This window comes from Sapajus apella, unplaced genomic scaffold, assembly GCF_009761245.1.
Source record: "Sapajus apella isolate SASKATOON/1434 unplaced genomic scaffold, GSC_monkey_1.0 scaffold138, whole genome shotgun sequence".
Taxonomy (NCBI): Eukaryota; Metazoa; Chordata; class Mammalia; order Primates; family Cebidae; genus Sapajus; species Sapajus apella.
The window spans coordinates 3,296,624-3,367,423 of record NW_022437078.1 but is presented as its reverse complement, the minus strand read 5'-3'; the positions used below and the strand labels follow the sequence as shown (position 1 = coordinate 3,367,423).

The 70,800-nt window shown below is 49.5% G+C and overlaps 1 protein-coding gene across 2 annotated transcripts; it reads left to right on the top strand.

Moving 5' to 3' along the window:
- The first annotated feature begins 34,964 nt into the window (after nucleotides 1–34,964).
- On the top strand, nucleotides 34,965–63,392 carry CHST12 (carbohydrate sulfotransferase 12). Of its 2 annotated transcripts, none has more exons than XM_032263804.1 (2): nucleotides 34,965–35,047; nucleotides 61,850–63,392. In XM_032263804.1, exon 2 carries the CDS (start codon nucleotides 61,927–61,929, stop codon nucleotides 63,169–63,171), a length of 1,245 nt encoding a protein of 414 aa, XP_032119695.1. In that variant the 5' UTR covers nucleotides 34,965–35,047; nucleotides 61,850–61,926; the 3' UTR covers nucleotides 63,172–63,392. The 2 variants fall into 2 exon arrangements, with proteins under 2 accessions (XP_032119695.1, XP_032119696.1); XM_032263805.1 differs by lacking the exon at nucleotides 34,965–35,047 and adding an exon at nucleotides 46,065–46,602.
- Nucleotides 63,393–70,800: the final 7,408 nt, after the last annotated feature.

The window sequence follows — 70,800 nt, the reverse complement described above, 5'->3', positions numbered from 1 at the left end:
TACTGTAATTTCCATGGGAAGAAACAGCTGAGGCAGGATAAACAGGCTTAGGATTGGTTGGTTGGGTAATTTCCAGTAGGCTCCGGGGCCTGGGGGCTGTCCCTGGTTATCTGGTACCTGGCGCTTGGTGACAAGGACAGGCAGATGGTGGCAGAGGGCAAGAGCGCCGCAGGAGGTGGTCTGGGAGTGGATTCTGGATTGGCTGGTTTGTAGATGAAAGGTGTGCATGCAGGTGAGTCATTTACCACCTCTAGGAATTGGCTGTCCCTGGGTGGGGCAGTCCCTCCAAGGTCAAGGTCTCAGATGTCAAAGAAGTATCAGAAGGCAGACAGGGTATTAGCAGCACATGCCCAGAGTCGATCACCCATGTGCTTTCCTGAGTGCTATATATGGGGCCATAAGAAAAAGCAGACCTGGCTACATTTTTCCCGAGCTCTGGGTTTCCCCGCAGGCTGGGCTGGAGCAGCGCCTGGCCCGCGCCAAGATGAAGGCCTCACAGATGGAGAGGCTGCTGCCCAGGCGGGTCACCAGCGAGGACAAGCGGGAGGTGCTACGGCTGCTGTGCAGGGTGCACGAGCTGGAGGTGAGGAACACGGAGCTGCAGGCTGACAGCCTGTGCCGCAAGAACCTGCTGTGTCAGAAAGACTTTGTGATCCAGCGCTACCACCAGCACCAGCTGCTGTGTGAGCGGCTGATCCAGGAGCAGCGGCGGCTGATCCAGGGTGAGGCCTGCCCAGCCAGGGATGCTGGGCTTTGGCATTGTTTTTTTTTCTGGGAAGAGCAGGCTGTGCGTGCAGTTAAAGAAAAAATTGGGGCCGAGCACAATGACGCATGCCTGTAATCCCAGCACTTTGGGAGGCCAAGGTGGGTAGATCACTTGAGGTTGGGAGTTCGAGACCAGCCTGGCCAACCTGGTGAAACCCAGTCTCTACTAAAAATACAAAATTAGTTGGGTGTGGTGGGGGCGCCTGTAATCCCAGCTACTCTGGAGGCTGAGGCAGGAGAATCTCTTGCACCCAGGAGGCAGAGGTTTTGGTGAGCCCAGATCACACCACTGCACTCCAGCCTGGGTGACAGAGCGAGAGTCTGTCTCAAAACAAAAGAAAACAAAACAAACAAAAAAGTCAGTCCCAAATGGCACAGCATGACCCCTTCTGTCCCAACCTCAGCCCCTGCCTGCTGTTGCCTTTTCCCTGCCTGTCTTTCCCTAGACACACCTGCAATGCGAGAACCTGCAAATGGCATTTTTTACACTAACAGGGACAGGCCACACACTGGCCTGGGCTTTGCTTTGTTTTGTTTCATTTCTCCTAAAAGAGCCTCACCCTGTCACCCAGGCTGGACTGCAGTGGTGTCATCTAGGCTCACTGAAACCTCCGCCTCCCAGGTTCAATCGATTCTCCTGCATCAGCCTTCTGAGTACAGTAGCCAGGACTATAGGCATGTACCACACGTCTGGCTAATTTTTGTGGGGTTTTGTGTGTGTGTGTTTGTTATTTTAGTAGAGATGGGGTTTCAACATGTTGAAATAACTCCTCGAATAACTCCTGACCTCCAGTGATCCACCCACCTTGGCCTCCCAAAGTGCTCGAATTATAGGCATGAGCCACTGTGCCTGGCCTGCTTCATTTTTAGAGACAGGGTCTCACTCTGTTGCCCAGGCAGGAGTGCAGTGGCACAATCCATTATAGCTCACTGCAGCCTGCAATTCTTGAACTGAAGCAATCCTCTGACCTCAGCCTCCTGAGTAGCTGTGGGGTTACAGGTGTATACCATCATGCCTGGTTAATTTTTATTTATTTATTTATTTTTTGTAGAGATGGAGGGTCGCTATTTTCCCAGGCTGGTGTCAAACTCCTGGACATAAGTGGTCCTTCCACCTCAGCCTCTCAAAGTTCTGGGATTACAGGTGTGAGACACCATGCCCAGATTTTTATTTATTTCTTTATTAATTCTTGAGATGTAGTCTTACTCTGCTGCCCAGGCTGGAGTGCAGTGGTGCAATCTCAGCTCACTGCAGCTTCTGCCTCCTGGGTTCAAGTGATTCTCTTGCCTCAGTTTCCTGAGTAGCTGGGACTACAGGTGCCCGCCGCCATGCCCAGCTAATTTTTGTATTTTTAGCAGAGAAAGCGTTTCACTATGTTGGCCAGGCTGGTCTTGGACTCTTGACCTCAAGTGATCCACCTGCCTTGGCCTCCCAAAGTGTTGGGATTACAGGTGTAAGCCAACGCACCCGGCCCAGCCTTTTAACTTAAATTTTCTTAATACTTTAGAATTGTTATTAATATTAAGGCAATGCATGAACACAGTAGAAAAATTTTTTAATAGAAACATAAAGACAATGTACAGAAACCCTACTCTCTGGAAAAGCCTCTTCTATCTGGTTGTAGTATTTGCCTCTAAACTTCCTAATAAATGAAACTGGCCTGGCATGGTGGCTCACGCCTGTAATCCCAGCACTTTGGGAGGCTGAGGTGGGTGGATCACCTGAGGTCTGGAGTTGGTGAAGCCCTGTCTCGACTAAAAATACAAAAGTTAGCTGGGCATGGTGGTGCATGCCTGTAATCCCAGCTACTTGGGAGGCTGAGACAGGAGAATTGCGTAAACCCAGGAGGCAGAGGTGACAGCCGAGATCATGCCACTGCACTCCAGCCTGGGTGACAGAGTGAAAAAAAAAAAAAAAAAAAAAAGAATGATGGCTAGGTGTGGTGGCTCACACCTGTAATCCAAGCACTTTGGAGGCCAAGGCGGATGGATTACCTGAGGTCGGGAGTTCAAGACCAGCCTGACCAACATGGTGAAACCCCGTCTTAAAAAAAAAAAAAAGGAAAAAAAAAAGAATGAAACTGTCTTTCTACCGAGTGATGAGTGACGTTGTCTTGCCTGAGCATATGGTGGAGGGGGAGTGCCCCAGCCCTGTCCTCATCTTTACTGTTGTGGTTCCTGCAGACAGTGGCCTCCTGGTGCCGGAGCCCCTGGAGAAGCAGCTCCGCCTGTACTCCCGGGAGCTGGGCGAGGGTGCGCTCACCCGCCTGCTGCCGCTGCACTCCCTCATGTGCAGCTCCCTCCGGGTAAGTCCCACTTGCCGACCCTGCTCATACCCGCCTTGGACTGAGGCCAGGTGTCAGCGCCATCCCACCATCTCGGCCCTGGGCAGGATCATGCCAGGCTTCACTCTGCACTAGGCCCTTGACATGGAACACATATAAACACCCACAGGCTAGCTGCCTGGAGCCAGAGCACTGGTGCAGGGGACTCTGCGGCCTTGGGCTGGGCATTCAGGCTTGGGAGAGGGAGGCAGGACTGGGTGAGGTGGGGTGGGCCTGGGCACTGCTCACACTCACGAGTCTGAGTCGATGTCTGTCCCCCTTGACACCTGCAATCCTAGGCTGCGGGAAGCCTGAGCCTGCTTCAATAGAGGACCTTGTTAGGGGCATCCTCTGGGGAACCTCAGTGAGATGTCTATGGTCTTAGGTGTTTCCTCTTTGGGTGGCCAGATTCTCCTGGAGCGTCTTCCTCACTCTGGCTTGGTGGAGGGGTCTATGCTGCTGCATCAAGGACTCGCTCAAGTGATCCTCCAGCCTCGGCCTCCCAAAGTGCTAGGATTACAGGTGCGAGCCACCACGCCCAGCTTTTTTTTTTTTTTTTTTTTTGAGATGGAGTCTCACTGTCGCCCAGGCTGGAGTGCAGTAGTGCAATCTCAGCTCACTGCAACCTCTGCCTTCCGGTTTCAAGTGATTCTCCTGCCTCAGCCTCCTGAGTAGCTGGGACTACAGGTGTGCACCACCACACCCAGCTAATTTTTGTATTTTTAGTAGAGATAGATAGGATTTGACCATGTTGGCCAGGCTGTCCTGGAACTCCTGGCCTCAGGCAATCCACCTGCCTCTGCCTCCCAAAGTGCTGGGATTACAGGGGTGAGCCACCACACCTGGCCCCCTCTGTCTTTCTTTACTGTTCATGACTTTAACATTTGAAGAGCACTTGTCAGTTACTTTGCAGAATTTCCGTGTTTGGGGTTTGCTGATGTTTTCATGATTAGATTCAGGTTATGCATTTTTAGCAAGAAAACCACAGAAACAATGTTGTGTATCAGTGGTTCACAGGGTTGATTTGTCTCATTGCTGTGAGTTTCACCAGGGCCTTGGTTAAGATGGTGGCAACCAGTTTCTCCATTTCACTGTTTTCCTTTTGTCATGAATGAGGATCTTCTGGGGAATACGCTGAGACTTTGCAAATATCCTGCCTCTCCTCATTCGCTTGTGCATGCAATGTAGCATAATTTTATATTTATTTATATTATTTTAATTTTATTTATTTTATTTTATCGGACAAGGTCTCACTGTGGTGCCCAGGCTGGAGTGCAGTGATGTGATCATGGCTTACTGCAGCCTCAACCTCCTGGGCTCAAGTGATCTCCTCCCATCTCAGCCTCCCAAGTAGCTGGACCCACAGGTGTACACCACCACACCCAGCTAATTACAAGCAAGTTTTGTTGTAGAGACAGTGTCTCACTCATTGCCCAGGCTGGCCTCAAATACCTGGCCTCAAGTGACCCTCTCACCTTGGCCTCCCAAAGTGCTTACATTATAGGTGCGAGCCACCATGCCTGGCATCATGCAGGCATTTTTTTGCCTATCAGTGGGTCTTGCTGGCAACATGCAGCGTCAGCCTTAGCTGATGCTGTCTCCCCATACCCTGTGCAACCTTGGCACAAACTCCATGAGTGCATCTGCAATCCCTTCAGAATTCTTGCCAGTGGCCGGGCATGGTCCTCACGCCTGTAATCCCAGCACTTTGGGAGGCCAATGCAGGCAAATCACCTGAGGTCAGGAGTTTGAGACCAGCCTAGCTAACATGGCGAGACCCTGTCTCTACTAAAATTACAAAAATGAGCTGAGTGTGGTGGTGCATGCCTGTAGTCCCAGCTTCTCTGGAGGCTGAGGCAGGAGAATCACTTGAATCTGGGAGGCAGAGGTTACAGTGAGCCAAAATCATGCCATTGCAGTCCAGCCTGGGTAACAACAGTGAAAATCCATCTCAAAAAAAAAAAAAAAAAGCTTGCCAGCATTACCCTCCGCAGGGCCTGGACCATCTTACACGCCTATTACATGTCTCCACCTACTTCTCACTCCAGGATTAAATTTGTCTCTGTCCATGTAGTCTATGTGCTGAGAACCTCTTGGTTATGCTAGATGCCCTAGCATAAGCATCTCTCACTCCACGATTGCTTTTTTTTTTTTTTCTTGGAGACAGAGCCTTGCTCTGTCACCCAGGCTGGAGTGCAGTGGTACAATCTCAGCTCACCGCAACCTCCATCTCCTGGGTTCAAGCAATTCTTATGCCTCAGCCTCCTTAGTAGCTGGAATTACGGGCATGTGCCACCATACCCAACGAATTTTTGTAATTTTAGCAGAGCCCGGGTTTCACCATGTTGGCAGGGCTGGTCTTGAACTCCCAGCCTCAAGTAACCGCCACCTTGGCCTCCCAAAGTTCTGGGATTACAGATGTGAGCCCCTGCACCTGGCCATGATTGACTTCTAATTAGATTGAATTCAAACATATCTTTCACTGTAAATGGTAAAACTTTTTTGGCCTTGGTGGGAACTACGTGTCTCAGGTTTCCAAACCCATTCCTACCCTTGTCCCCTCCCCAAACGTGACTGGTCCAATGTACCTACATGTACTCACTTTCTTCCTTCATATTTAAAAAGTTAATCTATTGCTATGTTGCCCAGGCTGGACTCGACCTCCTGGGCTCATGCGATCCTCCCACTACGGCCTCCCAAAGTGCTGGGATTACAGGTGTGAGCACTGCTCCTGGCTCGCTCCTTCCTTCCTTCCTTCCTTCCTTCCTTCCTTCCTTCCTTCCTTCCTTCCTTCCTTCCTTCCTTCCTTCTCCTTCCTTCCTTCCTTCCCTCCTTCCTTCCCTCCTTCTTTCCCCTTTCTTCCTTCCTTCTTTTCTTTTCTTTTCTTTCTCTCTCTCTCTCCTTCCTTCCCTCCCTCCCTCCTTCCCTCCTTCCCTCTTTCCCTCCTTCCCACCTTCCCTCCTTCCCTCCTTCCCTCCTTCCCTCCTTCCTTCCTTCCTTCCTTCCTCCCTCCCTTCCTTCCTTCCCTCCTTTTCCTTTCTTTTTTTCTTGACACAGAGTCTTTCTCTGCTGCCCAGGCTGGAGTGTGCTGATGCAACCTCAGCTCACTGCAACCTCCGCCTCCTGGGCTCAAATGATTCTCCTGCCTCAGCCTTCCAAGTAGCTGGTATTACAGGTGCATGCTACCATGCCCAGCTAATTTTTGTATTTTTAGTAGAGACAGGGTTTCACCATGTTGGCCAGGCCGATCTCAAACTCCTAACCTCAAGTGATTCACCCACCTTGGCCTCCCACAGTGCTGGGATTACAGGCATGAGCCACTGTACCCAGCCTTCTTTCCTTTTTAAGGCTGAATAATATTCCATGAATGGACAGACCACATTTTATGGTTTATTCATTCCCAGTTGATGGACATGTGGGTTACTTCCACCTTTTGCTATTGTGAATAGTGCTGCTGTAAAAGTGGGTGTGCAAATATCTTTTCAAGACCCTGCTTCTAATTCCTTGGCATGTATCGAGAAGTGGGACTGCTGGATTACGTGGTAATTCTGTTTAATTTTCAAGGCCCTGCAGGCTATTTTTCTTTTTTAATGAAATAGGGCCTTGCTATGTTGCGCAAGCTGGACTTGAACTCCTGAGCTCACGGATCCTCCTGCCTTGGCCTCCCAAGCAGCCGGGACTGCAGGTGTGTGCCACCATGCCTGGCTCCTGCAGGCGTTCGAGGGTGCTCTGAAAACAGGTGTCCCCTCGTGCGTCATTCTCTCCAGGCCAAGTCTGTGCGGATAGTCGTTAAGGATCCTCTGGAGCAGCAGAGCCTCCTTCTGTCTCCATTGTGGGGCCCGAGGGGTGGAGCTGGCCTGCTGGCTTTTCCCCACCTCCCTGCTCTGGTAGTTTCCTCTGAGTGGTGGTGGCAGGAATACAGTGGACCTCCAGTGACCCCTCAGAGGCCCTACTTGGCGACATAGCTCGCTTGTGTCCTTGCTGGCCTCACACAGCCCTCCATCTGGTCCCAGGATAGTTCTGTTCTGAATCTATCTCCCCCGCCCGAGGAGTGCAGCAGAGACCAGCTGGACGACAGGAAGGAGCTGCCATGGGGTGCTCAGTTTCAGCTGCCTCCAGTGCTGCTGGACAGGGACAGGTAGGTGGGTTTCCTCCTCTCCCACACAAGGGTGTCACCAAGTTTCCCTCCTGCCACCCTGCTTCCCAGGCCAGGTGGCAGGGACGGGCGCTGGAGGCAGGTGTGAATCCCAAGTCCTGTGCCAGCCCAGAGGCCATGTCCTCTTTCACAAAGTGCATTGAATCGCCCCTTCCTTGGAGGGGTATCTGAGAATAAGAAACACATTGTGGGAGCTGCTCGCTGTATGAAGCAGCTCCGAGCCTGGGAACTTTGCGGCTAGAAATGCCCTTTCTATATGCCCTTTCTACATTTGATATGTATCTTTAAAAAAATATTTATTTATTTATGAGATGGAGTCATGCTTTGTCACCCAGGCTGGAGTGCAGTGGCGTGATCATGGCTCACAGCAACCTCTACCTCCCGGGTTCAAGCAATTCTCCTGCGTCAGCCTCCTGAGTAGCTGGGATTACAGGTGCCTGCTATCATGTCAGGCTAATTTTTTTGGATTTTTAGTAGAGACCGGGTTTCAACATGTTGGCCAGGTTGGTCTCAAACTCCTCAGCTCTAATGAGCTGCCTGCCTCGGCCTCCCAAAGTGCTGGGATTACAGGTGTGAGCCACTGTGCCCAGCCTTGCTTGCGTATTTAAAGTAAAATACAAACATGATGATATTTCACCCCTAAATACTTAGTAGGCCATTCCAAAACTGGAACATTTCCCTCCAAAACCACAGTGTGATTATCATACCCAACAAAATTAGCAATACTTCCTCAGTAATCTGGCGTCTTGCCTATCATCACATTTCCCCAGTCTTCCCCCAGATGCCTTTTGCGGCTGGTGTGTTCACCCCAGGATGCAGTGAAGCCTGCACACGGGCTGCAATGCCCAGGTCTAACCCATCCCCTCTGTGGCGTGGTGAAAACCCCAGGCTCCAGGCTGAGGACGGGGTGGCTTTCTTAGTGTGTGTGTACATGCATGGTGCTGGTGCCCACGCCTGTGTTTGTGTGTGCTTGTGCATTTGTGTGTGCTCATACTTATGTGTTAGATGTGCATGTGCGTTTGTGCGCATATGTATTTCTGTGTGTGCATGTTTTTGTGAGTTTATGTGTGCATGTGTGTGCACATGTATGTGTGTACACATGCCTTTCTGTCTGCGTGCATGTACATGTGTGCATATGAGTGTAAAAACAGTGTCCCATCCCCCTGATCAGAACCAGATGCCACTCCCACCTTCTCTTGTGCCCCGGGCTGCCTTCCTACTGTGGGCCTGCATCTGTCTGTGAACTTGCAGCTTGGCCATGGATTAGAGAAGACAGATGTCAACCTCACTCTGAGAAAAAGAAGCACAGGCTGGGTGCGGTGGCTCATGCCTGTAATCCCAGCACTTTGGGAGGCTGACATGGGTGGATCACAAGGTCAGGAGTTCAAGACCAGCCTGGTCAAGATGAAATCCCATCTCTACTAAAAACCTATAAAAATTAGCTGGGTGTGGTGGTGGGCACCTGTAATCTCAGCTACTTGGGAGGCTGAGGCAGAGAATTGCTCGAACCTGGGAGGCAGAAGTTGCAGTGAGCCGGGATCAGGCCACCGCACTCCAGCCTGGACAACAGAGCGAGACTCTGTCTCAAAAAAAAAAAAAAAAAAAAAAAGAAGCACTGACATGGGACTACTTGTAAGTCCATGCAAGTGAACCCAGAGCCCTCCAGCCTCTGAGCTAGAGAGAGGCGCACTTCCACCTCGCCTCTCCTGGAGCCATACATGCAGCAGTAGCAGAGACTGGTGAAACAGTGGGCTGAGCTACCTCCAAGCTGCAAGCTGGAACGGTGGCTCCAAGTCCAGGGAGCAGGACAGGTGAGGTCCAGCCATGCTATCCCTCTCTGGGGCAGGGCCTGCCAGCTCCCAGAACATCACTGAGTTCACCAACCAGGAGGCCACCCCTGAGCCTCGGTGCCTAGACTTTTTACTGGGTTCCATTACACAGGTATGAGTGGTTATGCTGGGGACTGAATCTCCAGCCATCTTTGCCTGCCTGGAAGAGGTCAGGCCATCCAAGGTTCCCACTCTGTAGTCACTTGCTTGGTCTTTCGGGTAACTAGCCCCTTCTGATGCTATCTAGGAGCTCACCCAGTAGCAGAGGAAAGATATTCCCATCACTCAAGACAGCCAGTGGTTTTTGAATGTCTGAACCAGGAACTAGGGACAGAGACGCCAGGAGGGCTATGCTGATGACCTGTCTGTGAAGGTCTCTTCCTGTCCTTCCCCCTCCTGTCTTCTTCATGGAGACTTCACATCTTTCCCCGTACACATGGTGTGTTAGGGCAGGGGCCATGTCTGCTAAGATTGATGCATGCCTGGATCTCCGTATGGGGTCTGGCTGTCAGGGACCGGCATGTATGCATTGGATGAATGAGCCCAGTTTGGTCTCAAATCACCAAAGCGTGGCAGAGGCCACTTGCTCTGACATGATGTGTGGGCCCCAGAGGCCCAGGCTCTGTCTTTTCCCTGGCTGCAATGAAGGATGCAGGCCCCAGGCAGCTGGCCCTGCTGGCACTGATGCTTCTGTGTTTGATCCACAGTGAGGGTTATAAGTCATTGAAAGCCACACCATCAAGAAAATCGGGAAAGCCAGACTCTCTTCTCCCTCCGCCCTCCGTCCGCATCCTGCCAACTCCGCCCGTTCATGAGGTTGGTGTGCAGCTCTGACCAGGGGCCTGGGCTCTGGGGAGGCCACCCCCTTTCCCATCAGGGTCATGGATTTCATCATCAGTGCCACCTGGGCCAGGGGAGAGCAGGAGAGAAGCTTCCAGAAGGAAGACTCTTCTTAAGCAATCGTCACAGTGGTAGTGGCTGCTCACTAAGCCTGGCCCTAAATTAAGTGTCTTTTTTTTTTTTTTTTTTGAGGCAGGAGTTTCATTCTTGTGTCCTAGGCTGGAGTGAGATCTCGGCTCACTGCAACCTCCGCCTCCTGGGTTCAAGCGATTCTCCTGCCTGAGCCTCCCAAGTAGCTGGGACTATGGGCACGTGGCACCACGGCTGGCTAATTTTTGTAGTTTTAGTCAATTCAGGGTTTCACAATGTTGACCAGGCTGGCCTCAAACTCCTGACCTCAGGTGATCCTCCTGCCTCGGCCTCCCAAAGTGCCGGGATTATAGGCATGAGTCACTGTACCCGGCCTCAAGTCAGTGTCTTAATCACTGTGTTGGCCTCCCGTGGCTGCTGAAAGGAAACATAACAATCCAGCCCCTGAACAACAGAAATGTGTTCTCCTGCAGTCCTGGAGGAGAAATGTCCGAGACCGAGACATGGGCAGGGCCTCGCTCCCTTGGGAGGTGCCAGGAGAGGATCCTTCCCTGTGTCTTCGAGCTCCTGGTGGCTCCAGGCATTTCTGGCTCGTGGCTGCACCACTCCAATCTCTGCGAGTGTTATCACATGACCTTCTCTCTGTCTCTCTGTGTCTCTCCTTTTCTTGCAAGGACACCCGTCATTAGGTTTAGGGCCCACTGCAAACCCAGGATGATCTCATCCTGAGATCCTTAACTAGCTGCATCTCCAAAGATCCTATTTCCAAACAAGGACCTGTTCTGAGGTCTGAGTGGACGTGGATTTTTGGGGGACACGATTCACCACAGTATAGACTCCTCCCAGCTGTGCCATGTGGTGGGGTAGGTGAACCGTTCTCTCCAACTATGTAGACTAAGGAAACAGGGACCAGGCATGGTGGCTCATGCCTGTGATCCCAGCACTTTGGGAGGCCGAGGTGGGTGGATCACCTGAGGTCAGGAGTTCGAGACCAGTTTGGGCAACATGGTGAAACTCCGTCTCTACTAAAACTACAAAAATTAGCCAGGTGTGGTGGTGCACACCTGTAACCTCAGCTACTCTGGAGGCTGAGGCATTGCTTGAACTGGGGAGGCGGAGGTTGCAGCAAGCTGAGATCGAACCACTACGCTCCAGCCTGGGCAACAGAATGAGACTCTGTCTAAAAAAACAAATTAAAAAAAAAAAAATGAGGACCAGGCATGGTGGTTGATGCCTGTAATTCCAGCACATTGGGAAGCCGAGGCAGGGGGAGTCACTTGAGACCAGGTGTTTGGGACCAGCCTGGGCAACATAGCAAGACCCCATCTCTACAAAAACTTAGAAAAAAAAAATAGCAGGGTGTGCTGCTGCGGGCATCTGTGGTCCCAGCTACTCAGGAGGCTGAGGTTGGAGGATGGCTTGAGACTGGAAGGTAGAGGCTGTGGTGAGCTGTGATCGTATCCCTGCACTCCAGCTTGGGTGACAGAGCAAGACCTGTCTGTAAAAAGAAAAAGAAAGGAACTGTGACTTGGAGGAGAGGAGTGACTCCCCACTGTGTCCTGACACCTTGGTCATGGTGGCTTTGCTGAGATTCACTTTGCTCATCTGTAGATTGGGGACAGTCACATCTACCTCTCAGGTCCTTGAAGGGATTCAATGAGTGAAAAAATTTAAAAATGCTTTCTGAACCAGGCGTGGTGGCTCACACCTGTAACCCCAGCACTTTGGGAGGCTGAGGCAGGTGGCTTGCTTGAGCTCAGGAGTTTAAGACCAGCCTAGGTAACATGGCAAAACCCTGTCTTAACAAAAAAATATATAAAAATTAGCCAGGCACGGTGGCAGGCACCTGTAATCCCAGCTACTTGGGAGGCTGGCGTGGGAGAATCGCTTGAATTTGGGAGGCGGAGGTTGCAGTGAGCTGAGATCATGCCAGTGCACTCCAACCTGGGCAACAGAGTGAGACCCTGTCTCAAAAAAAGAAAAAAAAAGTGCTTTCTAGGCTTCTGTGGTCTCCTACTGGTTCTCCAGCCTTTCTGGGGTGTGGGGCTACAGGGGCTCTGTATTATCTAATTGTTGAGAGATTAGGCTCAAGAATAAGTCAGACTTGGGTTCCATCATCCTTGCATCCCTTGCTAGCTGTGTGACCTTGAAGAAGTTACTTCAAGTCTCTGGGCCTCCATTTCTTCATCTGTAAAGTGAATGAATCCAGGGACCTTCGCATGGTGCCAGATTCAAGGAAAAATGGTCTCGCAACCCAAAGGAAATGCCCCATTCGTTTCTCTGCATTTCTCTTGAAGAACAAGGAGGCTCACCCCTCATTCCTGAGACACTTACTGACTCCCCCTTCTCAGGTCCCTCTTTTCTCACGTTCTTTGTTTGGTTTTGGAGAGGGGATCTTGCTTTGTTGCCCAGGCTGGAGTGCAGTGGTACAGTCACCCCTCACTGCAGCCTCAAACTCCTTGCCTCAAGTGATCCTCCTGCCTCAGCCTCCCAAGTAGCTGGGAATAGAGGTACATGACACCACATCCCCCTAATTTTTTTTTTTTTTTTTTTTTGAGACGGAGTTTCACTCATGTTACCCAGGCTGGAGTGCAATGGCACGATCTCGGCTCACCGCAACCTCCGCCTCCTGGGTTCAGGCAATTCTCCTGCCTCAGCCTCCTGAGTAGCTGGGATTACAGGCACGCACCACCATGCCCAGCTAATTTTTTGTATTTTTAGTAGAGACGGGGTTTCACCATGTTGACCAGGATGGTCTCGATCTCTTGACCTCGTGATCCACCCGCCTCGGCCTCCCAAAGTGCTGGGATTACAGGCTTGAGCCACCGCGCCCGGCCCCTAATTTTTTTTATTTTCATAAAGATGAAGGCTGGGTGCGGTGGGCCATGCCTGTAATCCCAGCACTTTGGGAGGCTGAGGCAGGCGGATCACTTGAGGTCAGGAGTTCAAGCCCAGTCTGGCCCACATGGTGGAACCCTGTCTCTACTAATAATGCAAAACTTAGTCGGGTATGGTGGCTCATGCTGTAATCCCACCTACTCAGGAAGCTGAGGCAGGAGAATTGCTTGAACCTAGGAGGCAGAGGTTGCAGTGAGCCAAGATCATGCCACTGCACTCCAGCCTGGGTCACAAGAGTGAGACTCTCTCTCAAAAAATAAATAAATAAATAAAGATGAGGTCTCACGATGTTGCCTAGGCTGGGGTCTCAAACTCCTGGGCTCAAGTAATCCACCAGCCTCCGCATCCCAAAGTGCTGGTGTTACAGGCATGAGCCACCGTGCTCAGCCCCTCTTACTCACATTCTCTCCACATTCCCTCCCCTTTTCTTTCTTTCCACCATCACCACCCCGCTACACTTTTTTTTTTTTGAGACAGTGTCTCACTCTGTTGGCCAGGCTGGAGTGCAGTGGCTCAATCACTACTCACTGCAACCTCTGCCTCCTAAGGTTCAAGCAATTCTCCTGCCTCGGCCTCCCGAGTAGCTGGGATTACAAATATGTGCCACCATGCCTGGCTAATTTTTGAATTTTTGGTAAAGATGGGGTTTCACCATATTGGCCAGGCTGGTCTTGAACTTCTGACTTCAGGTGATCCACCTGGCTTGGTACCTCACAGTGCTGGGATTACAGGCATGAGCCGCAGTGCCCAGCTGTCTTTCCACCCATTTTTTGAGTAGATCAGTGTAGCCTGTCTCCTGGCAAGCAAGAAGTCTTCCCTTTCTTGGAGTGGGGAGGAGCAGGAGGTGGGAGCCACATGTGAGAACCTCCCTGTCAGATCAGTGGGCCTGGGGTGACAGAGAAAGCTGTGGATATTCACACGGTGATTTTGGCCCTTTCACATGAACTGTTATCAGGGAACGGTCAATACTCATTCTTCCTGATACTAGACTAAGCAGGCTGGTGGGAGACACGACCAGCTACCAGCACATGGCCACCATGCTGATGATGCCCCACCCCCCTGGGGAGGCTGCCCCGCCTCTGTGGAAGTGCCAGGGATTCTGTGTCCACTGGGAGAAGACCCTGCAGTGACTTTGGGAGACCCCCCTCCATGCTTGGGTGAGGACGACCCTGAGGCCTGAGCTTAAACGCTATGACCAGAGCAGAAACAGGCTCAATCACATACCTGGGAGGGGCAGGAATGCAGCAGGAGCAGGGGGTGTGCAGGGCCAGGCAGGATCTACTCAGTGGCCACCGCGGTGCTGGGCCATGAAATAGGGTTACCCTTCAGGCCCGGGGACAGTGCCCTCTGCTGAGATGGAGAATGTCTGGGCTGGAGAAGGGACAATGCTGCCCCTGGGGTGGGTGTGTGGGTGGTCCCTGACAGCAGCCTCCCAGGAAGCATCTCAATCACCAGGCTGAGGTCCAGGGGACTTGGCCTGAGAACTTCTCAGGTAGCAAGAGTGCACCCCAAGTTCACCCCATCCTGTCCACAGGGACTGTGCCTGTCTCTTCAGCCACCCTGGCCCTTCTTTTGCCCTTGTCCTGATGGAACCCATCATCTGACCCTCTCAGATCAGCCCAAACTCCTGCCTTGTCCCCCGGCTGTGGTCCTTCTCCCCTAATAAACGACTTGCCTGGCGCCGCTGTCCTGCTGCTGCTTCAGGGGACTCCACCTGAGACCATAGTGACAGCCCAGTGGCATATGATTTCCTGCAGAAGCCGAGTGCCCTGAGCATGAAGAGCCTGGTCTCCAAGCTGTCCCCCTCTGGCCCGGAGCCAGGCACCCTGAGGCTGGCCAGGGAGGCCAGCGGCCCGGCCCTGAGTGCTCAGGCCCTCCAGGAGATGGCCAAGGGCACCAAGAGCATCACCCTCATCGCAGCTACTTGGCACTTCAAGGTGCATGACCAAGGGGGCAGCAGTGGCTGCTCTTCCCACCACCTCCTGGAGGAGACGGCCCCAGACTCCAGGGACCCGAGGTCCAGCACCAGCCCAGACCCCAGCCTGGCAGACAGAAGGTGGCCCCACACCAACCCATGCAGGGACCGCTCCATGGAGAGGAAGACCAGGAAGAAGCGGTCACCCTCCCTCCCTGGGAGCATGCAGCCGGCGGGTGGACATTGGCCTGGGCGCTCCTTGCCCGGTCCCAGGGCTGCAGCTGGAGGAGGAGGACAGAGGAGAGGTCATGGATTTGCACAAAGTTCTGGGGACACAGGAGGCCCTGGTCTTAGAGGCTAGAAAAAGAAACAGCACCCCATCCCACACCATTCTTACATCATATTTCTCAAACTTCCCTCTAATGTTAAGCAACATGTGTATGTATTTTATGTAGTTATAATCCCAGTGAAATTATCGTTTAGTGATTTCTTTTTTCTTTTTCTTTTCTTTTTTTTAGAGTCAGGGTCTCTACTAAAAATACAAAAATTTAGCCAGGCATGGTGGTGTACCCCTGTAGTCCTAGCTATTTAGGAAGCTGAGGCAGGAGAATCACTTGAACCCGGGAAGTGGAGGTTGCAGTGAGCCGAGATCGCACCACTGCACTCCAACCTGAGTGATTAAAAAAAAAAAAAAAAAAAAAAAGAGGGACATTGCTTGGCTCCAAAGCACAGTGAGTCAATAACGTGAGAGCTGGCTTGTTGGGCAGTACGTGCCAGGACTTGTGTAGCAGGCTTGAGACCTTGGAAGAGCCAACGTTTCCGTTCAAGTCCAAAGGCAGGAAAGGTGGATGTTCCAGCTCAGAGGCTGTCAGGCAGGATTTCTCTTTTGTTAGAGGGAAAGTCAGCTCTTCTGGCCTCTTCAGGTCTTCAACTGAAGACAAGGCCCACCCATATTAGTGAGGGCTTTACTCGGCCTGTTTTATTTATTTATTTATTTATTTATTTATCTATCTATTTATACAGAGTTTTGCTCTTGTTGCACAGGCGGCAGTGCAATGGTGTGATCTCAGCTCACTGCAGCCTCCACCTGTTGCACTCAAGCGTTTCTCTTCCGTCAGCCTCCTTGGTAGCGGGGACTACAGGTGCAGGCCATTATGCCCGGCTAATTTTTTGTATTTTTAGTAGAGATAGGGTTTTACCATGTTGCCCACGTTGGTCTTGAACTCCTGATCTGTTGATCTGCTCACCTCTGTCTCCCAAAGTGCTGGGGTGACAGGCGTGAGCCCAGCCTCACCCTGTTTTAAATGTGAGTCTCATCCATCCAGAAATAATACCCAGACAGTAATTTTTAGCTAAATATCTGGGCACCTCATCAGGTTGACATATGTAATTACCCATCACATTGGTTTAGATGAGAACTGCCTCCATTGTGGGGAAGGGGGTGACAAAGAAAAGGGGAGGAGGACAAACAGCCAGGAACAATCATTTATTCATTTATTGGGGGTTGAAGGAAAAGGAGAGCAGTGATTCTGTTAATTATGCTCATGGAGGTACCTTGTGCTTATAGCAGTGTGGTACTCAGTAGGTGTCTAATCAGTGCATGACTTTAGCTCAGAATGACCTTGATGCACAATCCCTATACCACCCATTCCTCACTCCAGCCCTGCTGTGTGATTTTCCCTGCAGGCGAGGGAGAAGCTGCCATCTCCCTGTGTGGAGCATTCGGCGGAGGGTCAGCTGCCCCCAGCACTCCTTCCACTGTCAAAGTCATCAGGAAAGAGCTTTTTCCCTGCGGCCTCCAAGATAAAACCCAGCCTCAGTTTCCACGCAGGTACAGGATCATGAAAGAAAATAGCACATTACTTTTCTTCCTGTATCTTAAGTCTCCCTCCCTCCTTTGGAATGTACATCTTGAGAGAGTGTGACAGTTTGGGCTGTTATCAGTTGTCTGCTCTTTGCTGTGAGTGAGTTTCAGGTTTTCTTAGGGCAGTGAGTGAGCCAAGGCCAGTGGCATTGGGAAAAGAATTATTAGCAAGGAGTTCAGTTTTGATTCTGGCCTGTCCAGCATCCCAACAGAAGTTAAAATAATGATGAACATTGGGCATACACAGTAGGCTGCCCTTCTGCCAGCTGTACCCCGGCCCCTGGGCCTTGTTCATAGGTTTGCGGCCCGGCTTCTGGAGCTGCTCTTATTTCAAAGAGAATATATGTTGGTTGTGAAAATCTTGCAACAAGGCCAGGCGCAGTGGCTCACACCTGTAATCCCAGCACTTTGGGAGGCCGAGGTGGGCAGATCACAGGGTCAGGAGTTTGAGACCAGCCTGCCCAACATGGTGAAATCCCCCGTCTCTCCTAAAAATATAAAAAAGTAGCTAGGTGTGGTGGAAGGCACCTGTAATCCCAGCTACTCAGGAGGCTGAGGCAAGAGAATCGCTTGAACCCGGGAGGCAGAGGTTGCAGTGAGTCAAGGTTGCAGTGAGCCAAGATTGTACCACTGCACTCCAGCCTGGGCAAAACAGCAAGACTCTGTCTCACATCATAAAAAAAATAAAAAAAAAAAGTCTTGCAACATAGATTAAAATTATAAACAAAAAGAAACTGGCCCAGCATGGTAGCTCACGCCTGTAATCCCAGCACTTTGGGAGGCCGAGGCAGGCAGATCATGAGGTCAAGAGATTGATATCATCCTAGCCAACGTGGTGAAACCCTATCTCTACTAAAAATACAAAAATTAGCTGGGCGTGGTGGTGCACGCCTGTAGTTTCAGCTACTTGGGAGGCTGAGGCAGAAGAATCACTTGAACCCGGGAGGTGGAGGTTGCAGTGAGCCAGAATCATGCTACTGCACTCCAGCCTGGCGACAGAGCAAGACTCTGTTTCGAAATAAAAAAGAAGAAAGAAAGAAAGAAAGAAAGAAAGAAAGAAAGAAAGAAAGAAATCAATCAATCAATCAATCATTCAATCACTTGTAAACCCCACCATCCAGAAATAGTTGTTGTGAGATGACTTCCTCACCGTAGAGGGACAGTGGCATGAACATCTGCACCCCACCCCACTGTGGGATATTAGCGCTCCAATCTGTCACTGGGGTGAAAGCAGATTTGTGGTGTCACTGCTCCTTGAAAGGTGTCCACCAATTGTTCCCAACTGCACCAAGGGAAGCACAGAAGTTGAGACCTCTATGGGTATTTGATGATGCTACAGTTGGTGATCAATGGCCTAGATTCTGTGTTTTTATTTTATTATTATTTTTGAGATGGAGTTTCACTCTCGTTGCCCAGGCTGGAGTGCAATGGTGCAATCTCAGCTCACTGCAACCTCCACCTCCCAGGTGCAAGTGATTCTCATTCCTCAGCCTCCTGAGTAGCTGGGATTATAGGTGCGTCCCACCATGCCTGGATAATTTTTGTATTTTTAGTAGAGACTGGGTTTCACCACATTGGCCAGGCTGGCCTCAAACTCCTGGTCTCAAGTGATCCGACCACCTTGGCCTCCCAAAGTGCTGAGATTACAGGCGTGAGCCACTGCACCTGGCCCCTCTTCTGTTTGAGGGTGATGTCTGATAAAACTTTGTTCAGTAAACCCAGACAATCATCTTTATTGCCATGTAACAGCCAGCTGAAAGAAGAAAGAAGAAAAGGAAGAGCATAGCTGCTGCTGGAGAAGGAAAAAAGACCCAAGAGTTGAGGGCGGGGTAGTGTTAGAGGTGTCCTAACCAGACTGATGCCATCTTTAATAAAGGCCAGACAAAGCCAAACCTGCTGGTGACATTCCCAGGGGGCTGGGCCCTTTTGGTTATAAGATGTTTATGGTTGAGGGAATAAGTTAATGATGTTAATAAAGACCCAGAACTCATGGAAATGACCCAGTGCTTTAAGAACAAAAGTCGTTTTTAGTTTACAAATAGGCTTTGCTTTAAAAATAATAGGACACTCTTAAATTCTTGCTGAAGTCAATAGTAATGTAGGAAAGCAACAATACTAGTAGCCAGTCAAAAGCTGATCACAGCGTTTAAAATAAAGAACACTCTCCCTTATTTTTACTTTTAATTATTTTTTGAGACAGGGTCTTGCTCTGTTACCCAGTCTAGAGTGCAGAGGTGCAGTCATGGCTCACTGCTGTCTTGCCTTCCCTAGCTTAAGGGATCTTGCCATCTCTGTCTCCCCAGTAGCTGGGACTACAGGTGTGCAACACCATGCCCGGCTAATTTTGATATTTTTTATAGAGATGGAATTTTGCTGTGTTGCCCAGGCTGGTCTTGAACTCCTGGGCTCCAGCAATCCTTGTGCCTAGCCTCCCAAAGTGCTGAGATTATACATGTTAAGCCATTGTGCCTGGCCCCACCTCTTGCTTACTGAAGATGCTGTTCTCTGTAATAATGTTGTCTTGTTTTTGGAGACTGAGCCTCACTTTGTCGACTAAGCTGGAGTGCAGTGGCACCATCTCAGCTCACTGCAAACTCCGCCTACCAAGTTCAAGTGATTCTCCTGTCCCAGCCTCCTGAGTAGCTGGGATTACAGGAGTGTGCCACCATACCCAGCTAATTTTTGCATTTTTTAGTAGAGATAGGGTTTCACCATGTAGGCCAGGCTTGTCTTGAACTCCTGACCTCAGGCGATCTACCTGCGTCGGCCTTCCAGAGTGTGGGATTACAGGATCGAGCCACCACACCCAGTCATAAAATATCTTAACTTCACCATACTCTGATTTATCCTGAATTCTTTACTGCACAAGATCCAAGAACCAGCTCTTGGGGTCTGGGACAAGACCCTTTTTCTGGCACAGTAGAGGTTCCAGAAAGGACGAAGGACAGGAGCTCACATAAAAAATAATCCCCTCCCAAGGCTGTGGGGTGCACACATGAAGTGTCTTAAGTAAAGAGCCTGGCTTTTTGTAGGTACTCAATCTGTTGTAGGTATTATGCCTTATTTAGTTTTATTCACGCAATTCACTGGGTGGTCCCTAAAAATCATCTCCTTCTTTTGCCTCTGTCTCACTGTTTAGATGAGAACACTCTCCATGTGCCGGAAGTCAGCTTCACCTTCCCCAGCGCTGTGTGGCAGAGCAGTGCAAGCCCAAGCAGGGCGCCCCTCCTGCCCCGGGACATCCAAGGTCAGTGCCTGTCTCCTCCCACCCCTTGTGATCCTGTAGCTTCCATGCTTCTGGCTTCTGGGATTCTCAAGCTGACCTCCATGGGGAGGAGTCGGGGAAGGATAGCAGTACCGGTGCACATCAGCTTCCTCACCACCAAGGCCCTCATCCAGGGGAGGAATAGCAGTACACGTGTACCTCTGCTCCCCACCAACAGCACAGTACATCCCAGTTCTGCATCTCAAGGCTCAGTAGGCACATGTGGCCAGTGGCTACCACAGTGGACAGCAAAGCTCTGGAACATGGCCAGTCCTGGGCATGAACTTTAGTTAATTAATTAATTTATTTATTTATTTTTGAGACAGTTTCACTCCATCACCCAGGCTGGAATGCAGTGTTGACATCTCAGCTCACTGCAAACTCTGCCTCCTGGGTTGAAGTGATTCTCATGCCACAGCCTCCTGAGTAGCTGAGATTGCAGGTGTGTGCCACCACGCCTGGTTAATTTTTGTATTTTTAGAAGAGACAGGGTTTTACCATGTTACCCAGGCTAGTTTTGAACTCTCGACCTCAAGTGATCTACCTGCCTTGCCCTCCCAAAGGGCTGGGATTACAGGCATGAGCCACCACATCGGGCCTGGTCCTGGGCATTAACCCTAAAAACGAAAACATGACCAGGCACGGTGGCTCATGCCTATAATCCCAGCACTTTGGGAGCCCAAGGTGGGCAGATCACCTGAGGTCAGGAATTCAAGACCAGCCTGGCCAACATGGTAAAACCCTGTCTCTACTAAAATACAAAATTAGCTGGGCATGGTGGTGTGTGCCTGTAATCCCAGCTACTTGGGAGGCTGAGGCAGGAGAATTGCTTGCTCGAGCCTGGGAGGCGGAGGTTGCAGTGAGCTGAGATCATGCCACTGCACTCTAGCCTGGGTGACAAGCTAGACTCTGTCTCAAAAAAAAAAAAAAAAAAAAAAAAGAAAAGAAAAGACAATGTTGTTGTTGTAATAGAGCTGTTCTCCCTCCTCTCTTTTGTCTTCTCTCCTTTTAGATTTTTTTAATGATTTTTATTTTTGTTTTAGAGACAGGTTCTCCCTCTGCTGCCCAGGCTGGAGTTCAGTAGGATAATCATAACTCACTGCAGCCTGGAACTCCTGGACCCAGGCAATTCTCCCCACTCAATCTCCTGAGTAGCTGGTACTACAGGCATGGGACTCCATGCCCAGATAATTTTTTCTTTTTTTAGTTTTTGTAAAGGTAGGATCTCGCTATGTCGCCCAGGCTGGTCTCAAACTCCTGGGCGCAAGCAATCCTGCTAACTTGGTCTCCCAAAGTGCTGGGATTACAGGCTTAAGTTACTGTGCCCCATACCCTCTTCTTTTCTTCTTCTTTCTATGTCTTGAACCAAGAAGGCCACTGATTTTGCAGGGTATTTGCTAAATCTCAGCTACCGTTTAAGTCATTTTAGGGTCTGTGTCCCTGTCATCCTCACCACAACCCATGAGGCAGCTGTTCCCTGGATTCCTTTCTGGAGATAGGAAACTCTCTCTGGAATCACTGGCACTATTTTTCACTCCCTGAACCAGCTGACAACCAAATCATCCAGGAAGGATGGTTATAAATCAATAGGCTTCAAGACCACTGGGAGGACTGGGTGTGGTGGCTCACGCCTGTAATCCCAGCACTTTGGGAGGCCAAGGCAGGGGGATCACCTGAGGTCAGGAGTTTGAGACCAGCCTGGCCAACATGATGAAACCCCGTCTCTACTAAAAATATAAAATTAGCTTGGTGTGGTGGTGGGTGCTTGTAATTCCAGCTACTCAGGAGGCTGAGGCAGGAGAGTTGCTTGAACCCAGGAGGCAAGATCGCACCACTGCACTCCGGCCTGGGTGACAGGGCAAGACTCCATCTCAAAAGAAAAAGACCACTGGGAGGGCTGGGCCCTTGTGGGAGGTCCTTCTTGTGTCTAACCTCAGTTTCTCCTGCTGTACCTTTAACCCATTCCCTTGTGTTACTGTTTCAGAAAAGGCTAAGAATGTATTATTATGACATTCCTTTAAGGAATCTTGGGCAAAGGGTCTCAGAAGTGTTTCCAAGCCACAACCTTGGGCTGGAGGCTCCCACCCCAGAGCATACTACACAATAGTCAATGGTGCATGGCCAGGTCCGACAGTGTGTCTTTAAACATGAGGGATGGGAAATGGTCCACAAGGATCCCCTTGTAGTTGTCACCTCTGGCTGGAGCTGCTGGGTACGCCCACCACCTGGGGAAAGTGGCTTTAGGAGGGTCCTAGGGACAGGCCCAGCATTATAAGAACAGCAGAGGCCAAGTCAGACTGGGAAGGGTGGCCTGGGCTCACGAGGTGAAGTCCCAGAGGGCTCAGACAGTGCCCCAGGGCCCAGGCAGGTTGGAGGAGGAAGGGTCCTGTGTGCGCTGAACTGTGTGTGTTGGAAGCTCAGGCCAGAGCCAGGGAGCCCACACTAGACAGGGCGCCTGGCCAGGGTACCCCTGCTGGGGCACCAGCTCCACTTGAGCCTGCCTCGGCCTCAGACTGAAGTCTCTTCATCCCTCCCGGGGTCCACGGACAGAGGAGGCCAGCGCCATAGCCCACTGCCCCCCAGCCGCCCCTACGAGTGCCAGGGCGGCAGCGCCAAGAAGCCAAGAAGACCAAAATAGGATAGTGGTGGTGTCAAGCAGTGCCGGCCACGGGAAGACCAGAACACCAGTCCACGGCACAGGAGCTCTTAGCCCTGAAGCTCGATGTGAGAGACAGTGGACTTTCTCGGCAGGGACACTTTGGGGGCAGAACCCCCAAGCCCAGCTTTCCACAGCCCTTGTGCCAGAGCCAGTGGCTGCCTCCTTGCAGGAAAAGAGCCGTTCGTGGAGTGTGGGGGCCCTTCCCAAAGGCCTTTTTGGGGTCATTCTCAATTGCAGATGCTTTTTCTGAGATCACTCCACATCCTGGTTTCTGCTCTGGGAGAACACTTTCTGTGATATGGGGACACTAGGCCACTGCCCACCCTTCAGGGTCACACTGCAGAAGCCACAAGGGATACCCAAGCTGCCACAGCTTGCAGGGTCAGGAAGAGCTTGTCCTCTACCCCCACAACCCCAGGCCAGCCTGCAGAGTGGCCTGGGTCCCTTCCCTGTGCCACATAGGCTCTTGTGTAAGTGGGCATCAGGGAAAGACTAGAACATTCTCCCATCCCCATCCCCCACCACATTCTAATGTCTCTCCCAGCACTCCAGTGATGTAGAGAGAAAAAGCTGCAAAGGCCTGGACACAGGATAGACTTGCAAGGCACCTGGAAATGGACACGAAAGCCGTGTGAGCTGGGAAGCTGTAGGTCATGGTTCTAAGTGCATTAGGGCTATACACATTTTTTCAATGTAGAAAAAAAAACTATAGAAAAACTCTGAGCGCCATCCTGTGGAGAGATGGCGCTGAATCACACCTTGTCTGGTGTGATTCACCCAGCTTTCAACTAAGAGCCCTCATCCCTTGCTCTCAGGGACCCCTTGTCTGGAGGCCATGGGGGTCACAGCCATCTCCCTTGCGACAAGAGACCCCTTTCTGTGTCGGGCTGCGAAGCTGGCAGGAGTAACTTGGGGAACAGGGACAAGATCTATGGACTTTGGGTAGAGGCGGCAGCCTCCTCCTTCACCCCTGCTGAGTAGGGGGTGGCTTTTGGCCCCGTGCATGCCTGCCCCGAAGTGGGCACCCAGTGCATGTTGTACAAACTGCAAAGCTAAACATCACAGCAGCATCCCTGCTGTGTAGGAAGATGGCCTGGGGGCTTCCTTAAAGCTGTATTGTCCTTCCAGGGTCTCCTGAGGAGTCTAGCTGGGCATACTGGAGTGTAATGGCGAGATCTTGGCTCACTGCAACCTCCACTTCCTGGGTTCAAGCCATTCTCCTGCCTCAGCCTCCCGAGTAGCTGAAATGACAGGCATGCACCACCATACCTGGATAATTTTGTATTTTTCGTAGAGACAGGATTTCTCTATGTTGGTCACGCTGGTCTTAAACTCCTGACCTCAGGTGATTTGCCCACCTCAGCCTCCCAAAGTGCTGGGATTACAGGCATAAGCCACTGCACCCGGCCCTTTTTTTTCTTTATTTTTTTTGAGATATAATTTCACCCTTGTTGCTCAGGCTGGAGTGCAGTGGTGCAATCTCGGCTCACTGCAACCTCCACCTCCCAGGTTCAAGCAATTCTCCTGCTTCAGCCTCCTCCTTTTTTCTTTCTTTCTTTCTTTTTTTTTTTTTTTTTGAGATGGAGTGTCGCTCTGTTGCCCAGGCTAGAGTGCAGTGGCACGATCTCAGCTCACTGCAACATCTACTTCCCAGGTTCAAGCAATTCTCCTGCCTCAGCCTCCCGAGTAGCTGGGAGCAAAGGCACATGCCACCACGCTGGGCTAAGTTTTTGTATTTTTGGTAGAGATGGGGTTTTGCCATGTTGCCTAGGCTGGTCTTGAACTCCTGAGCTCAAGTGATCCTCCTGCTTTGGTTTCCCAAAGTGCTGGGATTACAGGCATGAGCCACCGGGCCCAGCAGAATTCCATTTTCCTACATGGCCCCAGATCTCTGTGCTGAAGCCAGCCTGGGACTCAGGTCCCTTATGTCTGGTGGGCCCAGACCCTGATGCTAAGAACCCCCCTTAGAGGGGTGGGAGATGACTTCAAGAGGTTCATGTTGGCTGGTGTGCTGAGTCACACCTGTAAACCCAGCATTTTGGGAGGCCAAAGCAGGAGAATTGGTTTGAAGCCAGGAGGTTGAGACCAGCCTGGGAAACATAGGAAAACCCCCATCTCTACCAAAAATTTAAAAATTAGCCAGGCATAGTCCCAGCTACTTGGAAGGCTGAGGTGGGAGGATCACTTGAGCCTGGGAGGTGGAAGTTGCAGTAAGCTGAGATGTATCACTGCACTCCCGCCAGGGTGATAGAGCAAGACCCTATCTCAAGAAAAGAAAAGAAAAGAAAAGAGGTTCATGGACAAATCTTTTTAATGTTAAAGACTATACATTCATTGTAATGCATATTAAAAATATATAATGAAGCCATCAGACACTTGAGTTTATCAATAATATATTTTAAATGAGGTTAAACTGAAAAAATGAGTTTCTTTTCCTTTTTTTTTTTTCACAGAATCTCACTCTGTTGCCCAGGCTGGAGTGCAGTCTTCACTCACTGTAGCCTCTGCCTCTCTGGTTCAAGCGATTCTCCTGCCTCAGCCTCTCTTTTTTTCTCTGTTGCCCAGGCTAGAGTGCAGTGGTGTGATCTCACTGCAACCTCTGCCTCACAGGTTCCAGTGATTCTCCTGCCTCAGCCTCCTGAGTAGCTGGGATCACAGGTGCTCACCACCATGTCTGGCTCATTTTTTGTGTTTTTGATAGAGACAGAGTTTCACCATTTTGGCCAGGCTGGTCTTGAACTCCTGATCTCAAGCAATCCACCCACCTTGGCCTCCCAAAATGCTGAGATTACAGGCATGAGCCACCTTACCTGAAACCCGAAAAATGAGTTCCTTCCTTCCTTCCTCTCTCTCTTTTTCTCTCTCTCTCTTTCTTTCCTTTTTGACTTGATATCTTGAAGAATGAGTTTCTTTAAAGAAAAAAATTAACTCCATAATAGTCCAGGCAGTACCGGGATGAAGCAACAATTGTGGGTGTGATTTGGGGTACCTGAACTGCAGGGCACATGGCCTCCCCTGCACCTCTTAGGGGCTGAGATTGTTTGCCAATAACAGAAAAACCCCACAACAATGGCTTAAGCAAGACAGGGCTTATTTTTCTCTCACGCAGAAACAAGTCTGGGGGTGGTGCTGGGTAACGTCCTCCCCAAAGTCGTCAGGGGCCCAGGCTCCTCTGCATTTCTGTCTTGCCCTCTGCATTGGTCAGCATTCTCCAGAGAAACAGAATCAATAGGATGGATGGATAAACGGATGGATAGATAGATAGCTAGATAGATAGATAAGATTTGACCAGGCATAGTGGCTCATGCCTGTAATTTCAGCACTTTGGGAGGCCAAGCTGGGAGGATCACTTGAGCCCAGGAGTTTGAGACCAGCCTGGGCAACACAATGAGACACAAAAAATTAATTTTTTTCTTGTCTACAATAAATTAAAAAAAATAGGCTGGGCATGGCGGCTTGCACCTATAATCCCAGCACATTGGGAGGTTGAGGCAGGTGGATCATCTGAGGTCAGGAGTTCGAGACCAGCTTGGCCAACATGGAGAAACCCCATCTCTACTAAAAATACACACACACACACACACACGCACACACATACACACATTAGCTGGGTATGGTGGCAGGTGCCTGTAATCCCAGCTACTTGGGAGGGTGAGGCATGAGAACTGCTTGAACCTGGGGAGGCGGAGGTTGCAGTGAGCCGAGATTGCGCTATTGCACTCCAGCCTGGGCAACAAGAGATAAACTCCATCTCAAAAAAAAAAAAAAAAAAAGATGCAGTCGGAGATGACTTCAAGAGGTTCGTGTTCGCTGGTGCGATGGCTCACACCTGTAATCCCAGCACTTTGGGAGGCTGGGGCAGGCAGATCACTTGAGATCAGGAGCTCGAGATCAGCCTGGCCAGCATGGTGAAACCCCATCTCTACTAAAAATGCAAAAATTATCTGGGGGTGGTGGTGGGTACCTGTAATCCCAACTACTCGGGAGGCTGAGGCAGGACAATTGCTTGAACTCGAGAGGTGGAGGTTACAGTGAGCTGAAATCGTACCACTGCCCTCCAGCCTAGGCAACAGAGGGAGACTCTGTCAAAAAACAAACAAACAAACAAAAAGCAGTGTCTATTGCCATTACCAATACAACCAGGGTTCTGTTAATCAGGAAAAATGGGAGAATGGGTATTGTACGAGCATGCAGAAGACTCAGCCACCCTCCCCCTGTCATGGATGGCAAAGCTGAGGCCCTGAGAGGGATCCAATATTCTGGCTCAAACACTGGCTCACAGCTTCTGAAAAATCAGGATGTATTCACCTCATGCTGCTTCACCTTCCGTGGTCTCCTCCCAGGTTCCCATCCCACGGCTCCTTGCAGAGCTGGGCAGATCATAGGACCTTTCACAAATGCCCAGGGCACTCTGCCAGCTGCCTTCATGCTTCCTGGCTCTGCTGTGCCCATGCCTTTGCCTAGGCCATCCCTTTCTGTCCCCTGCCTGTGCCTGGAAGACCCTGCAAACTCCAACTGACTGTGACCCTATCCATCTTGTGGGAGAAGGTCCTCTCTTCCCTGGGTTTCTGCAGGGATGTAACCTCATCTGTAAAATAGGAGTGACGGCTGGAGTGTGGCTCACACCTGTAATCCCAACATTTTGGGAGGCTGAAGTGGGAGGCCCTCAGCCTTTTTTTTTTTTTTTTTTTAATTTGTTGTAGTTATTGTTTTTGAGACAGGATCTCACTCTGTCACCTGGGCTGGAGTGCAGTAGTGCAATTATGGCTTATTGCATCCTTGACCTCCTGGGCTCAAGCAGTCCTCCCACCTCAGCCTCCTGACTGGTTGGGACTACAGGTGTGCCACCACATGTGGCTAATTTCCTCATTTTTATTTTTGTAGAGATAAGGCCTCACTCTGTCCCCTAGGCTGGAGGACAGTGGCGTGATCATAGCTCACTGCAGCCTTGAACTCCTGGGCTCAAGTAATCCTCCCACCTTAGCCTCCCAAGTAGCTGGGTCTACAGGCATGCACCACCACACATCCGGCTTTTTTTTTTTGAGACAGAGTTTCACACTTGTCACCTAGGCTGGAGTGCAGTGGTGCGACCTTGGCTGACTGCAACCTCTGCCTCCCGGGTTAAGCAATTCTCCTACCTCAGCCTCCTGAGTAGCTGGAATTACAGGCGCCTGCCACCATGCCTGGCTAATTTTTATATTATTAGTAGAGAGGGAGTTTTACCATGTTGGCCAGGCTGGTCTCGAACTCCTGATCTCAGGTGATCCATCCGCCTTGCCCTCCCAAAGTGCTGGGATTACAGGCCTCAGCCACCATGCCTGGCCTTTTTTTTTTTTTTTTTTTTTTTTTTAAAAAGAAAGGGTCTCTCCCTGTAGCCCAGCTGGAGTGCAGGGGTACAATAATAGCTCAATGTAGCCTCCAATTGTTGGACTCATGGGATCATCCCACCTCAGTCTCCTGAGTAGCTAGGACTACAGGCATGCACCAACATGTCCAGCTAATATATTTTTTAATTAATTAAAAAATATTTTGTAGAGATAGGGTCCTACTTGTTGCCTAGGTTTGTCTCAAATTCCTGGCCTCAACCCTCCCTGCTTGGTCTCTCAAAGTGCTAAGATCACAGGCATGAGCCATGGCGCTCAGCCTATGGTATTTTTGTTATGGTAGCCAAGCTGATTAATGCAAGCCTCAGGTGCAAATGTGCATCTCTGACCTCAGATGATCCACCTGCCTTGGTCTCCCAAAGTGCTGGCATTACAGGCATGAGTCACTGCACCTGGCCCCTAATTTTAAAAATTATTACTTTTTTAGCGACAGGGTTTCACTCTGTCATGAAGCCTGGAGTGCAGTGGCACAATCTCGGCTCACTGCAGACTCAAATCCTGGTCTTAAGTGATGCTCTCACCTTGACCTCTGGGGTAGCTGTGACTGCAGGTGTGTACCGCCATGCCCAGCTCATTTTTTTTTCCTCTGGTAGAGGTGGGGTCTCCCTCTGCTGTCCAGGCTGATCTTGAACTCCTGGCCTCAAGAGATCCTCCCATCTCAGCTTCTGGAGCAGTTGGGACTACAGGTAAGAACCACCATACCCAAATTTTGAAATTTTTGTGTGTGTAAATAGGGTTCTTGTGTTGCTCAAACGATCCTCCTGCCTTGCCCTCCAGAGCACTTGAGACTACAGGCGTACACCACCACCCGATTAAATTTTTTTTTTTTTTTTGTATAAACAGGGTCTCGGGCCGGCACGTGGCTCATGCCTATAATCCCAGCACTTTGGGAGGCCGAAGCAAGTGGATCACTTGAGGTCAGGAGTTTGAGACCATCCTGGCCAACATGGTAAAACCCTATCTCTACTAAAAATACAAAAATGAGATGGGCGTCATGGCGCCAGCCTGTAGTCCCAGCTACTCGGGAGGCTGAGGCAGGAAAATCGCTTGAACCCCGGAGGTGGAGGTTGCAAAGAGCTGAGATAGGGCCACTGCACTCCAGCCTGGGTGACAAAGTGAGACTCCATCTCAAAAAACAAACAAACAAGGGCCGGGCGTGGTGGCTCACGCCTGTAATCCAAGCACTTTGGAAGCCAAGGCGGGCAGATCACCTGAGGTCGGGAGTTCAAGACCAGCCTGACCAACATGGTGAAACCCCGTCTTTAAAAAACAAACAAACAAACAAACAAACAAAACAAAAATCAGAGTCTTGCTGTGTTGCCCAGGCTGGTCTCTAACTCCTGGACTCAAATGATCTTCCCACCTTGTCGTCCAGAGCAGTTGGGACTACAGGCATACACCACCACACCCACTTAAAAAAAACATTTTGTTTTTGGTATAAAGAGGGTCTTTTTTTGTTGCCCAGGCTGGTCTCAAACTCCTGGGAGAACAGGCCATGCTAATTCCGCTGAGGAGGCTGAAGATGCATGCACCCCTCCACTCCCACCCCCCATGTCTTTCTGAAGTTTTTGCATAGATAAGGGGCCTAGTCAGTCCAGGCTGCTACAACAGAGTCCCATAGATTGGGTGGCTTATGAACAACAGACGTTATTTCTCCTAAAATCACAAGATTAGGGTACCAGTGTGGTTGGGCTCTCTTCTGGGTTGCAGATGGCCACCTTCTTTTTGTAACTTTACTCAGTAGAAAGAGGAGGAAGAGGAGGCTGGACTTGGTGGCTCATGCCTATAATCCCAGTACTTTGGGAGGCCAAGGTGGGCAGATCACTTGAGGTCAGGAGTTCGAGACCAGGCTGGCTAACATAGTGAAAACCCGTCTCTACTAAAAATACAAAAAAAAAAAAAAAAAAAAAAATTAGCCGAGTGTGGTGGTGGGCACCTGGAATCCTAGCTACTCGGGAGGTGGAGGCAGGAGAATCGCCTGAACCAGGGAGGTGGAGGTTGCAGTGGGCCGAGATCGCATCACTGCACTTCAGCCTGGGTGACAGAGTGAGACTCTGTCAAAAAAAAAAAGAAAAAAAAAAGAAGGGGAGGGACTCTCTGGGGTCTAATCACATTGCTGAGGGCTCCACCCTCATGACCCCTTCCCCTCCCAAAGGCCCCACTTCTGAACACCATCACCTTGGTGTGAACACATGAGCTCGGGAAGGAAGGACACAGACATTCTGGTGGCTGCAGTCCAAGCATGGAGCATTAGGACTTGGCTACAATTCACAGTGCCTTCCCCCACAGAGTCCCTGACACTTCCTGTCCACACCCCTGTGCTAGGCCTCAGCATGTGGAACAGGGAGTTGGGCTGATCCACCATTTCTCTGAGATGTCCTGAAGCCAGGGCCTAGGTCCACTCCACCTTGGCTTCCACAGGACTGGCCCAGAGTCCGCCCCCTTCCCTCCCTTTCGGGGGGCTCCTGTTGCCTACAGAACGAACTGTCACCTCCACAGCCTCTACCGGGTACTGGCCATTCCAGCCACCAGGAGGGTAGGGCAGGAGGAGGTGGAGAGGGCTTGGCAGGACTGGGGCATGGGACAAGGCGGGAAGACGGGCCATGTATGGTGGCCTCTGGGTGACAACACCATACACATCCCTTTAGCTGCCACAGTGATGACTCCGGTGCCTGTATCTCCTTTCCCCGGGTTCAAAACACAAACATCCAACGGCCTCCTGACAAGTGTGATGTCCTGTGGGTGTGTCTAAGTCAGCATATACAACACCAAGTTCATAAAGTTTGCTTCCCAAAACCATTCTCGTCTGTGGTCTCCGATCTCTCATCTGGTATCACCATCCACTCCACTGCCCGCCCAGCAATCGAGGCATCACCCCGGCTCCTCTCCTTCCCTCCTTTGGCTGATCCCCAAACCTGCTGTATCCATTCTAGCTGCTGTCTCCCCACTATCTGTCAGCTTGGTCCTCTTCCTGCACCACTGCGTATACCTAAGTCACCGTCGCCTCCACTGGAGCCACCGCAGCACCTGCAGCCCCGCTCTGGGTGCAAACCTGGTAGGTGCTAGCACTTTGCATGTCTCGGCTCCCACGCATGGCCATGGCAGGGGAGGGGCAATTATTTCAAGCAGTATGCAGAGAAGGAAATGGAAGTCCAAGGTCATACCGCAGCTGAGTAACGGCCTTAGCATCCAGGCCTGGGTTCCTACCACCTCCCTCTTAGCATCCCAAAACAATGCAGCGAAGACAGACAGGGATGGGGGTGGGGAAGAGTGAGCTCACAGTGAATCAGGAAGGCTCCTTCGTCCATGCTCTTAGGTTATTTTATTTTATTTTATTGTTTTTGTACAGACAGGGTCTCACCTTGTTACCCAGGCTGGTCTGGAACTCTTGAGTGCGAATGATCTTTCCGCCTTGGCCTCCCAAAGTGCCAGGATCACAGGTGTGAGCCACTGTGCCTGGCCTTCTTGGATTTTCCATTTTTGTTTTCGAGACGGAGTCTCACTCTGTTGCCCGGGCTGCAGTGTAGTGGCACGATCTCGGCTCACTGCAACCTCCACCTCCCTGGTTCAAGCGGAGAATTCCTGCCTCAGCCTCCTGAGTAGCTGGGATTACAGATGCCCACGACCACGCCTGGCTCAATTTTGTATTTTTAGTAGAGACAGAGTTTTGCCATGTTGACCAGGCTGGTCTTGAACTCCTGACCTCCAGTGATCCACCCTCACCAGCCTCCCAAAGCTCTGGGATTACAGGTGTGAGCCACTGTGTCTGTCCCCTCTTGGATTTTCATATCATCTACATGGTCAGTTGAATTTTCAATTCACAGACCTTTTTTTTTTTTTTTTTTTTTCATATCCTATTGATGCTTACATGGGTCCAAAGGCCAGAAGTCATCAGGATCTCCCAGCAGCAGCCTGGCCAACACAGTGAGATCCCCAGCTCTACCAAAAAAAAAAAAAAGAAAGAAATTAGAAAGGCATGGTAGTTAGTGTGCACCTGTAGTCCCAGCTTCTTAGGAGCCTGAGGCAGGAGGACCACTTAAACCCAGGAGGCTGAGGCTGCAGTAAGCCAAGATGGCACCACTGCACACTCCAGCTTGGGTGATAGAGCAAGACCTTGTCTCTTAAAAAAAAAAAAGAACCTCCCAGAACTTCGTAGCATAGCTGCTACTATTAGTAGTAGCTGATGTTTCCTGGCTGATCTCTTGCCCAAGCCACAGTTACTTCTATTTTTCCTCTGTTGCAACCCTGGTTATGAAACCAGAAATAGTTGTAGCCAGTAGGGACATTGAAATACCTCAAAGTAAAACGCAGAGGCTGGGCCAGGCTGTGGTCAGCCCTGGGGAGACCACAGCCTTTGCAGAGGGGCCGAGGGGCCCTAAAGGTGGGTGGCAGCTAACGGAGCTGCTGGGGGGATGGGCATCCAGCTTGAAGGAGCTTGGAGTCTAGAAGAGGAGATGAGAGACATCACAGTGAGGTGTCTCCAGGGCCAAGCTGAGGCCCTGGCCAAGGAAGTCACAAGGCTGTAGCATGGCTCCATCTTTGGGGCCTATAATTTGGATTCGGGTCCTGGCTCTGTCACTTATACAACTCTGTGTCTCTGGCTAGTTGGTTACCTTCTCTGGTACCCTGCCTCCTTATCTGTAAACCAGGAGATATGGTATAGCCACTTCAGAGAGGGTAAGTAAAATATATCTGCATGTTGCTGATATAAGAGGTGAAGTTGACATAAGGTAAAAGTAACCATTTTAAAGTGAACAATTCAGGGGCATTTAGTGTATTCAAGATGCTGCTAATGTAAGAGGTGAAACTGACATAACAAAAGTAATAATGTTGTTTATTTATTTAATTTATTTATTTATTAGTTTTGAGACAGAGTCTTACTCTGTCTCCCAGGCTGGAGTGCAATGGCATGATCTTGGCTCACTGCAGCCTCTGCTCTCAGGTTTAAGCAATTCTCCCACCTCAGCCTCCTGAGTAGCTGGGATTACAGGTGCCTGCCACCATGCCCGGCTAATTTTTGTATTTTTAGTAGAGATGGAGTTTCACCATGTTGGCCAGGCTGGTCTCGAACTCCTGACCTCAGATGACCCACCCACCTACCTCAGCCTCCCAATGTGCTGAGATTACAGGTATAAGCCACCTTGCCCAGCCTGGCTTTTGTTTTTTGTTTTTTTTTTTTTGAGACGGAGTTTTGCTCTTGTTACCAAGGCTGGAGTGCAATGGTGTGATCTTGGCTCACCGCAACCTCTGCCTCCTGGGTTCAGGCAATTCTCCTGCCTCAGCCTCCTGAGTAGCTGGGATTATAGGCATGCACCAGCATGCCAAGCTAATTTTCTGTATTTTTAGTAGAGACCCCTGTTTCACCATGTTGACCAGGATGGTCTCGATCTCTCGACCTCGTGATCCCCCCGCTTCAGCCTACCAAAGTGCTGGGATGACAAGTGTGAGCCACTGTGCACTGCTGATAGTGAGAAATTTCTAAGCTGAGACGGGGATCAAGGGAGACATTGCTAGAGGCTGCCACATTATTTATGTACATGCAGTTACATATATGTATGTATGCAACATATACACATACATGCATAATACAGTTATATATGTATGTGTACAATATATAAATGTATATACTACATACATACACATAGTAGGTAACATGTATGCATTACACATATGTATAAACATATTATCTACTGTGAGTGTGTATATATAATATACACATATATTTTGTGGTGGTCGTTTTTTGCTTTTCTCCCTACTAGAATATATGCCCCAGGAGGGCAGGGGCCTTGCCCATCTCCCTCACTTCCACATTTCCAGGGTCTGGCAGGTGAGGACTCCTTTGTGATTGGCTGCAGGGAGTGAAGAATAAAGAGATGACTTTGGGTTGGAAGGCAGCCTGTAATCCCAGCACTTTAAGAGGCTGAGGCCGGTGGATCACGAGCTCAGGAGATGGAGACCATCATGGCCAACATAGTCAAACCCGGTCTCTACTAAGAATACAAAAATTAGCTGGTGGTGGTGGCGCACACCTGTAATCCCAGCTACTCGGAAGGCTGAGGCAGGAGCATCGCTTGAACCCGGGAGGTGGAGGCTGCAGTGAGCCGAGATCTCGCGCCACTGCACTCCAGCCTGGTGACAGAGCGAGATTCCGTCTCAAAAAAAAAAAAAAAAATTAAAAATGATCGGGGTGAGGTGGCACCTGTCTGTAGTTCCAGCTACTCAGGAGGCTAAGGTGGGAGAATGGCTTGAACCCAGGAGGTGGAGGCTGCAGTAAGCTGTGATTGCACCACTGCACCCCAGCCAGGGCGACAGTGATATCCTGTCTCTAAACAAACACACATACAAACAAAACTACATTGATGCCAAGAACAATTACTGCATACTCACTAGGCATTAGGCATCTAGCTAAGCTCTTTACCCGTGCCATCTCATTCGTCTCACAAACTCCCTGCAAGGTAGGGTCACTAACCTATTATATTTTATGGATCGGAGACAACCTCAGAGAGGTTAAGTCACTTGCCCAAGGTCACACAGCGAGTCGCAAGCCCCAGCCGGTAAGCATCACGATCCTAAGCCAATGAGCCGATGCTCGAGAACCGGTCGGGTAAACAACAGGCACTGCATCAAGGTTGACTAACGGGATCATATTTGACTGCAGCGTGGCGCTCCGGGCTGGAGCAGCGAGACAGCTGCGCGCCCCGGAGACGCCGCGCGCCCGGGAGACGCCGCGCGCCCGGCCCGCCGGGGCAGAGTCTACGCCGCGGATTAGCTGCTGAGAAAGGGGGCGTGGCTCATGGCGGCAGGTGGGCGGGGCTAATCTCTGGCCGTAAATACGGCGCCACATGGCACTGACTCGCGACAGCGGGGGCGGGCTGGCGGGGCGCAGGCGCGCTGAGGGCTGAAGCCCTTCGGCCTCCGTGGCCCCTCCGGCGACAGCGACATCTCGCGAGAACATGAGCGGGAGGCGGGGCTCAGGCGCCAGGGGCGGGGCCGGCGAGGGCGGCCTCCGGAGGGTCCGCTAGTCGCGGCGCGGCGGTGGCGGCGGCTGCTGGCGCTAGGTGAGACGAGCGAGCTGAGGGGCGCGGAGGGCGGAGGGCGGCAGGCGGCAGGCGACGGGCTCGGGGCGCGGCCTCCCTCTCTCTCGGCCGGTGCGGAGCTCCTGGGGCCGGGGCTGGAGTCCCGGGCCGCGCTGAGGGGTACGGGTCGGTTCTCTTCAGCCCGGCTTGGCGGGCGCGGCATGGCCCCGGGTTCGAGTCCCCGCGCTGACGCGCTCTGTGACCTTGGCCTGGCGCGCGCCCTCTCTGAGCCCCGCTCTTCGCCTTCAGCCTTGGGGACCCAGCCCTGGGGCCCTGATCAGCGCGTTCTGCGGTTCCTTAGGGTCTGGACGAGAAATCCGTGGTTCTGATTCAGCGACAGCAGAGGCTGCAGCTGTCCCTCCGGCCCCCAGGAGTCCCCCTGCCCGACATCAGCCTCTGCTGCCCCGTAGGGGCATGACCGCTTCCCTGGCATGGAGTTCCAAGGCCCCCGGCCCCCTAGGGACCCCGTGCCCGCTGTTACCTGAACGGGGCTCCCCCGATCCCCCAGAGCGCACCCCCCGTGCCCGCTGTCACCTGAACGGATCTCCCCCTCCAACTCCCCCCCCCCACCCACGGTGCACGCTGTCACCTGAACGGGGCTCCCCGGCCCCTCCGACCGCAGCCTTGGAGCCTGCAGAGGCCAGCAGCACCGCCAGGCCGCTCAGGGTATCCCTTAAATGACCTCTCGCTCCAGAAGCCGCAGCCCTGCCCCTCTGCAAGAGGAAACCGTGCATTTAGTCCGGGAACAGTGGGACTCAGACCTTCTCTGCGGGCTCCCGGCCACCAGGACACCACTGGAAAAGCCTTGGCTCGGGCAGAGCCTCCGTCTGGCAGGCAGCACAACAAGCAGTAGTGTTTCCAGCATTATTAAATTATTTAGTTCCTAGTCGGGGCTGTGGGGACTCGGAAGCCCCGGGGTGAATAGGAATGTGAGTTGCAGGCGCAGTGCTGGACGTGGTACATCTTCCAGGACACCAGGCCCTACAGTGGTGCTCCCGGCTGTGGGTGGCTGGGGACAGCTCAGCAGGTTCCCCCAACCCTTACACCGGGACACGGGTTAGCCCCTCTCCGTGAGTATCTGGAGTCAGAGTGAGGACGGAAAGAAAATGGGGGCAGTGAGGAAATTGCCACACAAAGGTGCAACGGTTGACATCTGAAAGAGCGCCTGCCTGGAATGGCATAGATGTTTGATTTCCCTGCATAGGAGTTGATGGGACTTTGGGCTGATGCTTTGGGGCCAGCAGTAACTGCTGTCACTCAGCAGGCTCCGGCTTTATTATCAAACCTCCAGTTGAGTGCAAGATGCCAAGCTGGGGTAGATGTCGGAAACAGCGTGGGCCTTGCCCTGGGAGCTCATGGTCAGCCTGGCGACCACAGTGTGGGGTTGAGGCTGTGGTCCAGGCGCTAACAGAATGTGGAGACATTTTCCGACATTTTCCACAGTGGAGGGGACCTATGAGTTGGGCCTTGAAGCATGAATGGAGTTCAGAACATTCCAGGTGGAGGCAAAGGCATGCAGAGATGTGGAAGTGAAAGTGACATTTGGGGGAGATGGTGGGTCGCTGTGTTCTTGATGAGGTGGAGTTTGAGGATTGGGCTGGAAGCTAAGTCTGGAAGGCTGGGTGCTGTGACTCATACCTGTAATCCCAGCACTTTGGGAGGTCGAGGGGAATGGATCACCACGGTGAGGAGTTTGAGACCAGCCTGGCCAACACCGTGAAACCCCGTCTCAATAAAAATACAAAAATTAGCTGGGTGTGGTGGCGCACAACTGCTGAGGCAAGAGAATTGCTTGAACCCGGAGGTGGAAGTTGCCGTAAGCTGACTTTGGGCCACTGCACTCCAGCCTCGGTGACAGAATAAAAAAAAAAGACTGGAAAGATGGGTTTCTGATTGTGCAGGGCTCTGAAGGCTGTGCGAGGGAGTTCGAGCTTTTATTCCTTTGGTGAGGGTTTGGGTGCAATGCGATTAGATGTGTTTCAGAAAAATGGTACTAGTGAGAATACGGGAGGTGGGTTTCATGTCTGGGCAGTGGAGCTGAGTTGAGTAGCCTTGTGGGGTATGGGTCTGGGACAGTAGCTGAGAGAGTGGGGATGGGCATGGAGCTGAAAGATGGTGCCAGATCCACTGGGCTGTGGCACTCTGTGGGATATGACCTGTAACAGCAAGGGCAGCTGGGACTTCTCACCTGCAATGAGGAGAGCTGGGGCTGGGTGGTTAGACCTGCAGAGTTGGAGGCATTTGTGGCCATCCTGGAGGAGATGTAACCTTGTAGAGAAGAGACAGCCTGTACAAGGAGGGAATCCCCAGGAACCCCAGTGGGAAGGGATCGAGGGTGGAAGAGAGGCATTTTGGTTGGCTGACCTTGGACGTGCCGTTCCTTGACTATGCAGTCATTGAGGCTGGCGGGTCATTCTCTTCTAGACTGGTCCCAGGGCTGAAGGAGCCATTGGTGGAAAAAGAGCAGTTATTGATAATACTGTAACACTTGCAGCTCCTTTGTCTTTAAAAAAAAGCCTTGCATCTTGAGTTTCAATTATTAAATTGTCTTTCTTTTCAGAGAGTAGCTGTTAGTTTCACACCTATTTAGTGGGTCTGTGGCTGTAGGCAGGGCCGTGGTTCTCCAGCCCTGGAGATAATTGACTCTCCAACTTATTACTTCCTGCTGTTAACCAAGGTGGTAGTTTCTGTAACTATTTAGGAACTTTAAAAATATTTCAGAGAAGAATGGGAAACACCAGGCACAGCTGAGTGCAGGGTCGGGGTGCAGTGCCCTATGGGGCAGAGGAGGAGGAAGCGAACAGGGCCCCTTTGGCTCCCAGAACATGACCAGCTGGGGCTTTTCCCTCTAGGCAGGAGGCTGGATGTGTCTTTGGGGAATCTGAGTAGGCCAAGAGTAAAGACCTAAAATTAATGACATCAGAGTGTCCCCCGTCAGCAGGCCCAGCTGGATCCCTTGCTAACGAAGCCCATAATTAATAACCCCCTCCCAGTGTTCAAGGCATCAAGATTTAAAAATCCTCATCCCTTAAATATGAGCAGATAACCAAGGGCATCTGAATAAAACCCCTGCTACGGGAGATAGAGACTGCAGTACACACGGGGAAGCAAAGAGAGCGTGCAGGAAGGAGCCGTAGAAAACAGGCTGCCATTAATGGACACATGGAGAAAATATCACATACACGAGGCGGGAGCAGGAAGCTCTAAAAAAAAGCCACCAAAAGGAGCATTCAGAGATCCAAAAAGAGAACTCTCAGATACAAAATATATATATATATATTTAAGAGCAGAAATAAGAAAATCAGTTAGTGGGTGAAAAATAAAGTTGAGGAACTCCCTCAGAAAATAGAATAGAAAAGCAATGAGGTGGAAAAAGAGAAAAAAGAAACAGGATCAGATCAGGGAGTCAGCAGCTGAATAATAAGAGTTTCAAAGCTGAGGAGAGAGGATCGCTTGAGGCCAGGAGTTCAAGACCAGCCTGGGCAATATAGCAAGACCCCATCTCTACAACAGAATTTAAAAATTAGCCAGGTGTGGTGGTGTGCACCTGTAGTCTCAGCTACTTGGGAGGCTGAGGTGGGAGGATCACTTGAGCCTGGGAGTTCGAGGCTGCAGTGAGCTATGATCATGCCACTGCAATCCACCCTGAGTGACAGAGCAAGACCCCATCTCTAAAAAAATAAAATAAAATACTTTTTAAAAAGTTTCAGCAAGAAAGAATAGGGAAAACAGGATGAAATTCACAAAATAATTTCCTAGAACCCAAACTTTCTGGGTTAAAGAGGCCTACCCAGTGGCTAACACCATGGGTGAAAATGCAGGTATCCTTCACTCTCCTAGCCTCTTCACTTCCCAACTCCGATATTAAAGGCCTGGGAAGGCTAGCTGTGGTGGCTCATGCCTATAATTCCAGCAACTTGGGAGGCAGGTGGATCACTGAGGTCAGGAGTTCCATTGAGACTAGCCTGGTCGACATGGTAAAGTCCCGTCTCTACTAAAATAAAACAAAACAAAAAAATTGTTTGGGCGTGGTGGTAAGCACCTGTAATCCCAGCTACTTGGGAGGCTGAGGCAGGAAAATCACTTGAACTAAGGAGGCGGAGGTTGCAGTGAGCCAAGATCGTGCCACTGTACTCCAGCCTGGGTGACAGAGCAAGACTCCGTCTCAAAATAAATAATATAAATAAATAACTAAATGCCTGGATAGTGAGGCTGAATTTCAGATAGAGACTAGTGAGAGCTTGGGAGGGGAAGGATTTATTTGATAGCATGTCTGCAGCTGTTGACCCCAGAATTTGGATAATAAGAGTTCAGAGGCTGGGCACTGTGGCTCACGCCTGAAATTCCAGCCCTTTGGGTGGCCAAGGTGGACAGATCACTTGAGGCCAGGAGTTTGAGACCAGCCTGGCCAACATAGTGAAATCCCATCTCTACTATAAATAAAAAAATTGGCTGGGTGTGGTGGCACAAGCCTGTAAATATAGCTACTGGGGAGGCTGAGATAGAGGAATTGCTTGAACCTGGGAGGCAGAGGTTGCAGTGAGTTGAGATCGCACCGCTGCATTACAGCCTGTGCAACAGAGTGAGACTATATCTCAAAGAACAAAAAAAAAAAAAAAAAAAAAAAAAAGGAAAGAGATGCTTGCATACCCACTCCAGGACGTACTGTTGTGAAATCAGGAGGAAAAAGTAAAAACGAATCACAAATAGGTCATCACAGGTCAAGAGACAGAAGATTAAAACAGGTGGAAAACGGCAAAAGAAAGAACTAACTCCAAATACAATGAAAAGAAGCAGAAGGGCTTGGACTTTTTCAAAGCAGCACTGGATGGCAGGAGACGGGAGGGCCTTGCTTTCAAAATTCTGAGCGAAGGCGTTCCAGCCTGGAAGTGTACGCTCAGGCAAGGGAGGTAGGGTAAAGACATCTTCAGACATGCTCCTAAATTTGCTCCTGTGCTTTAAGGAGGCGATTGGCAGATGTGGGCTCCCCAGATGAGGTAGTAAGTCTAGACAGAGACAGGCTGGTGGGAAAAGGATTTCCCCCAGGTGAGAGGTGGGCAGAAACTGCCGGAGGGAGATGCCAGCCAGCTGCTGGCGTGGAGAGCAGACATGTTCTGACCCCAGCTAGTCAGAGCCTCCTTGAAGAGATTCTTGAGGAGAAGGTGAAATTAGCAGGACACCTGACGTGCTGGAACATCTGGAGAGGAGTAGAGACAGTTGGCAGAGTTGGGGCGGGATTAGTGATAAGTATTAAACAAAGCAAATGAAAACACAAGACTCTTATTAGTTCCAGAGAAAATAAACCGTCGTGCGGGAAAAGAAAAATAATTATGGTATACACAAGGCGCAGCTGTGGATAGCCTCTCCACAATGATAATAATTTATGTAAACACTGACTGCTGCTCTCATTGAAATTATGATGCTCCTGGGTGGAGAAGGTGTGGGGAGGAGATGAAGTGGAAAGGTTGGAGAGGACAGGGCTACATTTTCACCTGTTGCCATGGGAAATCAGTCACTAATGCCCCCAAGCTGAACAACCAAAGGCTCACTCTGAAGGCAGACGTTAAAAGAATTATGGAGAGGGCAGGGCGAGGTGGTTCACACCTGTAATCCCAGCACTTCCGGAGGCCGAGGCAGGAGGATAGCTTGAGTCCAGGAGTTTAAGACCAGCCTGGGCAACATGGCGAAACCCTGTCTCTACTGAAAATACAAAAATTAGGCAGACATGGTGGCATGTGTCTGTAGTCTCAGCTCCTTGAGAGACTGAGGTGGAAGGATCACTTTGCTTGAGCCCGAGAGGCAGAGATTGCAGTGAGCCAAGAGTGAGCCATTGTACTCTACTGTAGCCTGGGCAACAGAGCAAGACTCTGTCTCAAAAAAAAAAAAAAAAAAAAAAAAAAAAATCATGGAGAAGGGCAGAAGTGAGAAAGGGAAAGAGGGACAGGGACTGCTGGGTTTCCTAATAAACGTCACCTCACAGAATGATTTCACTCTTTATGGATATGTATGTGTAGCACTGAATTGACACAAATGGGAACAGTCTCAGATCGGCTTTCTGCTCTGACGGAGTGGAGGCGCTCGCCTGCCTCTATGCACAAGCCTATTAGCAGGGAGGGTTTCCTTGCTCTGATTTCCTCTTGGTTATGTCATTGTTTGCTGTATCCTGTCTCCTCACTGTGGTCATTTATCAGAGGTTCTGAGTGCTTTCTTTTCTTTTCTTTTTTTTTTTTTTGAGACAGAGTCTTGCTCTGTCACCAGGGCTGGAGTGCAGTGATATGATCTCTTGCAGTCTCTGCTCCCTGGGTTCAAGCAATTGTGATTATAGGTGTGAGCTGCCATTCCCGGCCGAGCGCTTTCATCATTCCTTTTCTTTAGACTTTTTGTAAGGTGGTTTTAAAACATACCTACCAGTAGAGAGAATAACATTATAGGTCATTCTTCACCTGTCCCCGAGTTTCAGAAATTAGGCAATCAGTCTGTCATGTTTGTCTGTTTTTTTGTTAAAATGACACCTCTTTCCTGAGCAACGACTGAATGGCAGATGCAGCTGTGAGACAGGATGAGGACCTTCCTTTTAAGGTTTCAGTGCAGGAAACAGGCAATGAGTGGATTAACCAGTGAATATGAATTATTTGAGGCTGGGCACGGTGGCTCATGCCTGTAATCCTGACACTTTGGGAGGCTGAGGCAGGAGGATCGTTTGAGCCCAGGATTCAGGGATTCTGCAGTTGCACCACTGCACTCCAGCCTGAGTGACACAGTGAGACCCTACTCTAAAAATAATAAATAAATAAAACATTTGAGGTAGGGATGGGGTCTGCTATGGAGAAAACCAGGGTATGGGGGCAGGGAGTGCAGGGTACAGGCCAGGACCTACTCTCTCGGGGTGGTCAGGGAAGGCCTTGCGGAGGAGGTGAGCACTGAGCAGAGATCCGAAGGACTGTGGGACTGCCCTGGGATTCCCCAGCTGAGGGACGGCAGTGCAGAGGCCCAGCATTGGAAGCCTGCTGGGTGCGGTGGGTGAATGGCAAGGAGACTGTTGAGGCTGGAGAGGGTCGCCGAGGGGGACTGTGGTAGGAGATGAGGCCGGTGGAGTCCTAGTCATGGGCCATTGGAAGGACTTGAGATAGGAAGCCACTGGACTCTAGCGATCAGAGATGACATGATCTGACTTTTAACAGAATAACCATGGCTTTGGGGTGGAGATTGGATTGTATGGGCCTGAGAGCAGAAGCAGGGAGACCAGTTTGGAGACTGTTGCAATAACTCAGGTGAAAGCTTATGGTGATTGGGGCAGGGTGGGGTGTAGGTGGGACAGAGAGGATGAGACAAATTAGAGCCTGGATACCTATTTATTTTTTTTTAATTATTTATTTATTTTTAAAGTTTGAGACAAGATCTCTCTCCCAGGGTGGAGTGCAGTGGTGTGATCACAGTTCACTGCAGCCTCAACCTCCTGGGCTCAAGAGCTTTTCCCACCTCAGCCTCCTGAGTAGCTGGGACTACAGGTATACGCTACCATGCCCGGCTAATTTTTAAGTTTTTGTACAGATGGCTTCTTGCTACATTGTGCAAGCTGATCTTGAACTCCTGGTCTCAAACAGTTATCCTGCCTTGGCCATCTAAAGCGTTGGGATTACAGGCATGAGCCACTGCACCTGGCCTGAGCCTGGATATATTTTGCATGTAAAGCCCCAAGCAGGTTCTTAAACTGATCATGGTGAAGTTTATTATCATTTTCTTCTGGAATAGTTTCTTTGAATGACTTAACACTTTTTTTTTTTTTTTTTTTGAGACAGAGTCTCACTCTGTTGCCCAGGCAATCTTGGCTCACTGCAACCTCCACCTCCCGGGTTCAAGCAGTTCTCTGTGACTCAGCCTCCCAAGTAGCTGGGATGATAGCTGCCTGCCACCATGCCCAGCTAGTTTTTGTATTTAGTAGAGATGGGGTTTTGCCATGTTGGCCAGGCTGGTCTCCTGACCTCAGGTGATCCACCCACCTCGGCTTCCCAAAGTGCTGGGATTACAGGCATGAGCCACCGTGACCAGCCAAGAATTGACTTAATTCTTAAGTCAGTTGACTCAAATGAGTTATCGTTTGGATTCTAGAGTCAAATATCATGCAAGAAATATTTGAGCCTTATGAGGAATACAGAAGATACATGAGATAGGAGCCTTATCTTCTAAGAACTTGAAACCCAGTTTGGGAATATTGGACTGGTGTACATGTGCTGATTTCCTGTCTACTTGGCAAGTGCCCACTGAGGGCTTAGAGACAGGAAGGAAGAGAACAGTGTGAGCTGATAGCCTCTGTGCTCTAGGACCAGCTCTGTGGGGAAGTTACTTTACTTCGAGGGCTAACTTGGGGTTCAGCTTTCATTCAGGTCTCCTGGGATATAAATCAACATTCCATTCTCATCAATGTGACTGTTTATTACATATTTTTATTTGGATGTACTGTCAGATGTAGTTAACAACACGAAGTAATTTTATAAGCAAATAAATTATAGTCCTGGAAGTACTGAGTACATATGTGTCTTACACTGGGGGTTTTAATGCAGCACCACCGTGTGTAAATTGCAGGTAGTCCAGGATGTGCAGAAAGCGAATGTTGACACCAGTAACAGGAACTTTCCAAATTTTTGTTGACTACAGCGATGGGAAACTGCAGTGAATTATTGCCTTATATAGTATCTGTAGAGCTGGAAAATAAGTAGATAGTTTCTGGTGTATATGCCAGTAGCTTAAATAAATACACTTGAAGCATTCTTGGACATCTTAAGGTTATGCCGCTTGATTTAGTGCTCAAGAGCTTGGTTATTTGGACACAAAGAAGCTACTTCCCCAGAAATAAAGGAAATAGAAATCTGACTGTCTAGTGAAACCTACCAATTCTGCATAAACATATACTGTAGAGGCCAGTGAGCAGAGTGGCAAGGAAGGGGGGGCTTTCCGTCAATAGCAGCCTGATTCTGATGCCAACTCTAAACATTGCAAGCTCTGTAGACTCTTGCAAGTGTGTAGCTACTTTGCCCCGGTTTCATCCCAGTTTGTGTGAGGATTAAACAATGTGTGCAAACCCCTTAGAACCTTACTTTTAAAAACACGTTAGCTATTGTTATTGTTATTTTAAAAACAATTGCAAATGGACAGTCTTTTTTGACTTTTGACTATTGATAACTGGCTCTTGTTAGAAAGCATGAATAATAATAAAAATAACACATTTATGTAACAAATATTTGAGGGCCTGATGAAAACAGATAAGTAAGGCTGGGGTGGAGTTTAAAGAAAGTGCTTTGCTATTTTATGAAACACTTAGCTGGTATTTTCTCGTTTTTATACTTGGTAGCTCTGGTTAGCAGAAAGGCCTGGTTTGTTCTTTTGCAGATGGACTGAAACTCAGACATCTACAAAATGGCCCACTTAGCAGAGGCCAGACTTGCTCTCACTATCCCTTCCCTCTTCCTCCCAGTCCCTCTGTGTCTGTATGGAACTCTGCCCTGGTGTTTTTCTTCTGTATCGTGGACATCGGTGAGAGCCAGGCCGTTGCATTCATGTTGGAGAAGTTTTGGCCTCTGGAGATCAGCTTCATAAAACTACACACATTTTAACTTTAAATCAAATGTATTGAGGTATAATTTACATGCAATAAAATGTACCCATTTTAAGCCTGCAGTTTGACGAATGTGGTCAAACATATTCACCTTGTAACTGCCTCTGCAGTCAAACAGCAGTGCATTTCATTTCTATCACCCGAGTTTCCTCGCACTCGTGAGCACAGTCTATGATTTCTGCCACGATTTCTGCCTCTTTTAAACATCATATAAATGGAACCACTGAGTATGCAGTCTTTTACGTCTGGCTCCTTCTTTAGCATTCGACCTGTGACATTCACCCACGAATCAGCATTTTACCCTTTTTACACTCACTTGGTGATGGACATTGGGGTTGTTTTAAGTTTCTTTTTCTTTTTTATTTTTTTGGCAAGGAGTCTCACTCTGTTGTCATTCAGGCTGGACTACAGTGATGCCATCTCAGCTCACTGCAACCTCCAGCTCCTGGGTTCAAGTGATTCTCCTGCTTCAGCCTCCCGCGTAGCTGGGATTACAGGTGCCCACAAGCATGCCCAGCTAATTTAATAAGTATTTTTAGTAGAGACAGGGTTTTACCATGTTGGCAAGGCTGGTTTCAAACTCCTGACCTCAGGTGATCCACCTATTTCAGTCTCCCAGAGTGTTAGGATTACAAGTGTGAGCCACTGTGCCTGGCCAGTTTTTTGCTATTTTAAATAAAGCTCCAGTGAACATTCTTATGCAGATCTTTGCATGGACATGGTTTCATTTCCCTCGGATAGTTACTTAGAAGTAGAATTGCAGGGAATAATGTAAATATGTTTGATTTTTTTAGAAACTGCCAGCCCGTTTTTCAGTGGTGATGCCATTTTATGCTTTCTTTGGCTCAAGCCACAACCTCACCACCACTTACTGTTATCAGTCTTTTTCATCTTAACCATTCTAGTAGTATGAGGTGGGTATCTCATTTTATTTCATTTATTTGTATTTATTTATTTATTTTTGAGACAGTCTCACTCTGTCACCTAGGCTGGAGTGCAGTGGCACCATCTTGGCTCACTGCAACCTCTGCCTCCTGGGTTCAAGTGATTCTCTTGTCTCAGCCTCCTGAGTAGCTGTGATTACAGGTGCCCACCATCACACCTGGCTAATTTTTGTATTTTTACTAAAGATGGGGTTTCACCATGTGGGCCAGGCTGGTGTCAAACTCCTGACCTCAGGTGATCCGCCCACCTTGGCCTCCCGAAGTGCTGGGATTACATGCATGAGCTACCATGCCTGGTCAGGTGTCTCATTTTAATTTGCATTTCTTTGATGACCAATGATGATGAGCACTTTGCTGTGTGCTTTCTATTTGTACCTTTTCTTTTGTGAAATGTCTGTTCAAATTTTTTGCTCATTTTTTAGTCAGGTTTATTTTCTTCTTTTCAGTTGTAAGAGCTCTTTATGTATTCTGGATATAGGTACTTTGTTAGATATACATACTGAGAATGTTTTCGCCCAGTCTGTCTTTTACTTTCTTTAATGGTAAAATTTGAAAATCCTAAGTTTTAAATTTTTGATAAAGTCCAATTTACCACATTTTCCCCTCATGGTTCTTGCTTTTGATATCCCAACAAATCTTTGCCTTCTCCAAAGTCATGGGGATTTTTTCCTGTTTTCCTCTGAAAGTTTTAGTTTTAGTGTTGATGTGTAGGGTAGTGATTCATTGTGAATTAATTTTTATGTGAGGCATAGGGTTGAGGTTCATTCTTTTCCATACAGATAACCAGTTGCTTCAGCACCATTTGTTGAAAAGATTGTTCATTTCTTATTGAATTACTTTGCCATCTTTTGAAAATAGATTAGCCACATACATGTGGATCCTTTTCTGGACTTTCTGTTTCGTTTATCTCTACGGGCATACTTCAGAGATGTTGCAGGTTTGAATCCGGACCACCATAATCAAGTGAATATCGTAATAAAGTGAGCCAAAGTTTTTTCATTTCCCAGTGCATATAAAAGTTATGTTTGGCTGGGCATAGCGGCTCACACCTGTAACCCCTGTACTTTGGGAGGCTAAAGCAGGTAGATCACCTGAGGTCAGGAGTTCGAGACCAGCCTGGCGAACATGATGAAACCCCGTCTCTACTAAAAATACAAAAAATCAGCTAGGCATGGTGGCAGGCACCTGTAATCTCAGCTACTCAGGAGGCTGAGGCAGGAAAATCGCTTGAACCCGGGAAGTGGAGGTTGCAGTGAGCTGAGATCGTGCCACTGTACTTCAGCCTAGGCAACAAGAGTGAAACTCCATCTGAAAAAAAAAAAATTATGTTTACACTATACTGTAGTCTATTAAGTGTGCAATAACCTTATGTCTAAGAAACAATGTACATACCTTAATTTAAAAATACTTTATTGCTTGTCAGTCATAAAAGAATTGTGAAGTGACCAAAAAATAAAAAAATCTTTATTGCTAAAAGAAAATGCTAACAATTATCTGAGCCTTCAGCGAATGGCAATCTTTTTGCTGGTGGAGGGTCTTGTCTTGATGTAGATGGCTGCTGACTGATCAGGGTGCTGGTTGCTGAAGGCTGCAGTGACTGTGGCAATTTCTGAAGACAGCAGTGAAGTTTGACGCATTTATTGACTCTTTTGCAAAACGTTTTTCTGTAGCACGTGATGCTGTTTGATAACCTTTTCCCCATAGTAGATCATCTTCTAAAACGAGCCAATCTCTTAAACCCTGCTACTGCATTATCAACTAAGTCTGTGGAATACTCTAAATCTTTTATAGTCATTTCAGCAGAGTTCACAGCATCTTTACTCAGAGTACATTCCTTCTCAAGAAACTGCTTTTTCTGCTCCTCCATAAGAAGCGACTCTTCGTCTGTAAAGCCTTGATCATGAGATTGCAGCGATTCTGCCATGTCTTCAGGCCCCCCTTCTAATTTTACTTCTTTTGCTGTTTCCACTGCATCTGCTGTTACTTCCTCCACTGGGGTCTCGAACCCCTCAAGAGTCATCCATGAGGGTTGGAATCAACTTCTTCAAACTTCTATTAATGTTGCTATTTTGATCTCCCCCCACCCCCGTGAATCCCGAATGTTCTTCATGACCATTAGAATGGTGAATCCTTTCCAGGTTTTCATTTAGTTTGCCCAGATCCTAAGAGGAATCACTAGCCTTACAAATCACTTTGGAAGGCTTTAGCCTTACAAAATGTATCTCTTTAGTAATAAGACCTAAAAGTCAGAATTACTCCGTGATCCATGGGCTGCAGAATGGTTGTGTTAGCAGGCATGAAAACAGAAATGGATCTTAGTCGATTTAGAGGTATATTTTGCCAAAGTTGAGAAAGAAACACAAGTCACCATAGGATCTGTGGCCTGTGCTTTTTCCAAAGAGGGTTTTGGAAACTTCGGTATTTAAAGGGGAAAAAAGCAGGAGGGGAAGAGGGGAAGATGAGGGGAAGTAGGCAATGAGGTCAGTGGTCACATTTTCGTGAGGCTTTGAGTACCATTCAGTGAATCTACATTTTACACGTAAACAGAAGGGAGTGGGGCAGAGTCACATACACCTTCTCTGCACAGTAAATCTACATTTTACATGAGATGAAGTAAGCGTGTAAATTACTTTATCTAGGAAAGAAAAGAAGATAGATTTTTGTGTGTGTGTGTGACTTGGTTACTAAGATTAACTCTCCCATTAGCATGTTGAGTTTGGAGTCTCGAGATTTTATTTTTCTTTCACAATGTATAAACAGAGAGATAGACTGGTGATAAGGAATTGGATCACACGATTATGGAGGCTGAGAAATTCAGACCCTGGAGAGCCGATGGTATAGCTCCAGTCTGAGATGGAGTCCAAAGGCAGAAGATCAATGTTCCAGCTCAAAGACAGGCAGGCAGGAAGAGTTGATTCTCTTACTCTACCTTTTTTTCTTTTGAGACAGAGTCTTGCTCTGTCTTCAAGCTCCAGGCTGGAGTGCAGTGGCGCAGTCTCCGCTCACTGTAACCTCTGCCTCTCACGTTCAAGCACTTCTCCTGCCTCAGCCTCCTGAGTAGCTGGGACTACAGGCATGCACCACCACGCCCAGCTAATTTTTGCATTTTAGTAGAGATTGTGTTTTACTGTGTTGGCCAGGATGGTCTCGATCTCTTGACCTCATGATCCACCTGCCTCGGCCTCCCAAAGTGCTGGGATTACAGGCGTGAGCCACTGCGCCTGGCCCAACTTTTTTTTTTTTTTTTTTTTTTTGAGGCAGAGTCTTGCTCTGTCAGCCAGGCTGGAGTGCAGTGGCGCAATCTTAGCTCACTGCAACCTCTGCTTCCTGGGTTCAAGTGATTCTCCTGCCTCATCCTCCTGAGTAGCTAAGATTATAGGCATGCACCACCATGTCTGGCTAGTGTGTGTGTGTGTGTGGGAGTCTCACAATGTTGCCTAGGCTGTAGTACAGTGGTGCCGTCTCAGCTCACTGCAACCTCTGCCTTCTAGGTTCAAGCTATTCTCTTTCCTCAGCCTCCTGTGTAGCTGGGATTACAGGTGTGTGCCACCACAACCGCTAATTTTTGTATTTTTAGTAGAGGCAGGGTTTCACCATGTTGGCCAGGCTGGTCTTAAGCTCCTGACATCCCAAAGTGTTGGGATTACAGGCATGAGCCACTGTGCCTGGCCTTACTCCACCTTTTTATTGTACATGGCCTTAATGGACTTGTTGAGGCCCACTCATACTGGGAGGGCATCTGGTATCTCACTTCACCCATTTGGATGTTATTGTCCTTCAGAAACATGCTTATAGACACACTCAATATATGCTTAACCAAATATATGGGTACCCCATGGCCCAGTCCAGTTGACACATAAAATTAACCATGTATTACATGATCTTTTGTATGATAGATGCCAGTTCTGCTGTAAAAATGTGAAAAATGCCCTTCTTTGGAGCTTAATGTAGATCTGGCCACGTGGCAGTGTCTTCCAGAGCAGGATGACTGTGGTGATGTCAGGGTGACACACTAGCTGAACATGAGTGAGCTAAGGCCACAGCTGACCACTGCCAGCTGCCTTTTCTTTCGCCAGTTTTGCCCGCAGTTAGCAAAAGGGGGTATCTGGACCAGTGGCCTTGCGTGGGCAGCCAGCATGGGCTTGCTCCCTGGGGCCACAGAGTCTGCCCCTGGCTTCATGCCCTGCATGTTGTGTGTGAGCAAAGAAATATTTAACAACCCCACCCGGAGCTAAGACAAAACTGTCAGCCTAACCACAGTGTTGCATTTAAAACTAACCCAATAATTTTCAGTGCCATTTATGAGGGCATCTGACACAGCCCTTGTGGAAAAGCACCCCCACCCCTAAAGTTTCCTGGCAGATGATGCTTCTCGGTGAAACTTTGCTCTGTGGGTTCCCTTGCTGGAGGCAGGAGCCCGTGGTTGAGGCAGCACAGGTTACATGTCTGTTCATCTGATACGCCTCTGCATGCTCTGCTTTTTGTCGAAATAGTGAGTTACATTTGGAAATCACGTCCTTTTTTTTTTTTTTTTTTTTTTAAGGAAAAATTACTTTTTGGGGTCAGTGTTGCCCATGATGTGTTTTGGAAGCAGGTGAGATCATGACTGCAGTTCTCAGCCCAGCTGTTCTTTCTATCAGACTCTTCCCTGAATGCTCCTCTCGTGCCCAGAAGGCAGCGGAAGTCACACAGGCTTCAGGCTGGAGGCACCTTAGTCACTGGGCCAGACATTCCTGTATGTCCAAGCTGTCATTGTTGTTATTGTTGTTTTGTTTTGTTTTTTGAGATGTAGTCTCACCCTGTCACCCAAGCTGGAGTGCAGTGGCACGATCACAGCGTACTACAGCCTTGACCTCCTGGGCTCAAACCATTCCCCCACCTCAGCCTCAGAGTAACTGGACCACAGGTGTGTGCCATCATGCCCAGCTAATTTTTAAAATTATTTGAAGAGATGAGGTCTCACTGTGTTGACCAGGCTGGTCTTGAACCCTATTGGCTCAAGCAGTCTGCCTGCCTTGGCTTCCCAAAGTGCTGGGATTATAGGCATGAACAACCATGTCTGGCTGTCCAAACTGCCTTTTAAAATGAAAACTTGGCCGGACGTGTTGGCTCATGCCTGTAATCCCAGCACTTTGGGAGGCCAAGGCAGGTGGATCACTTGAGCCCATGAGTTCAAGACTAGCCTGGTCAACATGGTGAAACCCATCTATATAAAAATTAGCCAGGCATGGTGGCGCACACCTGTAACCCCAGCTACTCAGGAGGCTGCTGTGGGAAGCTCACTTGGGCGAGGAGGTGGCAGTGAGCCAAGATCACACCACTGCACTCCAGCCTGAGTGACAGAGTAAAACCTTGTCTCCAAAAAAAAAAAAAAAATGGCCAGGTGCAGTGGCTCACGCCTGTAATCCCAGCACTTTGGGAAGCTAAGTTGAGCGGATCACCTGAGGTCAGGAGTTTGAGACCAGCCTGGCCAACATGGTGAAATCCTGTCTCTACTAAAAATACAAAAATTAGCCAGGCATGGTGGCACGCACCTGTAGTCCCAGCTACTCGGGAGGCTGAGGCAGGAGAATTGCTTGAACCCCGGAGGCAGAGGTTGTGGTGAGCCAAGATGGTGCTATTGCACTCTAGCCCAGGCAACGAGTGAAACTCCTTCTTAAAAAAAAAAAAAAATTACCATTGTAGTCATTTTTAAGCCTGCAGTTTAGTGGTGTTAAGCACATTCACATTGTTCTGCAGCAACCACCACCATCCATCTCCAGAACTCTTTCACCTTGCAGAACTAAAGCTGTGTCCCCACTGAACCCAAACTCCCCATTCCCTTTCTCCAGCCCCTGACAACCACCATTCTACTTTGTCTCTATGAATGTAACTGCTCTGGGAACCTCAAGAAGTGGAATCTTGAAGTATTTGTCCTTTTGTTTCTGGCTGATTTCACTGAGCATAGTGTCTTCAGTGTTTATCCATGTTGTAGCATGTGTCAGAATTTCCTTTTTAAGGCTGAGTAATATTCTACATGTATTGACTGCAGTTTGCTTATCTGCTCATCTGTTCATGAACACAGGTACCTTCCACCTTTTGGCTACTGTGAATCATGCTGTTGTGGACATGGGTGTGCAAGCATCTCTTCAAGACCCTGCTTTAAGTTTGGTGCAGTGGCTCATGCCTGTCATCCTAGCACTCTGAGGGACCAAGGTGGGAGGATTGCTTGAGGCCAGGAGCTCAAGAGCAGCCTGGGCAACATAGCAAGATGCCATCTCTACAAAAAAAGCATCTGGGCCTGGTGGCAATCATCTGTAGTCTCAGCTACTCAGGAGGCTGAGATAGGAGGATCACCTGAGCCCAGGAGTTCAAGGCTGTAGTGAGGTTTGATGGCATCACTGCATTCCAGCCTGGGCAACGCAGTGAGACGCTGTCTCAGGAAAAAAACAATCCTGCTTTCAGTTCTTTCGGGTATATACGTAGAAGTGGAATTGCTGTATCATATGGTAACTTTATTTTATTATATTATTTTTTAAGACAGAGTCTCACTGTGTCACCAAGGCTGGAGTGCAGTGGTGCAATCTCAGCTCACTGCAACCTTCACCTCCTGGGTTCAAGCGATTCTGCCTCAGCCTCCAGAGCAGCTGGGATTACAGGCATAAGTCACTGCACCCAGCCCCTCATATGGTAATTTTATGTGATAATTTTGTGTTTACTTATTTTTTTGAGACAGGGTCTCACTCTGTTGCCCAGGCTGGAGTGCAGTGGCCCCATCACAGTTTACTGCAACCTCCGCCTCCTGGGCTCAAGCCATCCTTCTGCCTCAGTCTCTTGAGTAGCTAGGACTGTAAATGTACACCACAACATCCTGCTAATTTTTTCGTTGTTGTTACATTTTTTTGTAGAGAAGGGTCTTGGTATGTTACCCAGGCTGGAATGCAGTGGCAACATCATAGCTCATTGCAGCCTGGAACTCGGGCCCAAGCAATCCTCTCAACTCAGCTTCCAAAGTAGCTGAGACTATAGGCACATACCACCATGCCTGGCTAATTTTTCTTTTACTTTTCTACTTTTTCTTTTCCTTGAGATGGAGTCTTGCTCTGTTGCCCAGGCTATAGTTCAGTGGCATGATCTTGGCTCACTGTAACCTCCACCCGCCGGGTTCAAATGATCCTTTCACCTCAGCCTCTCAAGAAGCTGGGATTATAAGCCAGCACCACCATGCCCAGCTAATTTTTTTATTTTTAGTAGAGGTGAGGTTTTGCCATCTTGGCCAGGCTGGTCTCAAACTCCTGACCTCAGGTGATCTGTCTGCCTCAGCCTCCCAAAGTGCTGGAATTATAGGCATGAGCCACCATGCCAATCCTTTTTAAACATTTTTTTATAGAGATAGGATCTTGCTGTGTTGCCCAGGCTGGTGTTAAACTTCTAGGCTCAGGCAGTTCTCCCCCCTCAGCCTCCCAAAGTGAAGTCTTATTAATTTTTATTATCAAAGAAAAGTCATAGGTTTTATAAAATGATATAGTCACTGGCGTTGGTTGTGTGTATGTAATGCTTCTTGGCTGAAAAATAAGCAGAAGTGCTTACGTTGGCTTAGTAATGCCCTTATCTGGTTCTTATGCACAGAATGCGTGGAGGGTGGCAGCATCCCTGCCTCTGGCATCTGCCTGTGTCTGCAATGTGACTGACTCCACTGAAGCTTCACTCTTCTTGTTAGTCTTCATCTTAATTGGCAACTTCCCTCTCAAGTTTTTTGACATGTTACTCTTCCCCTTCACTACTTAGCCTTCAGAAAACTTTTTTTTTCATGTGGTTTCTTTTACTGTCATCTCAAGAAACTGTTCATTGTTACACATCCTCGAGAGGGGTGGCCTTGAACACTTGAACAGCACAGATACTTAGGATGTAGTTTTAAAAATAGGCTGTAGTAGCTCACACCTGTAATTCCAGCACTTTGGGAGGCCGAGGCATGTGGATCACATGAGTCCAGGAGTTCGAGACCAGCCTGGCCAACATGGAGAAACCCCGTCTCTATTAAAAATACAAAAATTAGCCAGGCATGATGCGTGCCTGTAGTTTTAGCTACTTAGGCAGCTGAGGCACGAGAATCGCTTGAACCTGGGGAGGCAGAGGCTGCAGTGAACTGAGGTCACACTACTGCACTCCAGCCTGGGCAACAGAGCAAGGCACTGTCTCAAATAAATGAATGAGCGAATGAATGAATGAATGTAAAAAAAACTAGGCTGTAAAATCATGTGGTTATAACTGTTCAGAGGGTATTGAAAGCTGGTACAGGACTGCTTGTTCTCATCCCACTCACACCCGCGAACACACTAGGAGGGCAGGTGGGGAATGCGGCGGGGCTGTGGAGAGACAGCAGCAGGCCCTCTGATCCTCATGTTTTCGTGATTTCTGTAGCAGGGTCATTGCTTTTCTCAGGTTTGAAACAGGGATTAGCTGTGTGTGATGCTGGTGGACTACAGGCAGGGCGCAGGGCGAAAGGAGGTGCCATCTCTCTCCAGGTTAGAGTCTGCTGGGTGCTGGGCTTCTCTGCCTCCATCGGGCCTGCTGAACTCTGGGGGCCCAGGAAGCACTAAGTGAAGGTGGCGACAGGCAGAGGGCATCCTTTTCTCTGTCTGAGAATCATCCCATCTTCTTTCATGTGGAAGCCCGCCACCCTCTGTACACCGACCTTTTTACTATGAGTAGGTTATTACGCTTGCCATTGAAAAAATGAATTAAGAGGCTGGGCACAGTGGCTCATGCCAGAAGCAGAGGTGGGTAAATCACTTAAGCTCAGGAGTTCGGGACCAGCCTGAGCAACATGGCAAGACCCTTTCTCTACCAAAAATACAAAAATTAGCTGAGTATGGTGGCAAACGCCTGTGGTCCCAGCTACTTGGGAAACTGAGGTGCCTGGGAAGTCTAGGCTGCAATGAGCCTAGATTGCAGCACTTCTCTTCAACCTGGGCAACAGAGCAAGACTGTATTTCAAAATTAATTAATTAATTGAGGCTGGGCACAATGGCTCACACCTGTAATCCCAACACTTTGGAAGGCCGCGGTGGGAGGAGCTCCTGAGCCCAGGAGTTCAAGAGCAGCCTGGGCAACATATGGAGATCCTGTCTCTACGAAAGAATAAAAAAGAATTAGCCAGGTGTGGTGTTGTGTGCTTATGGCCCTAGCTTCTTGGGACGACCATTTGAACCCAGGAAGTTGAGGCTGCAGTCAGCCATGATCACGCCACTGCACTCTAGTCTGGGGGAAAGGGTGAGACCCTGACTCTAAAGAATATAAAGAAAGAACATGAATTAAGAGTCCACAGAAGTGCAGAGGTGGATGGAGAGTACAGCCACATTTCAGCCTCATGAACTTTGAGGTTCATTTCATGAGAATCTTTTCAGGGCCAGGCACAGTGGCTTTTAGAGTATAGTCCAATGTGTGTGAGGCAGATAGACTCTGAGACACTTAAGCCAGGAGCAGTCCAAGAGGGTCCCCCAATGCGAGACTCCCCCAGAGGACCCCCAGGGATGATCCACCTCTCTATGCTTGGATGCCCTCAGGAACAGAGATCTCACTGCAGGCTTTGGCCACTTAACTCATTAGCTTACCTGTTCGTTCACTGACTGACCCTGGTGTCTGAGTGTTGTCTTCTGAAGCTGCAGAGGACAAGCCTGCTCTCCCTCCTCTGTGACAGGCCTTCAGGGGTTTGAGGCACCAACAGAATTCCTCCTCCTCCTGAACAGCCCCAGCTCGCACAGCGCTCCCTTTCCACAAGGTGCTGTGTGGGCAAGAGACACTGAGAGCCGGCTGGAGCCTGTTGTAATCAGCATGCCCTGTGAAGGAGCTGGAGGAGAAGGCAACATCCTACCCCAGGCCAGGCGGGGTGGCTCATGCCTGTAATCCCAGCACTTTGGGAAGCTGAGGTGGGTGGATCACTTGAGGTCAGGATTTCAAGGCCAGCCTGGCCAACATAGTGAAACCCAATCTCTACTAAAAATATAAAAATTAGCCTTGGTGTGGTGGCACATGCCTGTAGTCCCAGCTACTAGGGAGGCTGAGGCAAGAGGATCTCTTGAACCTGGGAGGCGGAGGTTGCAATGAGCCGAGATCATGCCACCACACCTCGGCCTGGTGACAGAGCGAGACTCTGTCTAAAAAAAAAAAAAGCCGCCCCAGTAAGGACCGCGCTTGCTCAGCATGTGAGTCAAGACAGGTGTGCACACAACCACATTGCAGACAAGGGTGAGTGCCAGGAGAGAGGGGTCCAGACTGTCGGGCTCTTTCAGAAACCCCAGACGACCAGGTCACAGCCACTGAATATGGATGCATTCATTTCCCTTTTACCCTCCACCCCTGAATGGGGCTATGAGATGGCCCTGCTCAAACATCTAGGAAAGAAATGGAATCTGACCTCTAGAGATGCGTGCCTCTGGGAATCCATGCCCTGTGGCCGCCATTGTTTCCGGATGTGACTGAGGACACAGGACTGTTGTGAGCACAGGTGGTGGTGAGTCACCTGTAAGGCCCACACATGGGGCAGTGCAGGGGGCCCACCCCTGCAGGGTGTGTGTGTGTGTGTGTGTGTGTGTGTTAAAATGCAAAATAGCACTGCATTTGCTTTTTTTTTTTTTTTTTTGTCAAGCTTGTTTCTTTTTCTCTTGTATCCAACTTGCAAGTCTTCTCCCATCCTGTCTATTTGATCTTTATTTTTTTAGGCAGAGAACTTACTGCTTATCTCAGTATACAGTTCCATCTCTTATTTATTTTCAGCTTTATTTTTCGTCTTTCCAGGCTGTCATCTTTCTGAATGCAGATTCTGGGGAAGCCTGCACTCTGGTGGTGGTGGGCAGAGGTGCCAGGCGTCAGGGGTCAAACCCTCTGGGGGAAGGGCCTGGCAGAAGGCAGTAGGCTGGAGGGAGAGACCAGTTGGGGACCACGGGGCTGGCTAGATCAGCAGGGGACTGTCGGAGGACCTGTGTACTCCAGGGTGGGAGGAGGTAGATGAGTATCATATAGAGGGACTGGCAGTGAGAAGAGGGCAGCTGGCTGTGAGGATGAATATTGAGGGGCTGGGACTCATTCCTGTAAAGGAACCAATGTCCTTAGCAAGAAGCCAAGGCAGGAAGGTGGCCCAGGGATGCCCCAGGAGAGGACCTGGCATGGAACCTGAGGGTCTTGGTCACAAGGGGCTTCACAGCAAGGCTGATGGGATGTGGGCCCCTGAGCCTGACATTCACCCGGTATTGACTGCACCCTACTGTGTATCTGCACGTGGTAAGCACAATCAGATGGAGCCCACCCTCCTGGCTGTGTGAGCGAGAGTGGGAGTAGTTCAAGATACACATACCCCAAATAAGTACACAGGGTGGGATAAATGAAGAGTGCATGGTCTGGAACTTGTCCCAGTTGAGAAAGGCTTCACTGAGCTGGGGATGAGTAGGTGTCTACTGATGACAGGGCAGAGGCAGGTGGTTAGACATCCTTGCCTTTTTCCTGATCTTAGTGGTAAAGTACTCCCTTTTGCACCCTCCATTATAAGGTTAGCTGTAGGGTTTTTTTTTTTTTTAAACCACTCAGATCATTGCTAATATTATATTTAAAAATGTAACATACAAGAATACAATCAAGAGAGACATGCAAGCCCGGTACGGTGGTGGCTCACGCCTGTAATCCCAGCACTTTGGGAGGCTGATGTGGGTGGATCACTTGAGGTCAGGAATTTGAGACCAGCTTGGCCAACGTGAAGCCCCGTCTCTACTAAAAATACAAAAATCAGCCGGGTGTTAGGGTGGGCACCTGTAATCCCAGCTGCTCAGGAGACTGAGGCATGAGAATCCCTTGAACCAGGGAGGCGGAGGTTGCAGTGAGCCGAGATCATGCCACTGTACTCCAGCCTGGGTGACAGAGCGAGACCCTGTCTCATAAAAGAAAAAAAAAAAAGACACATACAAATGAAAGAAAAAAAAAAAAAAAACAGAGACATACAAATGAAAAAAGACTCAGTTTAAGAAAGTCCTGGCATTTTGCGAGGCTGAGGTAGCCAGCTTGCTTGAGCCCAGAAGTTCAAGACCAGCCAGCGCACCGTGGTGAGACCACAGCTCTATAAAGAATTTAAAAAAAAATTAGCCTGGCCCAGTGGTGTGTATCTGTAGTCCCAGCTACTTGGAAGGCTGAGACAAGAGGATCACTTGAGCCCAGGAGGTCAAGGCTGTAGTGAGCTATGATCATGCCACTGCACTCCAGCAAGGCTCTGTCTTGAAAGAAAATAGTTAATTTGCACATTTATTTGAAGATGAAAAGTTTAACACGATTTGGGCCTCCTGCAACTGAAATTGGCGCCTCCCATTCCCCCTTGCCCCCTCGCCCCGACCACAGAAATGGTGGAAAAAGGGTAAAGCTGTAGGGTTTTTGTAGATGCTCTATCGAGTTGAGGATATCTTCTTCTCTAAGTTTGTTGAGAGTGTTTATAATGAATGGATACGGGTTTTGTTGCTGCTTCCTGTGGGAGCTGATTTTTTAGCTTGTTAATAGGATAGATTACATGGTTGATTTTTGAATGTTGAGCTGTTCTTGCCTACCCCACTTGGTCATGCGATGATTCTTTTTATCCACTGCTGGATTTGGTTTATTAATATTTTGAGCATTTTTGCCTGTAGTTTTGCCTGTAGTTTGCTCTTTTTTGTATTGGGTTTTGCTAGTTTGGGTATCAAGATGATGAGTTGGACGTGTCCTCTCTCTCCTTTCTGTAAGTGATTGTGTAACACTGATGTCGTTATTCTTTGAATGTTTGATCGAATTCTTCAGTGAAACCATCTGGGCCTAGAGATTTCTTTTTCGGGAACTTTCACATTACAAATTTAGTTTCTTTACTTAGTATAGGATTATTTATTTTGGTAGTTTGTGGTTGTCAAGGAATTGGTCTGTTTCATCTAAGTTGCAAAATTTGTGGGAGTAAAATTGTTTGTAGTAGTTCCTTAAATTTCAATGGCTGCCGAATCTATAATTTCATCCCACCTTATTCCTGATAAAGATAATTTGTGTCTTTTTTTTTTTTTTTTTGAGACAGAGTCTTGTTCTTGCTCTGTTGCCCACGCTGGAGGGCAGTGGCATGATCTTGGCTCACTACAGCCTCGACCTCCTGGGCTCAAGCGATCATCCTGCCTCAGACTCCAGAGTAGCTAGGACTACAGGTGCACACCACCATGCATGGCAGATTTTTGTATTTTTTATAGAGACGGAGTTTTGCCATGTTGCCCAGGCTGGCCTTGGACTCCTGGGCTCAAGGGATCCTCTGGCCTTGGCTTCCCAAAGTGCTGGGATTACACATGTGAGTTACCATGTTGGCTTTCTCTCTTTTTGTCAGTCTTACTAGAGGAATATCAATTTTATTGATTTTCCTCAGATAATTTGCTTTTTGTTTCATTGGTTTTCTCTGTTGCTTACCTATTTTCAATTTCACTGATTTCTGCTTTTTATAATAATTTTCTTCCTTCTGTTTGCTTTTGGTTTCTCTTGCTTCTCTTTCTAGTTTCTTGAAACAGGAGCTTAGTTTATTGATTTGCAATCTCTCCTATTTTTTTTTTTTTTTTTTTTGAGACAGGGTCTTACTTTGTCACCCAGGCTGGAGGGCAGTGGCATGATCTCAGCTCACTACAGCCTCAACCCCCTGGGCTCAAGCAATCCTCCTACCTCAGCCTCCTGAGTAGCTGGGACTACAGGTGCATGCCACCATGCACATTTTTATATGTTTTATAGAGATGGGGTTTTGCTATATTGCCTAGGCTGGTCTTGGACTCTTGGGCCCATGGAATCATCTCACCTCGGCCTCCCGAAGTGTTAGGATTTCAGGCGTGAGCCGCCATGCCTGGCCCCTTCTGCTTTCTAATGCTTTTGGCACCACAGTGGCTGCAACATATGTTGTGTTTTTATTCTCACTCTCCTCTATGTACTTTAAATTTTTCTTTTGCTATTATTTAAAAGTGTATCATTTATTTTCCAGTAATTTGTGTTTGTAAATTTTTGTTGTCTTTTGTTATAATTTCTAGTTTTATTCCTTTATAGCTAGAAAACTCTTAAAATATTTCAATTCTTTTATATTTATTTATTCATTCATTTTTATTTTTTTATTTTTTGAGATGGAGTCTCACTCTGTCACCCAGGTTGGAGTGCAGTGGCGGAATCTTGGCTCACTGCATCCTCTGCTTCCTGGGTTCAAATGATTCTCCTGCCTCAGCCTCCTGAGTAGCTAGGATTACAGGTACACCCTACCATGCCCAGCTAATTTTTTTTTTTTTTAAGACAGAGTCTTGCTCTTGTCACGAAGGCTGGAGAGCAATGGTGCAATTTCAGCTCACTGCAACCTCCACCTCCTGGGTTCAAGTGATTCTCCTGCCTCAGCCTCCCAAGTAGCTGGGATTATAGGCCACCACCATGCCGAGCTAATTTTTGTATTATTTTTTTTTTTTTTTTAGTAGAGACAGGGTTTTACCATGTTGGCCAGGCTGGTCTTGAACTCCTGACCTCAGGTGATCCACCTGCCTCGGCCTCCCAAAGTGCTGGGATTACTGGTGTGAACCACTGTGCCCAGCCTGAGTTTTGTATTTTTAGTAGAATCGGGGTTTCACTATGTTGGCCAGGCTGGTGTCGAACTCCTGACCTCAAGTGATCTACTTGCCTCGGCCGAGCCACCGTGCCTGGTCAAGATTTCAATTATTTTAAGTTAGTTGAAGTTTGGTCTACCATGTGAACGTTGGACACTTAGAAGAAACTGTGTTCTCTTGTTAGGTGAGTATTCTGCGTAGGCTGGTTGGGTCCTGTTGGCTGCTGTGTTGAGTTACTCCGTATCCTTGCTGGTTTTCTGCTTTTCTCTGTTACCAAGAGTGAAGTGTTGAAGTCTCCAGCCATAATTGCGGATGTGTCTATTTATCCCTTAGGTCTATCCATTTTTGCTTTTTGTATTTTCAGGCTCTGTGGTTTGGTGCATTCACATTTAGGATTATTATGTCTTCCTGGGGATTGAACTTTTTCTCAGTATGTAATGTCCCTTTGTCTCTAGTAGTTTTCTTCCTTCTGAAGTTTGCTTCATCTGATATTAATATAGCCACTCCTGCTTTCTTTTGATTAATGTTTGCATGATTAATGTTTTCCATTCCCAGGAAAAAGGAGGCCAGAAAGTAGAGGGCCAACTAGCCCCACCTCTAACCACCTCACGCCATGTCAGGGGTTCCAAATAGGGGTGGAGATAAGTTGGAGTTCAGCTCCCACTGGGCCCTCATGTGGCCAGGGGAGAGGAGTCAGAGTGTGGACTCCTTTGCCTCATACCATCTCCTTCTGCCTTGTGGATGCCAGGTGGGGTCGAGGCTTAGACTGTTCTTGCTGGACCACACTGACAGTGCCCTGGTGGGACAGACAGACAGTATGCTGATGGGACAGACAGAGGAAGCACCTTTACTTCCATGGACAGAGGAAGGGGGATCAGCTCTTTGCTCAGCCCCACCAATACCCCCTGGTGCCTGGCAGGGGAACAGGAATGTGTCACCTACTTTTGGGAAGCCGGGGTGGTGTGGAAGGTCTGCTCCCAGGGTGGCCCTGATGAAGTTGTAAGGTGCAGTTCTTCCACTGGTGTTCGACTTAAGTAAAGTGGGTGTTGCCAAAACAATTTTTCTTTAGTTGTGTCACTGTGAAGTTAAGGAATGGTTCCCAAGACCCCTCTTATGACACCAAGAGCAAATGCAGGCATCCCTGAGTCCCCTGTCGGGTTTGATGATTTGCTAGGATTACAGAGCTCACTGACTGCAGTTATTCTCGTGGTTATGGTTTATTATAGGGAAAGGAGATAGATTCAAAAATTATAATCAGCCTTGGGAAGAGTTGCAGAGGGCGGAGTCCAGGAGGGCTCATGCCTGGAGCTGGTCTCCACTCCCTGGCATGTGTCCTCTTCTGGGGAGTTCTTGGCAGCATTACTTTCCCCCACGGGGTGGTGAGTGTCAGCACGTGTGGAGTACTGCCAGCCACACCCGAGCTTTGGCATCCAGGGTCTTTACTGATGCTCAGCTACATGGATGTGTAGGCTTAGACTCCCTGCATGGCTGATCTCAGCCTCCAGCCCCTCTGAAGGACAAGCTTGTTATCATGTGGCCCAGCACTCCTGCTCCTCCAGGCCCAGTCTCCCACTGATCAAAAGGCAGGAGTCAGAGCCCCAGTGAACCTCAGTCATTAACTAGTGTGTCATTGCCTCTGCAGGTTCTCAGCACGATGCCCCGGCTCTGCAGGAAGCTGAAGTGAGAGGCCCGGAGAGGGCCCAGCCCGCCGGGGGCAGGATGACCAAGGCCCGGCTGTTCCGGCTGTGGCTGGTGCTGGGGTCGGCGTTCATGATCCTGCTGATCATCGTGTACTGGGACAGCGCGGGCGCCGCTCACTTCTACCTGCACACATCCTTCTCCAGGCCGCACGCGGGGCCGCCGCTGCCCACCCCTGGGCCGGACAGAGACAGGGAGCTCACGGCCGACTCCGATGTCGACGAGTTTCTGGACAAGTTTCTCAGTGCCAGTGTGAAGCAGAGCGACCTTCCCAGAAAGGAGACGGAGCAGCCGCCCGCCCCGGGGAGCATGGAGGAGAGCGTGAGAGGTTACGACTGGTCCCCGCGGGACGCCCGGCGCAGCCCCGACCAGGGCCGGCAGCAGGCGGAGCGGCGGAGCGTGCTGCGGGGCTTCTGCGCTAACTCCAGTCTGGCCTTCCCCACCAAGGAGCGCGCATTTGACGACATCCCCAACTCGGAGCTGAGCCATCTGATCGTGGACGACCGGCACGGCGCCATCTACTGCTATGTGCCCAAGGTGGCCTGCACCAACTGGAAGCGCGTGATGATCGTGCTGAGCGGGAGCCTGCTGCACCGCGGCGCGCCCTACCACGACCCCCTGCGCATCCCACGCGAGCACGTGCACAATGCCAGCGCGCACCTGACCTTCAACAAGTTCTGGCGCCGCTATGGGAAGCTCTCCCGCCACCTCATGAAGGTCAAACTTAAGAAGTACACCAAGTTCCTCTTCGTGCGTGACCCCTTTGTGCGCCTCATCTCCGCTTTCCGCAGCAAGTTTGAGCTGGAGAACGAGGAGTTCTACCGCAAGTTCGCTGTGCCCATGCTGCGGCTGTACGCCAACCACACCAGCCTGCCCGCCTCAGCGCGGGAGGCCTTCCGCGCCGGCCTCAAGGTGTCCTTCGCCAACTTCATCCAGTACCTGCTGGACCCGCACACCGAGAAGCTGGCGCCCTTCAACGAGCACTGGCGGCAGGTGTACCGCCTCTGCCACCCATGCCAGATCGACTACGACTTCGTGGGGAAGCTGGAGACTCTGGACGAGGACGCCGCGCAGCTGCTGCAGCTGCTCCAGGTGGACCAGCGCCTCCGCTTCCCCCCGAGCTACCGGAACAGGACCGCCAGCAGCTGGGAGGAGGACTGGTTCGCCAAGATCCCCCTGGCCTGGAGGCAGCAGCTATACAAACTCTATGAGGCCGACTTTGTTCTCTTCGGCTACCCCAAGCCCGAAAACCTCCTCCGAGACTGAAAGCTTCCGCGGCAGGTCCTTCCGCTTGTGCCCAGAACCTGCCGCACGTGCACTCCAGTTTTTTTATGACCTACGATTTTACAATCTGGGCTTCTTGTTTACTCCACTGCCTCTATCCATTGAGTACTGTGTCCATATTGTTTTTTAAGATTAATATATTTCAGATATTTAATACGAAACGTGGAAGGGAATGCTGGAGTAAAATCTCCCCTCTGCCCGCCCGCTCCTGTGGTTTCTCTGGCTGGGCGCAGCGGCCCCTGGAGGGGATGCTGAGGCTGATGGAGCTGCCTCCAGGGCTCCAGCGCTAACAGGTGGAGGGCAGGGCCTGCACTTGAAGTCAGGCCGCACCTGGATATTTTTAAATGGCTAGCCGACAAATCCTTCAAGAGGGAAAGTTCTTTAAGTGTTGTACTTGAAAAGGTCAATCTTCAGGGCTTCCTGTTTGAAGTCAAGTCAGAGGTAACCCGGTCAGTTACAGAAGCTGGATTTCTAACGCCAGTTATTCCCTTTAGTGTCTAGTTTAAATCATGGCAGTTAAGGCCAGGCGGGTGACTCAGGCACGTAATCCCAGCACTTTGGGAGGTGCAGGCAGGGGGATCACTTGAGGTCGGGAGTTTGAGACCTGGCCAACATGGTGACACCTTGTCTTTACTTAAAAAAAAAAAAAAAATTAGTTGGGTGTGGTGGTGTGCACCTGTAGTCCCAGCTACTCAGGAGTTCTGAGGTGGGCAGATTGCTTGAACCCTGGAGGCAGAGGTTGCAGTGAGCCTCAGCTCACTAATTGCAACACTGCACTCCAGCCTGGGTGACAGAGTGAGACTCCATTTCAAAATAAATAAAAACCAATTAATTAATTATGGCTGTTAAGGCCAGGCACCGTGGCGCATGCCTGCAATCCTGGCACTTTGGGAGGCTGAGGTGGGAGGATGACTTGAGTCCAGGATTTCAAGACTAGCTTGGGCAAACATAGCAAGACCTCATCTCTATAAAAAATAAAAAGGGTGTGATGGTATATATTTGTAAACCCAGCTACTCAGGAGGCTGAGGAGAGAGGGTCACTTGAGCCCAGGAGTTCCAGATCAGTTTGGACAACATAGCGAGATGCTGTGTCTACAAAAAATAAGAATATTCGCCAGATGTGGTGTTGACACCTATAGTCCCAGCTACTCAGGAGGCTGAGGCAGGAGGATCACTTGAGCCCAGAAGTTCAAGGCTGCAGTGAGCTATGATCATGCCACTGCACTCCAGCCTGGGCAACACAACGAGACCCTGTTTCTAGATAGATAGATACAGATAGATAAAATAAATAACGTAGAAACTAAACTATGGCCGTTGAGGTTTACAGTTAGGAGCAGAGTGCGTTGGCGTTTAGAACACATTGGATGGCAGTACACAGTCTCACCGAGAAGAGGCTCCAAGTGACTGTCTCTGTGGCTTTCTGGTTGGTTTAGTTCTAGTGCCTTCACCCTCAAGGACATGACTGACCTTGAACCTTCAGGTTTGATGGGCCCCATCTTGGTAAAAGCAACAGAGGAGGCTCATGAAACATCTGGCTGAAACTCTTGCTATTTCTGCTTCTAACCCGTAGTTGGAGAGGTGGTTGCAGTCATCTCATGGTGTCGGGCACCCTGCTTGACCTGTCTTCCTCATGGGTGGTGTTTGTCGCCGCTGCCCATTCCCTGGTTGCTGGCTGGTTGGGACGTCCTCCCTGGTGTCCAGTGTGTGTGATGTCCCTGCATTTCCCAGGCTCAGGTGGGCTGAGGCTTGTGTGGGTCTTGGCCTCTGAGTGCCTGCCTGCCTCAGATCTCCACCATATTAGACAACTCCTGCCTTCCTTTCTGAAGCTTTGCTTTCTTTTATTTTTGTTTTTTTGTTTTGTTTTGTTTTTGGAGACAGGGTCTCACTCTGTTATCCAGGCTGGAATGCAGTGGTGTGATCACAGCTCACTGCAGCTTCAGCCTCCCTGCTCAAGTGATCTTCCCACCTCAGACTCCTGAGTACCTGAGGTTACAGGTGAGCGCCAGCATGCCCAGCTAATTTATTATTTTTAACAGAGATGAGGTCTCACTGTGTGTCCCAGGCTTGTCTCAAACTCCTGGGCTCAAGTGACCCTCCTGCCTCACCCTCCCACAGTGCCTCACCCTCCCACAGGCATGAGCCATCACATCTGGCCCCTTTAAATTTTTTTATTATGATAGAAATTTGTAATTTTAAATGTACCATCTTAGCCATTGTTAAGTACACAGCGTGTGGCATTAAGCACATTGGCATTGCCGTGCCGCCATCACCACCAGCGTCTCCAGAGCTTTCTCATCTTCCCAAACGGAAACTCTGTCCCCAGTCAGCACTCACTCCCCACGGGCAGAGGCAGCACCTCCTCCTCTCTGAATTCCACTACCCGAGGTCCCTCATAGAAGCGGAGCCACACAGTGTTGGTCCTTTTGGGACTGACCATAATGCAGTGTTCTCCAGGTTCATCTGTGTCATGGCAGGTGTCGGAACTTACTTCCTTTCTGAGGCTGAATAATGTCCCATTGTGTGGAAGGGGCACGGTTTGTTTATCTGTTCATCAGTGGTTGGACACTGCGTTACTTCTACCTCCCTGCTATTGTGAATTGGGTGCTGCTGTGAACAGGGCATCAGTGAATCTGCTGAGGCCTTCTTTTCCCTTCTTCTGGGCATGGTCCTCAGCATCTGCCTCTGCTGGAACACCTCCCCGGGACGTTTTGTTTATAGGATGTTTAGACGAATGTCAGAACCCACTGGTGGTTCGCTCACTGAGGGGGTCCTGCGTCCCCTCCATTTCTGCATTTTCGGTTCTTGCTGTGGTTCCTCGGAGAGTCAGTTTTCCTGAGCATCTGGGGTATTTGCAGGAATGTGGAGGGGTTCCTGGAGAAGACACCACCCACATCCACGCACCTGCCCAGATTCCTAGGCCATGGCTTCCTGGGCCGTGGTTGGGGCCACGGCCCATGGGGATGACTCTGGATGAGAGAGGCAGAAAACAGCCTGCTGGGCGGGGAGGGGAGGCATCTCCAGGAAGGGCGGGAGGTGTGCGCCGTTTTTCCCGGAGATCCTCCCCTCCGCCCAGCAGGCTGTTTGGAGGCTGCCTGCCCAGAGGAGATCCTGCAGGCCGCCTGCCCAGAGAAGATCCGGCTTCCTCCGATTCTTCACTATTTCCCTGATGCACAGCACCACATCGCATAGAGAAATTTGGGTCTGTTTTTTTTCCGCTTAAACAAAACAAATTATACATTTTATAAAAACTGACATTGTACAACTGGAAAATTAACCATAAACTTAAAATTCTTTTACCCTGTTGGCCCCCATCCTCCAGCTATGTCTACATTTTAGCACAGTCACAAGAATGCCATAGTGGCTGCGGGGTCATGTCACAAAGCCCTGTCTTGAGTGATGGCTGCGCCTCGAATCAGTGGGAGGACACTGCGCTTGCTCACAGCTGGGCAAGGCCTGGGCTGGGCGGCCTGGCTGCTCATGGGCTCACCTCCTGGTGTCTGATGCTGTGTATTTTCCATCTGGCTCAGGAATCTGACACAGGTGTGACTTGCAGGCATGTGGGTGACACTTCCCTTCCTCTTTCCTCTTAAAGCATCTGATGCTTCTTCATTCGCTGATACTTACAACCCCTGATGGATGTTTAGTGGGGTTTACTGTAGTTCTTTTGCATTTATTTGGACTATTGGAAAAATTTCAGGTTTGGTTTTGGCCCTATGTCTTGATGGAGGGCAAGGGTTAGGATTTCAGTTTATCTTCCCGGTGAGGTCTGAGCTTGTCTGTGCCCTCAGGTGGGTGGTTTGGTGGAGGTGGGGCTTAACCCAGCTCTGTCACTTAGCAATTGGATTTTGTATGTATACATATTTATATTTATATAGATAGATATCGATATTTTTCTTGTTTCCTTCTTCCAGAGGATATAGGAGTTGTATTCCATGTTCCCTCCTACAAACCCTCCGACAAGGCAAGCTGCATTATCAGGGCCTGGATGGCCACGCCCTCTCTCCCTGCCCTGTCTCCTGCACGCAGGTGAGAGGCTGCCAGGGCTGCAGCAGGGGTAGAGAGTGAGCGCAGGGTGGCTAAGCCCTCCCTGGTCCCCATGAGTGACAGCAGCATGGATGGAAGCAGCCATCTGAGCTGGAGGCTGTGGACATTGTTCTTGTGTGGGTCCAGGCAAAGTGGGTGGCATGTACATTTTGTGAACATGTGGTCTGCTTCCTGGTGCAGCCCAGATCTCCCCAGAGGGACCCTCCTGAGCTGAGCTGCCGGGGTGCCTGTCCCTGGATGTGAGCTGCCTTGGTTACCTTTGTGGAGGGACCTTTCCTGGATCTGTTTTTTTCAACATGGTGCCAAATGTTTCCCTGTGGCAGGACGTCAGGGCCACACCAGCGTCCCCAGAGCCTTCTCCCTAGTGTCTCTGAAAGGAAGCCCAGGTTCCTGGGGTGCTCCCCTCCATATGTGCTCACCCGCCTGGATGGAGGCAGCCCAGAGGAGTGGCTGATGCTCTTGGCAGAGAGCTGGGGACGGTCTGTTCCCATTTGCATCCCCACCCTGCAGAGTAACAGATTCCCAAATATCACACAGGCTGAAGATACCACCCAGCCCCAGAGGAGGCCATCACCAGGCTGGGGCCCTCCCATGCCCATTATCCAGGGGTAATTTTTGCTCTCTTACTTACAAGACACATGTCTTTTTCTACCCTACCAAAGCTAAGACTATCAAAAGGTAAAGCTTGGATCACAGAGACGTAATTCATCTAAAAGTGTTTAGACATTTCTCCTGAGTGTTAGAGTGACTGTTTGCACACAGCTGTTGTTTTTTTGCCTGCATTCATTCCTCCTCCTGGTCAGAGAGCCAGTCTCTTCCACCCCCTCCCTTACCCCAGGAGGGCTGAGCTGGGCCCTCGCCCCACCAGGTCCAAGGGCAGATACGGCTGATTCCCCATCCTGGACCCCTGAGACCCAGTGCCCTTTGCTGTGAGTCTCTGGGAAGGGGTTTTGGCAGGCGGAGGTGATGGAAGTTACAGGGCTGTGACTCCCTAGAAAAGCTGTCCTGGGACTGAGACCAACTGCTGAGGGAGGAAGGGCCATCAGATGGGGGCTGGGATGGGGTGGAGCACTGAAGCCGGGTCTACCTGCACCCCTCAGCTATGCCGTCGTGCAATCAACATCTGCTTCAGCTAATTTGGGTTGAATTTCTAGCATTTCACATACAGGATCTAGACTCACACACAATTGCATTAATATATTGGTGTTTGATAAACCAGGGTTGAAGGAGTTCCATCAGCGAAGAGAGAAGCCACATGACCTAAGGTGCAGCTTACTGTCATGTAAACGCAAGTCATTTATTAGCATCTTGAGATTTTATAAACACGTTCTTGCTCTGCCAGGACCCAAGTGATACCACTTCACTAGCAGGGATTAATTGGAGAATGTGTGATTTTTTTCCCCTTTTAAAATAATTTCTTCTTCTTCTTTTTTTTTTTTTTTTTTTTTTTTGAGACAGGGTTTCTATCATCCAGGCTGGAGTGCAGTGGTGTAATCATAGCTCACTGCAGCCTCAACCTCCTGGGCTCAAGCGAGCCTCCCGCCTCAGCTTCCCAAGTAGCTGGGACTACAGGCATGCATCACCATGCCCAGCTAAGTTTTTAAATTTTTAGTAGAGATGGGGTCTTGCTGTGTTGCCCAGGCTGGTCTCAAACTCCTGAGCTCAAGTGCCCCTTCTGCCTTAGCCTCCCAAAGTGCTGGGATTACAGGTGTACGCCACCTCACCCGGCAGGAATAATTTCAGTGCATCTCTGACAGGGAGGCTAATGCAGAAAGGACACCTGGTTTGAAGGCTTCTCCACGTCTGTCTGTGGGCGCTGCTGATCTGAACCAAACGCCATTCCATAGGCCGGCCTGAAATGACTCCCGTGGCTGTCATGGTGCCATCTGGAGAGCATTTGCTCACTGTGACGGTCCCGTCACACTTGTCTGGTGAGGATCTGTTGGTTGACTTTGACCGTGATAAATGAACACAGCCTATCTGGGTGTTTTTGCGCTTTACTTATAGTTTGGGGATTTGAAGTACTGGCTAGAAGCTGGCTGAGTATGTGTGGGAGTATGTGTGCAAGTGTGAGTCTGTACGGTGTGTGTGTGTGTGTGTGTGTGTGTATGTGTGTCTGGAGAATTGGATTTGAAAATTCTAGCTCAGGTGTTTGGGGTAGTATTTGACGTGAACTCAAAGTCAGAGGGTCCCACACTTTCCTACGATGATGGGAACTGGGCACCCCAGATGAGGTTCGCGTGTAGGTAGGAGCAGTGTGGGCCACTGAAGAGAAGACAGAGTGAGCCTGCGTGGCCAGCCCAAGGTGCCCACAGTGGAGGGTCTGCAAGCTGATTTGGGAGGTGGTGTTTTATACCTGTAGTCAACTTCCATTTTAGATAGGAATTCACCTTCACACTAATAGAAACTGCCAAGAAGAACGCCACAGCTCAGGTTTATCTAATAGAAGAAGCTGTTTGAACAAAGGCCTGGAGGTTGCACAATCCTGTGTCATTTTTTTTTTTTATCCTGTGTCATTCTGGATTTGTCTTGGGGTTGGGAGTCAACGATACTTCTTGTGCTGTCATTTCTCTGGCTATGTGAAGTCGCCACCTCGTGAGTGGTAATAAGTTAGCGTGTCTAAATGCACTTTGAAATCCCAGGATAAAAAAGGCCAGGCCCTGTCTTTTTTCCTTCTCTAAGCACCATCCTTAGCAGTGACACGGCTGTGCCTCTCAGGCTCTGGGGCAGTGTTCTGCTTATAATGTTTCAAGAGGTTCAAAGAGTGCAGGCCGCCTCATGCTCCATGAGAGCCTTGACCTGGGTCAGCAGGGGCCACTGGGCTTGACTCGAGAATTCCCACAGGGCCCAGGGAAGACCAGAGCGAGAGGGAGGAGCGTGTGGAGCCCTGTGTGGCATGCGATGTTGGGGCAGCGTCCAGGCCTGCCTAGATGGGGAGGGAAACAGCAGAGCTGCTGCCTGCTCACCCCAGACCCAAGGACCCAGGGAGGAGCGGCCTAGGGCTGGCAATGCCTTCTAGCCTCGGTCTCCTGGCCCTGGGCTGGAGTTCATCTTTTAAGCAAAATTGGAATAGGAACCTTGAATATGCTTTCTTCATTCATTTAAATAATAATGATAAGAATATGGCTAGGACAGCAGCTTCTTCCTGTAATCTTAACACTTTGGGAGCCCAAGGTAGGAGGATTGCTTGAGCTCAGAAGTTTGAGACCAGCCTGGGCAACAAAGTGGGATCTTGTCTCTACAAAACTGAAAGAAAAAGCCATGCGTGGTGGTGTGCACCTGTAGTCCCAGCTACTTGGGAGGCTAAGGTGGGAGGACTGCTTGAGTCTGGGAGGCCAAGACTGCAATGAGCCTTGATTGCACCATTGCATTCCAGCCTGGGTGACAGAGCGAGACCTTGTGTCAAAAAAAAAAAAAAAAAATCTGTTGTATTTTATCATTGGAAGACTATCCTGTTTAGGAGAGTTGGTTTCTCACAAGAAAAAAAAAAAGATTGACCTTTAAGTATATTTTCTTGGATGAATGGTGGTGGTGGTGATGGCTTAAATTGGTATCAATTCGATTCTT

Excerpts from the sequence above, each read along its gene's own strand:
- CHST12 (XM_032263804.1), top strand. The coding sequence starts at position 61,927 with ATGACCAAGGCCCGGCTGTTCCGGCTGTGGCTGGTGCTGGGGTCGGCG.